The following is a 64,139-nucleotide window of genomic DNA, read 5'->3' on the forward strand; positions in this document are numbered from 1 at the left end:
CCAGCTCTGTGCTTTCATTGGCTGACGCGATCCGGGGCCTCCCGGGGCCCACCAATCCGGAGGCGGAGGAGCCTGGGGACCGTGGGGCGGAGCGGACGCCGAGTCGGAGGGTCCGAAGGGGGCGGGCGGAGCGGCGGCCTCCGACCCATGGGCCTGGGGGGGCCCCGCGGCACCGCGAGCCCTGCGCCCGCAGATAGCGTGGGCGTCGCCCTTATCCGCCTCCACGGCGAGCGCCCACCGAGGGCCCGGAGGCCTCTCTCTCCGGTTCCCTCTGCCTCTCGTGGGTAAGTCCTGGGCCCTGGGCGGGACGTCCCCTCACTGGCCCCTTCTCGTCCGCTGGCTCCGCCGTAGCTGCCCCCGAAGCGGTGAGTGGCAGGGGTGGAACGTGGGACCTGCGCGGGGCTTCTGCAGAGCAGACTGCCCCCCGGTCAACCTGTCCGATCGTCCCTCTCCCCTAGGCTTCCCAATGGGCCGGACCGTGGTCGTGCTGGGCGGTGGCATCAGCGGCTTGGCCGCCAGTTACCACCTGAGCCGGGCCCCCTGTCCCCCCAAGGTGAGTGCCCCATCGCGCCAGAGGGACCCCCTTTAATACTCTCTTCCCGTTTCCGGCTGAAGGGAGGGCTCCACGTCTTCCTTGCGGACCCTTCACCCCGCGGCTATAGGCCTTGCGGCGTGTCTCCCCACTCCCGTCCCCAGGTGGTCCTAGTGGAGGGCAGCGAGCGTCTGGGAGGCTGGATCCGCTCGGTCCGAGGGCCAGGTGATGCTGTCTTTGAACTTGGACCTCGAGGAATTCGGCCCGCGGGAGCCCTGGGAGCCCGGACCCTGCTCCTGGTGAGAGGATGATGGAATGCCCAGGAGGGCTTGCAGATGGGCCGTCACCAGAGGACAGACTTGGGAGGAAGTGCTGGTGGGCCAGTCCTTTCCTTAGTTTCTCCTCTTCCTGAGGGTGTATGGAGAGCAGGTTTCTGAGCTTGGCTTGGACTCAGAAGTGTTGCCTGTCCGGGGAGACCACCCAGCTGCCCAGAACAGGTTCCTGTACGTTGGTGGTGCCCTGCATGCGCTGCCCTCTGGCCTCAGGTAACGCTGTCACCTCCTTGCTGCCCCTCTACCTTGCCCGCATCCTCTCACCCTTTCCATTTCCCCACCTCTCAGTCTGTCAGCCCTCCCAGCAAGAGGAGCCACACGAACGGAAATGACTGTGCCTTCCTCAGTGCAGGGGGCTCTTCCGCCCGTCACCTCCCTTCTCCAAACCTCTGTTTTGGGCTGGGCTGAAGGAGTTGACCACGCCCAGGGGCAAAGACCCTGATGAGACCGTGCACAGTTTTGCCCAGCGCCGCCTTGGACCCGAGGTAACGTGGCACAGAGGCCCCCAAATCCCTCTCCTGCTAAACAGCAGAGCCCCCTACTCAGACCTTCCACCTGGGGACTCTTCTGTATCATTTGGGAATATTCTCTCCCTATCTTCACACCCAGTAGTCCCCAGAACTCAGCACTGAGAGTGAATGCCTCCACTTCCCTCCTGTTCTTCTGTTATAGCGGGACTGCTCCCCTCCTCGCCCCCAATCCTATCCCACTTCAGGTCCCTACCTTGCAGGGGCAGTGGGAAGTCCTCTCTGTGGCTTCGTCTTCCTTGGCCGCTCAATCCCGGTCTCGTCCTCAAGGTGGCGTCTCTAGCCATGGACAGTCTCTGCCGAGGAGTGTTTGCAGGCAACAGCCGGGAGCTCAGCATCAGGTCCTGCTTTCCCAGTCTCTTCCAAGCTGAGCAAACCCATCGTTCCGTTTTACTGGGGCTGCTGCTGGGGGCAGGTGAGTGGGGGTTGGTTCAAGGGGTGACGATATTAAGGACCACCGGAGTAAGGGACTGGAGGCCAGGGCTGCTGTTTTAATGATCCTTCTTTCCCTCCTCCTCTGCAGGGCGGAGCCCCCAGCCAGACTCGGCACTCATTCGCCAGGCTCGAGCGGAGCGCTGGAGCCAGTGGTCACTGCGGGGAGGGCTGGAGATGTTGCCCCAGGCCCTTAACACCCACCTGACTAGTAGGGGTGTCACTGTTCTCAAAGGCCAGCCTGTCTGTGGGCTCAGCCTCCAGGCAGAAGGGCGCTGGAAGGTAGGAGAGCCCCCCGGTGTGTAATGTGTGTGTTTAAGTCTCCATCTTTGCCTAAATGGCCAGGGTTGTTAGGACTTGTTGTTTTCTTACCTTAGATCCTGTATGAACATGGGCTATCCTAGGGTCTTAGGCCTTATTTGTGGGTGTTTCTCCAAGACCTGTTTGATCCAAGTCTGGGTAGGAATGCTGTTGGAGAGTGGCTTAGACAGGGGAAGGGACAGCCCAGCTCCCCTGCACATCTCAGGGGCCACACTGGCTTCCGTGCAGCCCCCTGCCTGGAGTGATGGCAGTTGGCGGGCTCTGTGCTGACTTCATCCTGGAGTGCACTCAGTCTCTCCTGCCAGTTTGGTGCCTGGGAATCTGAGGCAAAATTCCCATTATGTTTGTGTCTCACACACGTTTTTCATTCTGTCAGGTATTCCTAGGGGACGGCAGTCTGGAGGCAGACCACGTGATTAGCGCTGTTCCAGCTTCAGGTAATGGGGTCGCCCCCGTCCCCAGCCAGAGTGAGGCTAAGTGTAGCTTCCTGGGCCAGCAGGACCACGCTATGCCCAACCTGGTCGTCTCTGTGGGAGTCTGATCGCAGGGAGGGTCGGTGAGCCCGCCATGAGCGCCTCCTGAAGCAGGCCTCTGGCTGCTCTCCCCCAGTACTCAGCGGGCTGCTCCCTGCCCAGGCCGCACCTCTGGCCCGTGCCTTGTGCGCCATCACTGCCGTGTCCGTGGCTGTTGTGAACCTCCAGTATCAAGGAGCTCGTCTACCTGTGCAGGTACGCGTGGCACAGATTAGCGAGAGCCGCCATGCGGGGCCACCGGGCACGTTCCTTCCTGACCGGGTCTCTTCCTTCCTCCAGGGATTTGGACATTTGGTGCCGTCCTCAGAAGACCCAGGCATCCTGGGAATCGTGTATGATTCAGTTGCTTTTCCTGAGCAGGACGGGAGCCCCCCGGGCCTCCGAGTGACTGTGAGCAGTGGCAGATTTGCTTAGCAGGAGTTTCCAGAGGGCTCCTCTGGGGCCAGTAGGTAAGGCCAGGCTGGTCAGTGCCACATTCTCTCCCTAGGTGATGCTGGGAGGGTCCTGGTTACAGACGCTGGAAGCCAGGGGCTCTGTCTTATCACAGGAGCTGTTCCAGCAGCGGGCCCAGCAGGCAGCTGCCACCCAGTTAGGACTGAAGGAGCCCCCGAGTCACTGCTTGGTCCACCTGCACAAGGTGAGCGAGGAAGTGCCTCTCGGCTCCCACTGAAGGCAGGGACGGTGTATCTGTGGCCATCTCCTCAAGCTTGGCCATCAGCAACAAAAATTTCCCTGTATCCCCTCTTCTCTCCCCAGAACTGCATCCCCCAGTATACACTAGGCCACTGGCAAAAACTGGGTGAGTTGGGAAAGCGGCTCTGCTGAGGAGGGCAAGGAAACCAGACCTCCAGTGCTAACAGTCCCATCATCTTCTCCTTCCAGAGGCAGCGACCCGGTTCCTGGCTTCTCAGAGGCTGCCCCTGACTCTGGCTGGAGCCTCCTACGAGGGGGTTGCTGTCAATGACTGTATAGAGAGCGGACGCCAGGCAGCGGCCCAGGCCCTGGGCTCAGAACCTAACAGCTGATCCCCGCCTCCTCCTGGCCATGCTGGCGGCACCTCTTTACCCACAAAAATAAAAGTTGCTGGAGCTTGGCTGGATCTGGTTGTTCCGTCACCTCTGGGCATATGGTGGCAGGGGAAGGAGCGGGCCGCAGGGGAGGCACAAGGTGCCTGGGAGGCGGCGAGCAGGAGCAGAGGCAAGACAAACTCCTTTATTAGAAAATGTATCAAAATCCCAGCCCCTGAGCCAGGTCCAGAAGAGGAAGCTACTCGAGCACTGGCAGAAAGTACCCAGGGAGGGGCTTCCTTCACCAAACATACTTCCTCGGAACCATAAATAGAATAAATATTCACAGAGGTCCCGGGAAAAGCCAGATTGCTCTTCTCTCCGTGGAAGAGGAAGGGACTTGGGGTCCAGCCCTACTCTTACCCAGGGGCCAGGGACTCTCAGGAGTCATCACATAAAATCATGACACCAAGGATTCACAGTCATAAGCCCTGGCAGGTGACCCTAGAAAGAGGGACCCCCAGGTCTGAAGGAGCCCAGCTCCAGTCCAGCAGTGAGGAGAGGCCCTGGCCTCCAGCGCAGCCCTGGAGTTGTGTCCCCCCACATCCCTCTAAGAGCAGTGAGGACCTGAGGGTGGGGAGAGTACAACCCGTCTGATTCGGTTTCATGATTGAGGTGGGCAGGCAGGATGAGTCAGTGTGAACCGTTGGGGGCCGTGTGGTTGGCAGTAGGCAGAGGGCCGGGCCTGGCTGGGGGCCGGCGCTGCAGCATCTCTTGACGGAAGGCCTGGGAGGAGCCAGGTGGGTAACGGGGACCAGAGGGAGTCCGGGGACCCCGAGGGTCAGTTCCAATGTCTGCTGTGATGTTGGTATAGAGAGGGCCCAGCTCTCGAGCCAGCAATCGGTATGTCAGCGAGTTCATCCCATCTTGCGTCCAGGAATTCTGGGTACGGACCAGGAGGTCAAATCTGAGGGTCAGAGGTTGGAGAACTAAGGCCCAAAAAGAAACAGCCGGGGACCTAGGGAGCGTCAGGATGCAGCGCCTTCCCTGGGAATGCAGCTCCCTGAGCAGCCACAGCAGCTCCCAGGCTGTCCCCTCCTACCTGTGCGGGTTCTCCTCGTTGCCCTTATCACCACGATGCTTCACCATCTTGTAGTGCCCCACCGACGTGGGGGGGCGAGAGATCTTCATCCCAGCCAGGCGCACCCTGCGGGGAAAGTGGGGGCACCTTGGAGGACCCCGCGCGGAGGCGAGCTGCTCTTCCTGTTTGCTCCCCCCAGCAAGGAGGCGGCAGCAGGGTTCTGTACAACTAGCACTAGCTAGGCAAGAAAAGGGCCACGCGTTGGAAGAGAGAAAGTCAAACAGAAGGAAAGGCAGGAGAATGTAAGGGCGGGACGCAGCCAAGTAAGTCTGGGCGCCTCGGGGCCTCTTGGCGCCTGGCAGGTAGGTCTGCACCTCCCATCTGGTTATCTCAGTGGCCCCAAGAAGCCGCCCTGGCATTTGTTGGAAAGGACAGGACTAGCCCAGGAGTTACACCCCCAAGCTCAACAATCCCCACCTAGAACAGCGGCTGCCCTGCCTCGACTTCTCACCCTGCACCATGGGCCTCAGTGTTAGGAAAAGAACAAAACCAAGTCATCAGGACCCCACCTCTGACACACAGAAGCAGAACTGAGATGGCCTGGGCAAGTGCTTAAAGAACACATCCATTTAGGAGTCGCTGGGCCCTTTCCACACATACAGAGGACAGGAATTCAGAGAGGCCATCCCGGAGGACACGAGGGGGGGAAGGCAGGCCATGGGTCCAACACAGCAAGCCCAAATTCTCACACCACAGATAGGAAATTGGGTCAGCTGAGGCTGAAGGTCAAAATGTTTCACATGCTAAAAATGAGCTGGCATCGTGCCAATGGCACTGACTTAAAACCAAAAAGTGATTCTGGATGATATGGAGCAGAGCCCCTCCTCCCCGGCCCCATAGGAAGTGGTCTGGAGTTACATTAGCAGAAGGCAGGACTGACTTGTCTCTAGGCCCCTTTCCAGCTCTGGAATCCCATGATACTACAGCCCAGTGATCTTCTCCTCTCTCCCAGAAACAGAACTCACCAGATCTAGGAGACGGAAGGGTGACAGAGTGGGGAACAGCACAATAAAGCCTGACCTGGGCAGAGAGGAAAAGCTAAGGGAGAGGAATAGGACCAAGGAGCTAAAGGCTGGTGTGAAAGCACGAGCGCCGGGGGTGGTCTCGGAGGACAGGGATGCAGGCCCCCGTGGGGGTGGGAAGCAGTGGCGGGAAGTCTGACCTGGTAGCAATGTCGTCATCCTCACCACCCCAGCCCCAGTATTCATTGGGGAAGCCATTCATCTTCAGGTACTGGTCAGGAGTGAGCGCCGAGACTCCTCCAAAGTACTGGGGGTACGGGAGGCTAGGGAGAGAAAGATCCTTGGGTTCCACGAGTCTTTTGGGGAGACATCCCTACCCCATAACCCCTTAACTCTCCTCCTTCCAATGGACGGTGGGTGTCCCTACTTCCCAGTACCCTCTCGTGCCCTCTACCTGTATCCAAACTTGTTCATGGCAACAGCAACATGCCGGGGTCCCCGGGGGTCACACACATACAGATTGTGGTCGTTCTCGGGCAGGAGGTCCACGTCGTGCAAGAACAGGCAGTCCCACTCCTCATCACGCAGGGCTTCTCGCACCCCAACGTTTAGCAGCTTGGCCCTGTTAAACGTTCCATTTCCAGCCTGGAAGGTAACGGAGAAGAACCACCACGTCTATAGGTAGCAGCATGGAGGAGAGGGGGCAGAAGTACCAAAGTGAAAGGAGGGGAATCGAAGGGGGGAAGAGGGGCAAGGACAGTGAAGAGAAAGCCAAACTTTCATTTTTCCTCCAACAAATCGTTTCAGAGCACCGGGATGGCCTGTTTACTTATGCGCGGCTGTTTAGCACTTAAACCTAACAACCACAGCCATGGAAAACAGGGGTCTATAGGTTTTCATTCTTAGACTCTAGGGGAGCCTAAGAATCTTGTTCAAGGTCACATACAGGACAAATGGCAGAACTGATTTTAATCCAAATCTGTCCAATTCCCAATCTGGACCATTCCCAAGTCAACCAAGGAAAAATCCCGGAGAGTACAGGACAGTCAGAGTACCCCGAGCAGAATAAGGAGGACTCGGGGGCTGACAAGCTGGCAGAGGAAGACCAGGTGCTTTCCCACATTCAACAGTCTCACCCTCTTAAAATGATCGCGGGGACCCACCGTCTGAGAGCGGCCTGGCATTTCCTCACAGCGTCCTTACCAGAAAGTCAGGGGGCTGGGGGGCTGGGGTACCTGGTGGATGACGTAGATGCCGTAAGCGAGCTGCTGGCGCTGCAGGAAGGGGTGCAGGTGGTAGAGCAGCAGGCGCAGATGGTGCTCCCGGGCCCGGTGGGGCACGATGATGGCCGTGCGGGAGCGGGGCTCACACCCCGCGGGGCGGTAGCGGCCCCCCGGTTCCACCCGGGGGTTCCTCTCCAAGATCTCTGCCAGTGATGGCACCGGGCTAAATGACACGGACACGGGACCCACTGTTGGGAGGGAAGGGCCAGGTTAACGGTTAGAAAGAGGGACCTCCAGGGCCTGCGAACGCCGCTGGCCGCAGTGGTCTGGTCCTTGGGCTCTGCTCTCCCAACAGCTTACACCGAGATCACATACACCGTGAGTTTCCCATCACTGGGACAGTTTGCAAAGTCTGAAAGGTGCAGGTTCGTCACTTAGCCTGCCTTATTTTAGGGTTCCATAACTCCAGCCTCACTAGAAGGTGGAGAACACAGGACTTCCAACTAACAAAACTGCGGCCCATCTACAAAGGAAGCGATCCCCGGCCCAAGGCAGGAAGAGCACAGGAACGGCCGGGCAGTGAAAAGCTGTGGCTCAACCCAGGAGCCCAATCTAAACTCCAAATCCAGAGGCTGCTTATCTCAGCCTTTGCCCACCTCTGGTGACATTAACCCAGGTCCTAAGCCCCACGCCAGCCGCCCTAGCCCTGTCCCCACACCCTGGCCTTCCCTTTACTTCCCCCTCCCTCTGCACTCACCTAAAAGAGGAGATCGTTCTGGACAGTAGGGCAGACCTTGAGGAGCTGGAGGGGCCCCTGGGGCAACAGGGGCCCCAGGCAGGTGACTGAGGTTACTGTAGACATCATGGGGATGAGAATAGTCAAATGTCGGCCCCTGCTCTCGGCCAAATAGGGCACTGAGGCTTCGGAAGCCCCCCAGTGACAGGTACATCATGACAGCCAGCTGGGAGCCCACCAGCAGGGCCAGCGTGCAGGGCCGCTCCAGCAGCCTCCGCAACATTCTGGGCTCAGGTCTAAGGAAGGAGAGAGGAGAATTCTGGGGGCAGGCAGGTGAAGAGCAAGCCAGCAAAGAGATCATCAGTTAAGAACCAAGGTGGTGCCAAGAGTTAAAGAGAAAAAGAGGCAAAGAGCGAAGTCACAGAAGGGAGCACACAGGTGTACAGTCATGCGTGGAAAAGAAACAGAATGTAACCACCAGCAGCCCTACCTACCACCTGTCATTTCCAGCCAAAGTCTCACTCTCTACCTCCTCCCTGAACCACTCAGGCCAACTACTCTCGGTCCCCACCCCCAAGGATGCTTACATCATTCAGGGCCTTTTCAAAGGAGTCTCTGGAGAACCTCCCTCCCAATTTTAGAGGGGGGTGGGGGTGGACTCACCTAGGTTCAAGCTGTCTTCTTCGGGATCATGGGGACTTCAGGGGGTCCCGGGGGGGCAGAGATGTGAGGCATTATCTAAATTGGAAATGTCACAGAGGACAGAGAAAGGCTCCATCCAGCACTCCAACAGTGATCCTGGGAGCAGCTGGAACAGAAGTGGTCAAGGATAACCACCCACCCAGAGGGGCAGAGATAAAGATCAGGGTGAAACTGGTTTCCCAAGCAGGGGAAGTGAAGGAAAGTGGTTGGAAAGAAAAGGGGAGGACCCAGAGATGCTAGGTCCCTGGCCTCTCCCCCAGCTGCCCTTGAGTGTCAGGTTTACGTGTACTTAACCATTCCCCACCCTGACAGGACCAACCTGTTTGGGAAGTGGGGACGGGACTGCTAATGCAGACATTATTTTTGCCAAGGGGGGTTGGCAGTCACGACAGGATTGTGGAACGGCCTCAGAAGAACCCAGGGCAGACTAGGAAACGGGTTCCTTTCCGTTCTTCACGTGCCTAGGAGCCAGCCCCGCAGGTGCAGGGAGCTCGATCACCTGGGAGCTGCAAGCAAACAGCCCCGGAGCGCGACGGGGAGTAGGATGGGGGTGGCGTCCTCTACCTTTTTTACCCTATCCCAGTCCTAGCGGGGCGTAGGGAGGAGGGTTACCGCTAAAAGTGACACAGGGAGTGGGAGGCTGGGCAGAGCCCGTCGTGGGTACCTAGGCTGGCTCACCTAAGGGGCGTGGTCAGCGCTCTGCAGAGGGTCACAGCCCAGTTCTTTCAGAGCACCCCAACCGCCCACCCCAACCGCCCACCTCAACCTCCTCTTGCATTTGCAATGTGAGCCCACCGGCCTCTGTCCATATTTCCACCTGGGAACCCCTCCCTGCTCCAGCTGGTCTCCAGACTTCACCCGGAACTTCTCATCCTCCCCGTCGCCCGAACCTTTCTCCCGGGCCTCTCACCCCATCATCCCCAGCCCACATACCTGCTCTTCTGCTTCCCGTCGTCACCGCCACCCCGACAGCCTGGCAGGGATCGTCACCGCCATCTTGGAAGCGGGCGCCGCTGGGCGGGGCCTCGCGTCACGGGGCGGGGCCTCGCGTCACGGGGCGGGGCCTGGGTGGAGCCTCCCGGGCGAGCGGGGCGCGTGGGGGCTGGGGAAGGCCGGAGCGCGGCAGGGTGGAGCTGGGCCACTGGGGAAGCCGGCGCCGGGCGCTCTCCCCGCCTGACGGGATGCCATTTCCCACCCCTCAGACTGGAAGGACAGCAGCTCAAATCAGGACTCTTGCCGGGCCCGGCCTGGCCCAGAGGCCAGTGCGACAGTTTATGGCGCGTCGCAAAACCTGTCACCGCGGGCCAGCCCCTTCCCGGAGTGTTCGGTGGTGCCCCCGCAACTTAGGGCCACTTAGTATCAGAATTGTTTCTTGCTCAGGGTACATTGTTTCGACTGCTCTGGCGCATTTTTGTATCCCCGTGTCCTGCAGGCCTTGATAGAAACTATTAGTTAGTTAATAAAAAATGATGCACTGAGTGAGGAGGGAAGGGCGGCGTCTGCGTTAATGTAAAATTGCGTTTTCCCTGACATTACAGTAAAATGGACGCTCCATTAGTGTGCAATATGTGTATCCTGTGGCTTCCACTATCCCCTTAGCAGGTTGTGTTTCTTAGAAGCAGATGTTCACACCCAGGAAACTTAGAATAACTCACAGCGTGTTCTTCCAAAAGGGAGGGATATAAACAATATAGTAAAATAAATATGATTGCCCAGAAATTGCAGCTCATTCACACGTAGACACTTGGGAGAAACTTCCCAGAAGTGATGGTTAATGGGGAACCAGAAGGACTCGTTCTATAGCACACCCATCTGCCTTATGAGGTTCTGTTTCCCGGAGAGCTGTTCTGCAACTCTGTAAGGAACTGATCCAAATGCAAATCTGGACGGATTGAGGTTCAATGCTCAATTGCTCCCTACATTGTGCAATAAACAAAGTAAAACAGAACAAAAAACAGTTTTTGCCTCCATGTTCATGCTCATTTCTGCGTTCCGGATCCATAAATGTGTGTTCCTCAGATTTCTTTTAAACTACGTATCAGATTGCATTGAATGGACAGAGGTTTCTGGGATTTGTCCTGCAAAACCTGCCACCCCACCCACAGGTTGGCAGGCACGCTAAAGAATGTTGTTTGCGAGACATAAGTGACCCAAGGAGCCTGGTTAATTGACATTAGCGGGCCTCCAGCTCAAAACTGGCCCTTCTGGTCTGGACGCCAAGAGCTATAAATTTGCCTTGCATCCCCTCCATCCCCCAAGGAATCCGGGAGGGGAGGCCAACACACCTAGCCCAGGCTCCTTGAATATGTAAAGACATGATAACATAGGAATGCAGCTCCCTCCAAACTGCACATAGGCAAACAAATGTTTAATTTCAGACCCCATCATTTGCCCTACACATACGACCCTTACGGGGAGTCTCAACTGAGGGGCCTCTCCATCAGCACTCCAGCCTGGCTGACTCCACGGGCCACACCTTCCCCACCCTCACCATGAGGTTGGATGTTTTAAGTACCCGGTTTGAGGTAAGTCTGTCTTACTCTCCTTTACTGCTTATGGTTGCCTTCATCTATACTCAGATTTTCCTTTTTTTTTTTTTCCGGTTTCTATTAGATTTTTATAGTATCAATAAAGTGTTTTTTTCCTCTTTGAAACTGAGAGTACAGCTGCTGCGAATCTTTTCTTAGAACACATATCTGTCAGTTCCCGCATGTTACATGTTCATTTTTATCTGGGTATTGACAAAAATTCTGTCCTTGGCCAAACTTTATTTTTTGTTGTTGATGTTGTTAAAGATGTTATTTATTTATTTGTCAGAGAGAGAGCACAAGCAGAGGAAGAAGCAGGCAGAAGGAGAAACAGACTCCCTGCTGAGCAGAGAGCCCAATTTGGGGCTGGATTCCAGGACCCTGGATCATGACCTGACCTGAGCCGAAGGCAGAGGTTTTAACCCACTGAGCCAACCAGGTACCCCTTGGCCAAACTTTAGACAGGGTCTGCTAAGGCTTCTTTTCTAATAAGCCTCATCCCTGGACCACTGGCCACTTTCAGCAAGAATCCGGCTACATCAGGTTAGCCAGAATCTCCTCATCCCTGAGGTAATTTTCCATCCACTGACCCTCTCATTCCTCTCATTGGCCATACATATTCCCACGTCCTGACTGTATTCAGAGTCAAATCCAACCTCTCTCCAGTTGGGATAGTCTACACACTAACCGCAGTAGTCCTGAAAAAAAGTCTTCCTTACCTCTTGAACAAGTGTCAGAATAATTATCTTTTTCACCCCGGGGCCCCAGAACATTGTATTTTAATAGATGTCTGGTGTTCTGGATACAGGAAACCTTAAGTGCAAAAGTCTGAAAAGGAGAAGAAGGGAGGGAGTTTGGGAAATTAAAATGGATCAGTAAGTCTAGCCAGTCTGGTGAAGGGCATGGTGAGCCAGGAGACAGGAGAGGTGAACAGGTGCGAGGTAGTAAAAGATTCCATAAACTACATAAAAAGAGTGGGTTTTATCCTGGGAGAAGAGGAAGGCAAGAAAGTGCTTGAACCAAAGAGCGCTACTGTCAGAACTTTAGGAAGTTCACTCTGGTGGAAACACGGAGCTTCCACTGGAGTGGTCAAGACTGGACACAGGGACACCATTTCGGAGGTCACCACAGAAATCCAGGAGAGAGATGGAGCTCATGCAAAGTAAGGCAATATCAACTGCGGGAGGCGGGCACCTGGGTGGCTCAGTGGGTTAAGCTTCTGCCTTAGGCTCTTGCCGTGATCCTGGGATCCTGGAATCCAGCCCCATGGGGCTCCCTGCTCAGCAGGGAACCTGCTTCCCCCACTCCTTCTGCTTGAGCTCACTCTCTCCCTCTCAAATAAATAAAATCTTAAAAAAAAAATAAGGCATTATCAGTGGGACTAGAAGGAAGAGGTGGTCTTTGAGGACTTAACAAGGCCAGTAGAGCTTGGTGATTGAGTGGATAAGCCTACTCAGGGAGCCAGAGGATTCCCCGATTCTTAGTGTGGGCCAGTGGGTGGATGGTGGCTCCTTTCAGTATGAAACAAAACTTGGAAGACACACATTTGGGTGAAACAGTAGAGATGACAAGTTAATCTTTGGACTTGATGAGCTCGAGATACCAGTGGAGGCCCCAAATGAGACAAAACTGCATTTCAGTATAATCAGCACTGAACCCCACTGACTGTGTGATGTTGAACAAAACATTTTCTGGGTTTCATCTGTAAAATAAACCCCATCTTAAGGAAGGTTTGTGATAATTAAGACTATGAGACAGTGCCGGCAGAAGTTAGATATTCAGTATATCTGAATTTTTTAAAAGATTTTATTTGTTTATTTGAGAGAGAAAGAGAGAGTGAGAGAGAGCATGAAAGGGGAGAAGGTCAGAGGGAGAAGCAGAGTCCCCATGGAGCTGGGAGCCCAATATGGGACTCGATCCCAGGACTCTGGGATCATGACCTGAGCTGAGGGCAGTCACTTAACCAACTGAGCCACCCAGGCACCTGAATTTTGAGGATATATATCTGAATTTTGTACATCTGAATTTTGAGGACAAAATGGGAGCCAAGTAAAAGCCTGTTATTTTAAGGAGCTCACTCGGTAGTAGCGAAGACAAACGTAGAGAATGGAGGGGCACCTGGGTGACTCCATTGGCTCAGAGTCTGACTCTGACTCTGAACTTTGGCTCAGGTTGTGATCTCAGGTGGTAGGGTTGAGCTCCATGTGTCTGGCTCTGAGCTCAGCAGGGAGACTACTTGAGATTCTTTCCCTCTCCCTCCCCCTCTGCCTCTCTCCCCACTCTTTCTGTGGGGAGACTTAAATCGTTAAAAATAAATAAATAAATAAATAAATAAATAAAATTGTTAAAAAAAAAAAATGAAAACATGGCTCTCCCCGAGGAACTCTTGTTCCTCCATGGTGTTCAGTTCTTGTAAACTGACGGTCATCATCATCTTTTTTTTTTTTTAAGATTTTATTTGTTTGTTTGTTTGTAGAGAGTATGGGGGTCAGGCAGAGGGAGCTGGAGAGAGAGAATCCCAAGCAGGAGCATGAACCTGACTCAGGCCTGGATTGCACGACCCTAAGATCATGATCTGAGCCAAAATCAAGAGTCAGACGTTTAGGGGTGCCTGGATGCCTCAGTCCTTAAGCAACTGCCTTCAGCTCAGGTCATGATCCCAGGGTACTGGGATCGAGACCCGCATTGGACTCCCTACTCAGTGGGGAGGTTGCTTCTCCCTCTTACACTCCCCCTGCTTGTGTTCCCTCTCTCGCTGTCTCTCTGTCAAATAAACAAGTAAAATCTTAAAAAAAAAAAAAAAAAAAGAGTCAGACATTTAATTGACTGAGCCCCCCAAATGCCCCCTGACCTTCATCTTCTACCCCAGCTCTCCAACTGCCATGTGCTACAATTCCCCTGCATTCATCTGTAAGCTTCCTGTTTTCAAGAACTCGCACCTCTACTCCACCCTGGCCACTCCCTGGACTTAGTCATCACCTAGAACTGCTGCATCTCCGAAAGCTTAAATTCTAATGTGCTGGTTTTTACCCCAATATCCTATCTTTCTGTTCTGAATAAATCCTGGTGCTCCTAATGGCACCGTCGCAACACGCAGTGCAGTAGAAGAAACCCAGTCTAGTACTCAAAACTGATGCAGAATAATTTAAATCTCTATTTAGTTTCTCAAGGAAACATTGAAGGTTGGGAGAAGGGAGTATGGAGCAGGAGCCCATTGAATACACAGCCCAATGTCTTTAAAATCCTCTTTCCCATTCAGCATTGTCCATTGAGATGGTAGCTTCTCCCCAAAACTCTCCCTTCCAACCCTACTTGGCTCCTTACTGTATTATCCTCCAGCTTCAAGTCCAGGCATTTCATGTGTCTTGGGTTTTGCATAACAGAGAAGAACCCTGCGGCTGGCTTAGCAAGCAGAAGCTCTTTCTTCTTCTATCACCATCCTACTCTCCTTGGGGGCCCCCCAATCTTACAACTCACTTCTGGAAGGGGAGGCAGACACCTCCTCCAAGAATCCTTCTGTGACCCCATATTCTGGGCTACGCACCCCTCATCTATCATGGCATCTGTCACACTGGTCTGGCATTTTGGTCTCAGCCACCAGATGTTGAACTTTGAGGACAGGAACTACGTCTTCCCTTTTATCATCCCCTGAACGTAACCAAGACCTTTAGCACAAATGTGACAAGACAGCCCATCTTAGATGGGACCTAGACTCTCCCTTGGTAGAATTATTTTCTTATGCTAATGCAGGAGTGGAAAGGGAGGGGGCCTGACAAAAGAAGAGATTTGAGGGGAAGAGAATTAGCACGTACTGACACTTCCTAGAAGCCATACATGGAGCCAAGCATTTACGCCACTGTATTCTTAAGTTCTGACAACCTCTCCATAAGGCAGGTAGTAGTAACACCCATTTTACAGATAAAGACACCAAGGCTCACAGAGATCAAGTAACTTAAGATCATATCATCACGGGTGAGTAGCAAAGCTTAGACTAAGTCTGACTCCAAAAATCCATGTCCTTTCCCAACGCTGTGAGAGGAGGATTTGATTCCAGTGTATAACCCAATGGCTTTATAATTGAACAAATGCGGTAAACAGTCAATTCTCCTTGGGAAACTAGGTTAATTAACATGTTTTCCTCTGACCCATTTTCAGGCCAACATTCTCATATTTTCAGCATTTTTAAAAAAGATTTTATTTACTTGACAGAGAGATCACAAGTAGGCAGAGAGGCAGGCAGAGAGTGAGGGGGAAGCAGGCTCCCCGCTGAGCAGAGAGCCTGATGTGGGGCTTGACCCGAGGACTCTGAGACCATGACCTGAGCTGAGGCTTAGGGCAGAGGCTTAACCCAGTGAGCCACCCAGGTGCCCCATCATATTTTCAGCTGCTTCTTCTTCTTCTTCTACTTCTTCTTCTTCTTCTTCTTCTTCTTCTTCTTCTTCTTCTTCTTCTTCTTCTTCTTCTTCTTCTTCTTTTATTTTCAACTTCTTAACGTTTATTACCTTATCAAGAGAATGTGCTGGTGTATGTTCGTGAAGTTGGATGGGTGTATGTCCAAGTGTGTAACTGTGTGTGGACTTGTGTATTACTGGGTTTCTAAGGTCTACTGTTGGTTTCCCAAAGACTGCGAGGGATGACTTAAATGCTTTTCCTCCCCCCGCCCTTTCCTTCCTAAGGCTACCTAAGTACTCTGGGCCGGTCCCTATATAAGGTCCTTTCTGGGGAAATTGTTCAGTATTGTTGCTCCCAGTTCCCCCACCCCGTTCCCCCCAGCCTTTCTCCGAGCATTTTTAGAACTGGTGGTTTCCCTCAACTGTCAGCTGGTTTAGTCTTATTGCCAATGATTTTGGCTTTCCTTCTAGCAACAGTCAATGGGGAAAGTATTCAGTTGGTTCAGAAGCATTCTCTTAGCCAACAAAATATGAATACATTGAATTTCACTCTCTTCCCCGCTTCTTTCCCTCTGAGCCCTGACCAATGAGACACTGGTATTTGTCACTTGCCGTCAATCTGGTATTTCAGAAGACACACTACTGTGATAACTACATGGAGATTAAGGAAGTGGAGTTAGGGATGGAGTGGGAGTGCACATGAGTAGCTCATCCCGAAACCGGGCTTTCCCACCCCCACCACAAAAAATAGAGGTTGAGCAAATGCCCAGATTTCCTCTGCTCTAACCGCAGAGGCAGAGAATCTGAGGGGCAGAAAGAGCTTAGAGAAATCGGCTCGGCTCACAGTTATTGTCAACCTCCCCACCCCAAACACACACACAACACTCACCATCCCGTTGAATGGTTGTCCAAACTCTGCTTGAACTTCCCCAGAAACAGGCCGCTCACGGCCCCCCACGCACTCCCTGACTGGTCTTTCTTCCGCTCACCATTGTCCCCTCTTTTCCCCTCTAAGACCAGATACTTGGATGGTCTCCGTGTCTGCTTCCTTCCTGTTGTTCCTGCTTCTCCTCCTGATTACACACACACACACACCCCAGCACTGGCCCAAGAAGGCAACTGGTAGGCCGACTGGGGAGACAGCATTCACTGTGGCTCTCGCAGGGAGGTATGAAGTCCCCCCATCCCTAGCAACAACTTGTTGGACCTCTGAGTTCAGGATATTAGGCAGCGTCTAGAGTCCGGCTATGGGAAGGGTACTATGGGGGAGAGCATTCCAGAAAGGAGTTGGGCCTTGCCTGGCATGGAGGGCTGTGATGCCCATCCCTTCTCTTTGGGGAGTTAACTCTCTTTCCTCCTCTCACACACACACTCCATCACAGACGTGGTCACTCAGCTCAGTCCCTTTCTGGGAAAAATGTGATGCCGGTCAGAACCCTACTCAGTGAAGAGCTTCTGGTTAGAATAATACACATGAAAGTGATTTATGAGGCATGAGTTACCACGAGCCCGATGGGAAGACAGGAAGGCCATCGGGGTGACCCATTCCTCGGCCCCGCTGACACTCACCCTCCTTAACCCTCATGGCCACTAAGCCTGGGCTTGGGCTCAGTCTCCGCACGGTCCATCTGGACCTCACCGTGCAGTTCTTTGCATCATCCCACTGCTTCTCTTCGCGGGGGTGCAGCGCACACCCTCCGCCGGTGCAGCGAGCTCCTTCAGTCCCGCATTGTCTGCGTCTGTACCTTGCACGCACCTGGCACAGAGCTCGGCTTATTGCCCCGTGAGCTCATAGTCCTTTGACCTGTAAACACGCTCTTGGTGGCCCAGCTTTGCTAACTAGATGAAACAGAGGAAGAGCACTCTGACCTTGGCTCCGACTCCCGGTTACACCTCCTCCAGGCTGGCTGGTAGGAGGACAGGAGGGAAAGACAGGCACCAAGCAGCAGGGAGAGAAGAGACTGGCCCTGTTCTTGTGGTTGCAGCTGAGGGAGGAGGCACCCAGCGGGCGGCGATAAGTGTGAGGCACCGCCTGGCACAGCCCTCGGGGGAGCAAAGCCCAGCCCCAGTGAGCACAGTGCACACAACTGCAACCTCCATGGCCTGCCTCGAGCCCCTGCCCCAGCTCCACACCCCAAGAATGTCTGGAGGAGCTACGGCCCCCACATGCAGTGCCTCTAGCTCCCCTAGTCTCCCTCTTGCACCCATCCCAGGGTCTTCTTTATCCACGGTTCCTCCCTCACCTCCCCATCCAGGCCCTTCTCCAATCCCCGCAGTGCCCCACGACTGACTGCTGTTCTCCCGGGATCCACCCGCTGCCCTTCCCAACCCCGTGGCCTTCATGACCCATGCAAGATGGCCAACTGACGTCGCCTGCTCAGAAGGAAAAGCTGAGCTGTCACATGTCCCATCGTCCGGTCAAGTGTGCCACCTCCCGTGAAAGCCCAGCTCCCCGCCACTGGAGACTCGCCCCTGAGCCATTTTCGTGAGCCGCTGGACGACCCCCTGCCCACCTGGTTCCTGCTCTTCTGTATTAAATCCCACTCTAACCTCACAGCTGCAGAGAAGCGAGCTGTGTCGACACTGGTGGATTCCGGGCGCCTGTCCCAATCACTCAGTAGTCATAAGGGTAACCTCTCACGTGGTTCAGCCTTTACTATTTTGAAAATAACGGTATCATTTGTTCCCAGAACAAGCCGGTGGGGACAGGCGTCAGTAGCCCCTTACACATACGAGCTCCCTACAGCTCGGCATCAGTGACTCACCCAGCACCACGGCCGGTCAGACACTGAGCCCCAGCTCAGACTCAGACTCATGGGCTCCCTTGTCCAGCGCTCCCCCTCCGAGGACGACGACGGCCCGAGGGCCCCCCGAGAACTCTCATTACTAAGTGTCCGGTGGCTTGGACAGAGCCAGTCCTGTTTTCTTTGTGCTTCCTTGTTCTGGTCAGCTGTGCTTGGAGTGAAGGGTCTATGACATTGTGTTGACCGGAAGTCGCCGGTGATCAGGGACACGACCGTCCTGTCTCCGATCCTCCCTGAGAATCCAGGACAGCGGTCTGCCAACCAGAGGAATTCGGCCTGGGGGCGAGGGCAGGTACCACCGGCAAGAGCTTTTCACCTTCGGGGCACAGCAAACCCCACAGGCAGCAACATAGGCCCCGCGCTAACAAGGGCGGCCGCCCTGCACTGGGCACTGACCAGGGCCAGGGGTAATGCAGTTCTTTATTAACATCTTTATTGACGTTATTCAGCCTCACAACACATTTCCATGGGAGGTATTGTTATCGGCAAACGAGGAAACTGATGTTCAGAGACGGGGAGCCAGGGTGCGACCCACCTCTGTCCGAGTCCGAAAGGAGCACATAAATAGCAGAAGTCAATATATATTTTAAAAATATGATAATCCCTTACTCCCTGAAGGTCTATCATACCCTTGACTCTTCCTTTCCCAGAAAACAGAATTCAGGGAGAGGAAAGCAAGGGCAGGATGTACTTCATACATGAACCCACGCACACACACACACACACACACACACACACAGGTCAGTTTTGCCTATCACCACCACCCTGGATTTCCTAGCCAGGGTGCGGGTTATGAGGGGGTGGAAGTCACTTTTCCCAGGACCCTAGTCCTCATCCCCTTCCCTGGTGCTAAATAAAAGTGAATAAATACTAAATAAATACAACGGCTCCCCGCCCCCCTTCCCCACTGGCTTCCCCCTCCCTCCCGTGACCAGCAGGGCAGAGGGGGCAGTGTAGATGGGGACGGTTTCCCAGCCCCTTCCATTCACCACCCGTCCCTGCCGTCCAGGGCAGGAAATCAGGGCAGGGCCAGCCTGCGAGTCTGGGGCGGGGAGGAGCGCGGGCCTCATGCTCTCCGCCCCTCCCCGCCGTGTCTGCGTGTCTGCGTGTCCGTGTGTCCGCGGGAGGCAGCCGGGGAGGCCCCGTCTTTCTGCCAACTCAGTCCGAGGCCCCGGTGCCCGGCAAGGGCAGCGGGGAGGATGAGGTTATTTCCTGCCCGCCCAGGGGCGCCGCCGGAGGATCTCCAGAATCTGAGCCTTGCGGTGCAGCCAGTCCTGCGGAGGGGGGCGGGGTGTGGACGGCGCTGGCCGGGGCACGAAGAAGCTGTAGCGCAGGCGAGCGTTCTGGGGGTTGCCGGCCACCAGGACCTGCAGCGTGAGCGGCTGGGCCAGGGGCCCGTGGCCGGCCAGCGTCTCGGAGGCTGCCGTGGCCCCGCTGTAGCGGAGGCTGACCCCCCCGGGCAGGACCACGTCCGTGGCCGAGGGCATCAGCGTGTACTCTCCGTTGAGGGCGTAGGAGCCATCTGGAAGCTTTAGGGCCAGATAGAGACTGCGGACCCCAGGGGGCCCCTGCTGCCGGACCAGGATATGCGTGGCCCCCGCGGGGATAGTGACCACGTTGTTGTATCCGTACCTGAGCGGAAAGAGAAGACGGGGGCTCAGCATCTTCCCGAATCTCCTCAGCCTTTCTGAGCCGCTTGTACGATTGTGTGTGTGAGTCTGTGTGTGCAGAGGGGTGTCTCCCCAAACCTACGTGAGGTGTCTGGCCTGGATCTGAGCTCCCTGCCAATGCGCCCTCCTCCCTCTCCTGTCTAGACCCCTGACTGACGTGCCCTGCTTCCCAGCCGGGCCAGTTCCTACTCTCCCTCCAGGAGCAAGTCCCCCCCCCCCCCGGAGGCCCGCCCTGACGCCCGCTGCAGCCGCAAGCTGTCTGTGGAACACATGGGACGCTGTGCTCGGACGACTTACATCCGCCCCCTCACTAGACTGTCAGCTGAGAGGACAGACGGTGTCAAGTTCACCTCTGTACCCCAAGGGCCAGGAAGGGGCAAATCAATAGTGAATGAACCTGAATTTTCTGAAGGAGCCAGACTGTTTACTGCAGCTGGAACCATCCCCACCGCACACCATGCACTTGTCAAACTTCTTTTTGGAGCCAATGACACGGTCACAGCCTGCATGGATACAGCGGCCCTGGACACAGACCGACGAGCTGTCCGGGGAACAGGGAGTCCCATCTACTACCTGCCAAGAGAAGGAGAGATGCAAAGGGTTCTTCCTGAGTCAGGAGGGCTTGGTGAGCCAGACCAGACCCACATCCCACCCAGGAAGGGGACGTCAGAAAGGCTGGGTGGGAGGGGACGAAGATGGGGTGTGGGGTGAGTCCCAGCCCTGGGAAGGGGGAATAATCCTAACGATACTAATTATAAAAGCCACCATTTCCAGAAGACTCCCTCACAATCGGGCACTTTGCTAAGTGCCTTATAAACTAGAATATAGATCTCACACACTATTGGAGGTTTCTAGACACAGAACACTGTGGTTTAGAAAGATGAAGAGACTCTCCCAAAGATGAGCCGGCTGGCAAGCGGAGGGGCCACGAGGGAAATGGGCAGGTCTGAGTCTCAGCACCAGCCCGGAACCTTGATGGTAGCGACCCAGACGGCCGCTAGAGGGCGGCCGACGAGCAAGGATGCTCCCCTGGGGGAGGGCCAAAACCTCTGCGAGGGCGCGTTCTTCCTTTGGGCTTTCACAAGCCGCCCTCTCCCAGAGAAGGGGTGCAGGGACGCCACCGTCTCCAAGACGCCTGTCCAGTGAGCGTCTGGCCTCCCATGAGCCGGACGAGGCCACCCATGTAAGTGACAGAGGAGCCCACAGAAAGGGGGTCAAAGACTTGCCCAGAAGGCCACATCCGTTCTCAGGCAATAGAGAGATGGGACCCGGGAGACGGAAGAGAGAGAAAAAGATCCCAAGGGAAAGGGGACGGGCTGGAGCTGCCTGACTGGGAACCGATCCAGAGTCTGGGGCCTGGTTTCCAAATATCCGCGGATGGGAAAGTGTGAGTGGACCCTGGGCGGGCCTGGAACGGGTCTTTGCCATCAGAGAGCAGGGGGCTTCGGGACAGTGAGCACAGCCGGGGCCCGGGGGCACCTGGTCCTCACCCGTGGTTCCAGCACGTAGTAGTAGCCCAGGGCCCGGGCCTGGCAGGTGAGCTTGCACTGGTCCCGGGGGGCTACCCCCGTGTAGCGAGGGACCCAATCCATGGGCCCTGGGAAGCTCTTGAAGAGGTCAGTGCGGTGGTTGAAAGCGGCACACTGCTCGTCACGGAAGGTCAGTGCTGTAGGGGGTGAAACCGGCGATCAGGGTCCTCTTTGCTCACTACCTTCCCCGTGAGCCCCTCCACCTAAGCCCCTCAGAGCTCTACACAGCCTGGCACCTCTCTTCACTGCAGACGACCACAGAAGGTTCCCGGAGGGTGAAATTACTCCCCTCAACAGCAGGGACTGTCCCCCCCACTCCGCCCCGCTCCAGGGACCATGGTCCTGCTCTACGAGCATCCCCCCCCCAGTGGCTTCTGCCCCTCCCGCTCCTCACCTGAGCCAGTTGGGCAGTCCTGGGTGTTGCAGGAACGGAAGCGGGTGCGGCGACCCTCGCAGTACTTGCCACCATTCCGGGGGACTGGCCGCGTGCAGTCCCGGGACGAGAACTGGACGCCACCACCGCAGCTCCGAGAGCAGTCGCCCCATGACCCCCAGGGGCCCCAGCCACCAGCCTGGGGGATCTGCAGAAGCACAGAATGAAGGGGCGGGATCAATACCCTCTCTTTGGGTCAGGGCCAGCCCCACTCCTTCAGACCCCCTGCTGCATCCCTGGCCCGGGATCTCACATTAAAGTCCTGCAGCTGGTCCACGTGGAGGCAGCGGCCCCCCATGCAGGCCTGCGACGGCCCGCAGGGAGTGCCATCAGCCCAGGGTGAATGCTTGGTCTGGCACATGGCATGGCCGTTGAGATGGCCGGAACACCAGAGAGCAGCACAGGGCGGTGGCAGCTGGGGACAATGGCGTGAGTCGGGCCCAAAGGTCAGCTGACACTGGCGATCGGCGTCATAGTCCTTGCCAGGGAAAGTCACAGGCAGATGCAGGGGAGCTGCTGGCTTGTCTAAGAGACAGTGCCCTGGGGAGGAGATGGGGTAGGAAGTTAGCAATGGGCTGAGGGAACATTCTAGTTGCTAGCTGAAAGTGGGGACTCCCTGGGGCCTGATGGGTCCTAGAATCCAAATCCTTGGGCTGGAAAAGGCTGTGAAGAGCTGATGCAATGTATTGGGTGCTTATTACATGATGAACCTTTCTCATTAACCACGAAGAGCAGCTCCGAGGTGGCGATCGTCTCACGCCGGCTTTACCGACCAGCCACACGAAGCTCACACTCATGCATCTACACTTGTCCAAGGAACAGAATCAGGCTGGGAACCCGAAGCGCTAAGTCTTCCGACCTCTTCTAACCTACCACAGACCTCTTGAGTAGGCTTAGTCTCCGCAGCCCTGCCCAGAAGTGGCCACCCTGCCAGGCTTGCACGCCTCCAGTGACGGGCAATCACTCCCTTCCCAGCCAGCCTGTTCTCATGTGAAGGGTTCTGACCCTTAAAAGGTCAGATCTCATTCTATAGCACCAAAAGTCGCCTCCCTTGGCTGCACTATTTATGCTAGAGGAAGTGGGAACCACACAAAGACAGAAGCATTTCTCACCCCATCCTACACTGCAGAGGAAACCCACTGGAGGCAGGCAGTCCGGCCCATGCAGAATGCGGCAGAAGAGAAAACACAGTGCAGGGAGCAGGGACAGGGCGCTGCCCGGGGCGGGGGGCTGCCCTCTGCTTACCGTAGCCGTTGTCCAGGAAGTCAGTGATGAAGCGGGCACTGCAGGGGGACCAGGGCTCCTCGGGGTCCACATGGGCCATCACAGGAGCCATGACGTGGCGGGAGGTGCTCCCAGGCCCATTCAGACCGACACATGGTTTTGAGTTGTCATGGAGCATGTTGAAGACATGACCTGTGATAGCAGAGGCCTTGCTAGGGTTGCAGGGTCCCATCTCTGTGCCCTCAGGGGGCTTCAAGGCCAGAATAACCTGGGTGCAGCTGTGGGTGGTCAGATCCATTCCCTACCCCACCCACACTGCCCCCCATCTCCTTCTGGGGCTCCAGTATGGAGCCCCCACAGCTCTGTCTCCCCTTCCCCCAAAAAACACGCAGGGCACCTCCCGACCCTCTTTTCCTTTGTAGCCAGCATTCCGAACCCTGAACCCAGCCGCTCCGTCACTGACCCTCCTGAATAACATCTCTTTCAATAGGGGGCCCTCCCCAGACACACGCGTGCGCACGCACACAGCACTCACGGTAAGTTTCCACACACTATCTCATTCAATAAAAAAAATCTAAATATCTACACCCACAGCAGAAAAAGTTAATGGCCATGGAGCTAGGCCTGGGCAGGAGGAAGAATCACTCTGTGACCCCTTCCGCCCTCCAGTGAGCTCACTGTCCCCTTCCCCTGCCCGACAGCTGTCCCAGGCCGCCCTGTTGCCCCGTAGCCCCACTCCCACGTTACCCAGTTCGTGAGCAGCAGTGAAGGCCGACTGGAGCCCGTCGTCCTCCACGATAGCACAGCTCCGAGCCGGGTCACACACAGTGCCCACGTCAGCCATGCCCAGAGTGTCGCAGGTGGAGACCCCACACAGGTCCTGTGGGGAGGTAGCATAGAAGGTGCATGAGGAACCGGGACCCCCTGGGTCCACTGGGACAAGATCTAGCTTCGTGGGGGACCTGGGCCCCAAGTAGCCAGCGCCATTGGGACCCGCATGGCAGACGGGGCAGCATGGCCGGGGCCAGGTGCCCTGTGGAACACCTCCAGGGGCACCGTTTCCAGCACAGCGGACACAAGGGGCTTCTTGGAGCTGATTGGGGCCTCACCTGCCGGGTGAACAGGATGGCTGTGTCAAAGTGGTCAGGGTCCGAGTCCTCGGGGGTGTTGAGTCCCCGCTGCCAGGCGCAGAAGCTGCGCAGGGTCTGGGCGGCACTGGGTCCCACCTGAGGCCCTTCCTCGCCCGGCCCCAAAATCACGAGCCGCGTCACCACCAAGCTGACTGGGTTGCGGATGCTGGGGTGCTTGAAGGCCTTGGCGGCGGCGGCCATGACTGTCAGCAGGTAACGCTTCAGCCCTGCACCGTGAAACGCTGCCATCTTGTCGTCCGCCACGACCAGCGTCTCCACAAATCTACTCAGCGAAGCGAAGCGCTAGATGGGGAGAGAGGAGGGGAGCATCCTGAGAGAGCCTCCCAGACCCGCGGCTCCTCTCCCCCTCCCTTACTTTCTGGGTCTGCAACTCAGCAGAGCCAGCTGGGCCCCACATACCCAGGGGATTCCTGATGGGTCTTGGTTGGGCCCTCCCCACCCCCACCCCAAGTTCCAGGGCTTTTGTGGTAACTCAAAGAAATCAGCTGTTGGTTCTAAGGAGGGGAGGGTAAGGGGGATGCCACGTCCCAGGGCAGGGCTGCGTGTGAGCCCCAGAGGTGAAAAGCAGCTGGGACTGCCTCTGGGAGGGGCTCTGGGGTCCCCCAGGCCTGAGTGCTCGGGGCCCGCAGGCCTGGAACTAGAGGGCCGGGCTGCAACGTGTCTGCCCTGTGTGGTTGGAGGAACAATTCAGTCAGCAGCTAGGGCCCGGGCCAGATCTTGGCGTGGCGGGTGTGGAGGGATAGCGGCTGGTCTGGATTAAAGCGAGAGAGGGAGGGAGGGAAGAAGGGGGAGGCGGGCAGTGGGAGGGAGGGAAGGATGGAGCTTCAGGCAGCCCTGCAGTCAGTGCACAGCGTGGGAAGGGGACTGAGCAGAGGGCACATGGGCTGTCTTTCCTCCCTGTCCACTTTTGCCCTACTTTGCAGTTTGCCAGAACTATTTGGAAGGCAGTGCCAGAAGCCAGAGGCCAGTCCCTGGGGCTTCGAACCTCAGTCCTTTAGCCGGCAGTGGGGGGCGAAAATCAAATTTGGGGCACGGAAAAGAGTCAGGGCCCAGGGGGCTGTTGGGAAAGCTTTCTAGCAGGAGATGGTTCCAGTAGAGTGCCTTGGCCAAGCAGGGCTGGGGTGGGCAGAGGGGTGTCCCTTCCCAGCAGAGAGTCTCTGACCCACCTCTGGGAGCCCTTCTGGTGTCAGCAGCCTGGCCAGGAGAAGGGCTGGGGCAGGGAGCATCCAGAGCTTTCCCGAGAGAGGAGGCTAGCGGAGAGAGGAGAGGCAGACAGAAGACAGGGAAGAAGCAGCACGGCCAGCAGTGGAAGTGGGTGGGGAGAGGGTGAATAGGGGTCAGTAGGACAGACATGGCGGGAGTGGCTGCAGGACACAGACTCCACGGCTGCCTACCTTGGCTCTTCGAGGGCTGGGGCTGGGATTCCCGGGAGGAGCCTTGACGTTGCACATGGGGCCCTGGCTGCTGGCAGGACTCTTCCGGCGGAGGATGTGAGCCCCAGGACCCCCGGCAGAGTTAAGGGTGCCTCCCTCCAGGGGCTGGATGTGGAGTTCGGTCCCCCGATACTGCAGCACCCCTAACAGGGCTCCCCCGTCCCAGTGCAGAGATGCCACCGACTCCGGATCTCCGTTGACAGTGCCGGTGAGGTAGGTGCCTGGCTCGGCCCCTCCCAGCAGCTCAGGTGCTTGGCCCAGGTACTGCACCGTCAGCCCCTCAACCCGCACGCCGGGGTCCTGCTCCAGCTCTAGAAGCAGCATCTCCCCAAAGGCTGGCAAGCGGTACAGAAGCCTGGCAGGGGTGCCTGAACCCGGCAGGACGCTGCCATTGAGCTTCTCTGGAAACACGATCTCCTCCTCCCGGGGGAGGGGGCTGGCGGGCCGGGCCGAGGGCAGGAGCGAGGCCAGCGGCAGCAGCAGCAGCAGCAGCCGTCCCACTGGCCGAGAGATGGGCACAGTGGGGAGCAGTGGGCGGGCATGGACTCCCCGCAGCCAGCACCCCGCCAAGCTCCTCCTGGGATGCCAGTCTGTCCGGGACATGGCACTGGTGCCGCAGCTGCGAGGGATTGAGGCCGTCTGGGCACCCAGTTCTCCCTGCCCTGGCTTTGGAAAGCTCCTCTCTACAGCCTGGGGGCTCGGACTTGTGCCAGGCTCAGAGGCAGAGTTTTCAGAGGGGCTGGGGACCTTCAGAGGAGATGGCGAAAACTTGGCCCCCAGGCTCAGGAGAGGCGCCGAGTGGCCTGGCTCTTCCAAACTCTCCTCTCCTGGGTCTTTGTCTCTCCCTGCCCCTGTCTTCTGCAGCTTCTGTGGCCTCTCCTTCTGGGCTTCCTCAGACTGTCTGGCTTTGCCTCTGTGCCTGCCCTGTCTCTGGCTCCTTCTGCTGTGCCTTTGTCTCTGTCTCTCTCCTCCTCTCGCGCTCGCCCGTGTCTATGTGTCTGGGGGTCTCCCTGTGGGCTCTTCCCAGCCTCTCTCCGCGCCGGCTCTTTTAAGCGTCCTGAGCTTCTGCGATTGGCTGAGCTATAAGCCATTCAGCCAGGAGCTCTGTTGGTAGGACTCAGATGGGTGTTTCATTGCTTCCCAAAAATCCTAGTTTTTGTTTTCCTTTAAAAAAAAATGGGACTTGCCCAGGGGAGGGGAATCTCTAGCAGCCGGATGGATCCCAGGCACTGGGCCAGCTGATGACGTAGCCTTTCCCCAAACCCCACAGTCGGCTCTCAGCTGTCTCTTTCCCTTTTTGGTGGGACAGAGCCCCAAGAGGGGTAGGAAGTAAGGGAAAAGGGCCTGGTCAACATGCACAGAAAGGCCCGGGTCCCGGGAGAATTCTCGCTTCCATTCTCTAATCTGGCATGGCCTCCCTTTTCTCAGGGCTTCCTCAAGCTGCCCTCTGCCCCTAGAGGCTAGTCGCCAGAGCTGAGGCAGCTGAGCGAACTGCCAGGGAAAGACCGTGGGGAACAGGTAAGGAAGCACCAAGAGGGCAGAACAAAGGAAGGAGGTGGCTGGACTTGGCTCAGGACGGGACCAAGCACTGAGAGAGAGAAAAGGCTGCAGGGATGTGGGACAGGCGAGGAGACAGTGATCAGGGAGTTTACTGCCCAAAGGTAGGATGGGTCTGCTTAGAATGGGTACACGGAGCAGGCAGAGCGAAGGCAGGAGGGGTTAATGACTTTTCCTTTTATAGAAGGAGGATCCAGGGTAGCACCTCCCCTCCTTTAACACTCCTCTTCTTCAAGCTCCCTGCTCCTGAGTTACCACTACCCACCCCCTCCAAAGCCCAGAACAGCCAATCCGCCTCCATTCCCTGCAGGGCTCCCCCCCTACCACTTCCTGACCCCCACTTCCCTGGCCCAGCTCCCAGTAGCTTCCCCCAGGCTCTTGGAGCTGTTCCTACCCACTCCCAACTGCCCTAAATCCTCCCCCAGCCTCAAGTCAGCCAGCCCCCAGTACAGAAAGACTTGTTCTCTTAGGAACGCAGCTGCACCGAAAGTCAGTCCATCCTAGGGAATCCCCACCTGGCTCCCTCCTTTGGCCCCACCTTGCCCTGAGAACACAGTCGTTCCTGGAATATCTAGTGATTTTTTATTTCTCATTCCCCATGGGACGCGGAGAAGGTGGAGGCTGCCCCGTGTATTCAGGGAAATCAGAGTCCTGAAAAATGGGAACCCAGTGCCTGAGGTGGGGAGAGTGTCGAGGGAGGCAGAGGTAGTGGTAGGAGAAGGAAGCCAAAGGATTCCCTTGGTTGGGTTCTGGATGGGAAAGAACTCGGCAGAGAGGTCTTGGGGGTAGATGCTCGAGATAAAGAAGTTAAGGGTACAGAAGTAGAGGCAATTTCTGCCCACTCCATGCCACGGCCACTCCTTTCCCCAGGATATCCCCAGGAAAGAGAATGCAGTCAGCGGTCCTTTTCCTTTCCCAGAGGCACATCACCTGCCCCTACCCCCATTCCTCTACCCATTCTCTGCCTTGTCACCTCCTGTCTCCTAGATCATATCCGCCACAATGCTTCCTTTCCCCCTCCCTTCCTGCTCAGGTCGTGACTACCTGCCCCCGATGCCCACCACTTCCTGAACTGCCCACCATGGCCAGACCACCTCTTGACCCGCCATGTGCCCTGACTCTGGTCCTAACTCTGGAGGGGGCTGGGGCTGCGGGAGTCAGACAAAGGACAGGAGACCAGGAGGGGCAGGGCCAAGAGGAGCTATCACCAGAGGACTCTCACTGCCCCTTTCCAACCCCCTATCTGAGATGAGGACAAAGGGGGTGACTAAGCAGTGAAAGACAAAGGGCCTTAGAGTCACAGCAGCAGTGTGTGGGGGTGTTGGCCACAGGGAGAAGGCACAAAAGATGCAGTGTCCTAGGTGGCCCCCCAGGAGCCCTCACCCCAGTATCCCAGCTCAAGCTGCCTCCAGGGCCAAGCAGCTCAGACTCTATCCTGACTTCTCCAAGGCTGGATTAGGGCAAATAAATGCAGTCCCCCCACCAGCAGCATCGCCCTGCCCCCTCATCACGTTCACTGTGCGTTCACTGCGTTCCAGCCACAGAGGGAGAGCAGGCTCAGGGAAAGGGTAGGGGGAGTGAGGGAGACAGGGAGGCAGAGCCTCTGCCTGGCTGTGGGGGCTGCCCAGTCCACCCCGGGTCCCAGTCAGTTCCCACAGCCAGGGATGTGGCCCCACCCTTTGGGACGGTTCCCATTAGGTCAACTCCCAGGCTAGAAGTCTGGCTTTCCCTCTTTCTTCACAGCTAAGAATTCCCTGTCTCTGCCACTTTCCTGGTCTGTCTGCCCCACCCTGCAGCACTGCTGGTGGGCCGTCTCAGGGACCCTGTTGGGGGGGGGGGGCTGGGGACCGGCCTCTTTCCAGGCTCAGAGTGGGAGGCCTGTGCAAACTCAACGGGTGGCCCAGCTGGAGCTGGGCTGGGAGGCACAGGGAACGAGCTGGAACTAGCCTCCAAGGCTGCAAAACTCGTGGTCTCTTCCATGCAGAGTTGGGATTAGACTCCTGGAGGCACGGTGTTCCCATGCGATGCCACTGGCCAGGGTCAGAAAGACAGGAGGGAAAAGAGGACTTGACCCTGGCCGGAAGTAGGGAATGAAACATCTCTAAGGGCGCTTCTGTAGCTTCTGGAAACCTGGCAGACATCAGGGTCACCCAGAGGGGGCCTCCTCTCCCCATCTGGGCTGAGGTGGCTCCTCTGCACCCAGCAGCCTGCTCCAACGCTGGTGGCCTTGGCGTCCTTCTCTTTCGTTTTGGTTTGGCGGGCGCTCTCAGACCCGCCCAGCCGCGCTCGGGCCCCCGTTCGCGAGCCCGTTTGGGCCATCTGGAAATGAGCTGGCTCCCTCCGCTCCCAATCTTTTGGCAAAGCCTGGGGCTGGCTGTCCCGGGAGGGCCGGGCTCCGACGCCGCCACCCGGAGCGCGGCTCGGGCAGGGGGCGGGGAAGCGCGCGGGCCAGCGAGCGCCGGGCCCCGCGGGAGCCGCAACTTGCTCCGACTCCCGCCTCGGCGAGTCCGCCACGAGGGGCGAGCACCGTCCGCGGCCGCCGCTCCGAGAGCGAGAGCGGAGCCTCGGCGCGGAACCCGGACGCTGTCGGCTCGCGGCGGCCGCGGCCCCGCCAGCTTCCAAGAGCGCGGCCCCGTGGTGCCCATAGGCGGGGAGCCGCCAGGGGGCGCGCGGGAGGCACTTCCGCCCGTTCTCCTTCCCGCAGTCCGCGGCGGGGCAAGATGGCGGCGCTGAGGGCTCTGCGCAGCCTCCCGGGCGTCGCGGCCCAGGCGCTGCGGCCGGGAGCCGGGGGCCGGCTGCCGGTGCAGCCCAGCAGGTGAGACTCCCGGCGGCCCTCGACGCGTAGCCCCCGACGCCAGGATTTCTGGGGTCCGGCGCCTCCGCGGGCCTTGTGACCCCCTAGGAAAGAATGACACAGGCCTGTGACCCCTCGCCCACGCCTGCTGTCCGGGGCTCCAGCATGCAGTGGCGTCCGCTCCGGCCGAGGGAGGGAAGAGGGGTGAAATCAGCTTGGGGGGGGTGACCCTGCTCCCGAACGTTAGCGATAGTGTCACCTTGCCCTTGTGCCCTGCTTCTCCCGAATGTCCTCATCGGTGGCGTGTAGCTGGTGAAGTCTCCTTAAACGAGAAGAAGGAAGCACTCCTGGAGTTCAGGGTGGAACACAAACGCAGATACCTTCCCCACGTGTCCCCCCTTCCCCCCCAACGTTGGTCCCCAGAACAACACTCAGGTCTCGGGCTGAGCCCCTAGGAGTCATGCCCCTCCCCCCCGCCCCTGCACCGGCACCGCACGGCACACCTCTTCGTCTTGGGTTGACCTTGAATACACACGTTGCTTGCATTCATAATGCCCCAGGTGGAATACGAATGCGGTGAGAAGTTGAAGGAGCTGGGATCCCCGGCCTTGCATGCTTAGGGGTGATGGGTGTAGTGATTGCAAGAATAAGTTGTTGGTAGGAATGGAAATTCAGGAGTTCCAGCTTGTTCTGCTAAAGCTACACTGTGTGCCAGTGACTTGGCATTGGGGAATCCACGGGACCCTTCCCTGGGCCCACCAGAGAGTGAACGGGAACACTGAAACCAACCACTGTTGAGGCCCCGTGTCTAGGATCTGTCTTTAACTCCCTAGAGGTGCTCGGCAATGGCAGCCAGATGTGGAATGGGCAGAGCAGTTTGGGGGAGCTGTCATGTACCCCACCAAAGAAACAGCCCACTGGAAGCCTCCACCTTGGAATGGTGAGTTCCCAGAGCCCCTGCCCCGACTCGCCCCCATCCTTTCCCTAAGCTGATTTCTGAGTGCTCTTGAACTCGATGTCAAGGCGAGTTTGGACCCTCATCCTTTTTGCTTCTTTCACCAGCACTTCAACAGAGTAACACCGATAATAGGGCAGGTGTTTGTCAGTAGAGAAGGAAAAGAAGAATGTTCAAGGAGAAAAAGAGTAGATCCTCGTCAGCCTTTGGAGGTCCCTACCAGATTTATATTTTTAGCTTCAGGTTTTTCCAGAGATTCAATGTATTTCCATCTTCTTTTGGTAAAAAAGGTGTTTTTTTCCAGTGGTACCCAAATGCAATCTTCCAGACTATGAAGCATTTTTCCCCATCAAAAGTAGCTCTTCCTTGTGACTTTTTGATTTTGATCAGTGGTACCCACGTTTTCCTTAATTTCTCAGGAATGAAACATTTTAGTTACCTTTGGCTCTTTTTTTCTCTCTTGTCCTCCTTAAGTCCAAGAAGTCACCAAACCATGCAGATTCTTTTATAATGTTCCACATCGGACCATCTTGTCCTTTCTTGTTCAGATCTATTTTGTACTAGACCTTAGTTACTCAGGCGTCTCCTCACTGGGTTCCTGCCACTGATCTGGTCCCCCTCCAGCTTTGCAGCACAGTGTAATCACCCCCATCTTCCCCAAACACCATTTTACCATGGCCTTCATTCTCTTGCTCAGAAACCTTCAGAAGACTTCCCATTACTTTTCAAAAATCTAATAGTAACAGGGCCAGGTGTTGAACCACATATCAGGCGTTTGATAGGCATTATTTCACCTAGTCCTTGCAACAACTCCATGAGAGTGAGACTAGTGTTATGCTACTCTTGAGAAAATCGTGGTGCAGGGAGATCACAAAACTTGATCAAGGACACATACACGGCTTTGTACTTGGGTCTGTCTGACTCCAGAACCCCTGGTGAAGAATTTTGGTTGAAAAGTTAAACTCTGGTTTCAGTTTTTGCTCTCCCATTTACCGGCGAATAAAGTGCCTGTTTCGTAGCATCACTGTAAGGGTTAAATGGGGTCATAACCATCAGAACCAGTTAGTGACCGGCCCGTGGTAAGTCTGCTGTAAGTGTGGTTATTAATGATACCAATAATTGAAACACTAGCCCCTACTATTTGCCCACACTCATCTTCTGCTTCTTGGTAGAGAAGGAGTTCCACAGAGACGTCCTTGTTCCCAAGGTTTGACCTTTGTTGATTCCATAGCCTAGGAAGGCTCTCCTGTCTACCTGTTTGAGTCATTCCCATGCCGTGTTTTTAAGAACCGCCTCCCATCCCGCCTCCATGAAGTCTTCACAGCATTCTTCTCTCCCTTTAAATACTTGACAGCTGAGCCGCTTATTTGATAACTTGTAAATTTGGCCTCTGTTACCTGTTCCTCCCACGGACTTATTTCCCAGTTAAACTGTATGCTTTTTGAGGGTGAGCGTTGCCATTTGGTAGTAGTCAGAATTAAGTACACATTTCCTGATTGGTTGGGCATTCATCAGATAGACTTGGGGTGGATCGTTCTGGTTAAGGATGTGGACTGTGTTGCTAAACACATTGAGATCAGTCCTGACTCTGCCACTTGCCCGCTCTCTGAGAAGTCATTTGTTCTCTCTGGCTTCAGTTTCACCAATAAAATGAGGATAATAATAGTACCTACTACTCGTGTGGCTGTTAGGGGAATTAAGTTAATTAAAATCAGTGAAGGGCTTAGAGTAGTGCTTGGCACATAATAAGGACTATATGAATGTTATTAGTATTGTCATCTTTATTTTCTTTTAAAGACTTATTTATTTGCATGCGTGCACATGTGTGTGGTGGGGGACAGGCAGAGGAAGAGAGAGAATCTTTTTTTTTTTTTAAAGATTTTATTTACTTATCGGACAGACAGATCACAAGTAGGCAGAGAGGCAGGCAGAGAGAGAAGAGGAAACAGGCTCCCTGCTGAGCAGAGAGCCCGATGCGGGGCTCGATCCCAGGACCTTGGGATCGTGACCTGAGCCGAAGGCAGAGGCTTTAACCCACTGAGCCACCCAGGTGCCCCGAGAGAGAGAATCCTTACACAGACTCTGCAGAGTGCAGGCCCAACTCAGGGCTTGATCCCAGGACCCTGAGATCATGACCTGAGCCAAAAGCAAGAGTTAGCGCTTGGGGCGCCTGGGTGGCTCAGTGGGTTAAAGCCTCTGCTTTTGGTTCAGGCTCCTGGGATCGAACCCTGCATTGGGTTCTTTACTCAGCAGGGAACCTGTTCCCCCCTCTCTTTCTTCCTGCCTCTCTGCCTACTTGTGATCTCTGTCAAGTAAATAAATAAAATCTTAAAAAAAAAAAAAAAAAAAAAAAGAGCTGCTTAACCAACTGAGGCACCCAGGGGCCCCAGTATTGCCATATTTAAAAAGGTATCTGGGAGACACGGAAAGAGTAAGGGTCTTGCGTGGTCCCTCTTGTCAGGAAATTTAGATCTTCCTCCCCTTTTTCCCATGTAATGGTCTTCTTCCTGCTTAGGTTGGCAATTAGGGAATCAGCAGGGTGTGGAGTGACAGGGAAGGGCTGTAGGGGGAGGCTCACTCTTTGCTGTCTCTTGGGGGCGCTCTAGGGAATTACCATTTGGCTCTGAACTCTTTCCTACTTCTCAGATGTGGACCCTCCAAAGGACACAATGGTGACAAACCTGACCCTGAACTTTGGGCCACAGCACCCAGCCGCCCACGGAGTCCTGCGGCTCGTGATGGAGCTGAGCGGGGAGATGGTGCGGAAGTGCGACCCCCACATCGGCCTGCTGCACCGAGGCACGGAGAAGCTCATTGAATACAAGACCTATCTGCAGGTGTGGGGGTGCGCAGGGGCCTGCTGACGGGCCCTGGGGAATGCCGTGGCCTGGCACTTTGCCAGTTCGTTGCCCCCAAAGCCCCAGGGGAGGAGGGCGTTCAGGACATGAGGACGGTCTTGGTTGGGAGGATGGGGAGACGTGCCGGGGGCGTGTGACCGCAGTTCATCAGTCCATCCAGATGTGGTTTACCCAGCAGGAGTATTTGGCAGCTGGAACACCCCCAGCTTTTCTCCAGATGGCTTTTGGCTGGCCCCTTTACCCTTTCTCTAGTGCCTCAGTTTCCCTGCTCTTATATCGAGCTAGTACGTCAAAGCCAGTGTCCCCAGGGACAGGGGAAGCGGCAAGAGACGTCAGCTCCTTAGGAGTAACAGCCGATTCTTGTATCTTCCGGCCGTCTCCAGTCTGTTTTCCAAACACTCCGTGAGTCAGAGTGACCGGGAGGGAGTTGGGGCAGCGTGCCGTTTTGAGGAGAACTCTGTGACCCGAGTGGTGAGGGTCAGATGGGAAGGAATTGGAGCAGGGACAGGCATCTGAAGTTTTTTCTTACTGTCACGAAGAAAGGTCTTGCTCACAGAGGGTGACGAGGGTAGGGTACACCCGGCTGACGCGGACGTGATGGCCGCAGAGAGTCAGGCGGGAATGGTGTCTGGTCCCAGAGTATGGAGCTGCAGCGTGCAGCGTTAACCCATGTCACAGTGACATCAGGGCAAGAACTGGCTGTCCCAAAGACGGGAGTCCCAGCCCCGCCTCCTTCCTGGAAGCTGAAGCCTGCTGGGCATGTGGCTTCAGTAGCTTTCTTGGCATTCTGAGAAAGAACCATTTTCTCCCTGACCAGAAGCCAATGCAGCCCTTCTCGGGGCTCTGTGTTCCTTCAGTCCCTCGCTCCCACCCGGTTACTGCTCAGACTGGTCACCTCCCTCCCTCACTGTCTCAGAGGGGCCGTCTCGTGTGAGACGGTCGCGGGCCAAGGTGCTCTGGAGCAGCTCCCGCCGGCCTGCGAGAACAGGTGTGGGGTTTGTGAGTCGTTGTTCAACAGCCGTGATCACAAGTTGTAAATTATGTGAACTCACAATTTAATAAATTCTGTCAAGGGCCGAGGTAGGAAGTCCTCAGAGCTTATCCCTTTCTTACTTGCATTTGCTATGCTCTGTGGTGCCGTCACTGGGTCCGCTTCGCAGAAGTACCGTCCGGCGCCGTGTTCAGTTCCGTGGCCGAAAGCGGCCCCGCCGCGTGGACCTTCCCCGTGGAAACCGGCACACACGGCACATCACGGTTCCCTCCAGCCCCTTCAGAGAGCTCGTTTGTAAACGTTCGCAGCGTGTACAGCTGGCCGGAGGATGCTGCCTGCTTAGCTCCTGGGCCTGGAAGGCCTTATGCAGCACGGACCCGGAGCTGGCGGACAGTGGTGCGCTCGGCAGGCCGCTGGGGGCTCCTGGCCCCACACGGGTGACCCCGGTTCTTGCCTCTTCCCAGGCCCTTCCGTACTTTGACCGGCTGGACTACGTGTCCATGATGTGCAACGAGCAGGCCTACTCTCTGGCTGTGGAGAAGCTGCTCAACATCCAGCCTCCACCCCGGGCGCAGTGGATCCGAGGTAAAGCCGCAGCCCTGCCCGTGGCCCTCCCCGGCCATTGCCGGGCTTGGAGCATCGACCCCAAGCTTAGTACGCAGACCCCAGGTTCTGCGCGCAATCGCCGTGTTGGCGGCGTTCCTGGGCTCCTATATCCTTCTTTCCTTGTGGTCCCTCCCTGTGCGCAGTGCTGTTTGGAGAAATCACGCGGCTTCTGAACCACATTATGGCTGTGACAACCCATGCCCTGGACATTGGGGCCATGACCCCTTTCTTCTGGATGTTTGAAGAGAGGGAGAAGGTAAGAGAAGGAGGAGAGGATAGGCAAGGGGGTACAAGAAGTGGAGAAGGTTCTTGAAGGAGACGAGATTAAAAGGAGAGAGAACATAGAACATTGAGAGGAAGGAGGTCTTCTTAACTTGGGTTGTGTTCTTCTTTCTTTCTTTCTTTCTTTCTTTTTTTTTTTCTTAAGCAGGCTCCCTGCTGAGCAGAGAGCCCTATTTCAGGCTTGATTCCAGGACCCTGGGACCATGACCTGAGCTGAAGGCAGAGGCCTTAACCCACTGAGCCACCCAGGCGCCCTTCTTTTTTTTTTTTTAAATATTTTATTTATTGGAGCGCCTTTTTTAAAAAAAGATTTTATTTATTTATTTGACAGAGAGAGAGATCACAAGTAGGCAGAGAGGCAGGCAGAGGCAGAGGGGGAGGCAGGCTCCGTGCTGAGCAGAGAGCCCGATGCGGGGCTTGATCCGAGGACCATGAGACCGTGACCCAAGCCGAAGGCAGAAGCTTAACCTACTGAGCCACTCAGGCACTCCTAAATAAATAAAATCTTAAAAAAAAAAAAAAAGAGATTTTATTTATTTTTCAGAGAGCACAAGTAGGGGGAGCGACAGGCAGAGGGAGAGGGAGAAGCGGAGCTTAATCTCTGGACCCTGAGATCATGACCTGAGCTGAAGGCAGATGCGCAACTGACTGAGCCACCCAGGCGCCCCAAACTGGGGTTCTGTTCTTAAGGAACCCAGTGTTGTGAGGGGTTGGGTGGGCACCAGCGCGTTGTTGGACTTGGGGCCCAGGACTTTATCACTAATTCCCAGTGTGTCCTATCAAGATGTTTGAATTCTACGAGCGCGTGTCTGGGGCCCGGATGCACGCCGCCTACGTCCGCCCGGGGGGTGTGCACCAGGTGAGCCTGAGCCCCTGCCTTCCCTGACCTCCGGCCGCGCCTGTATCCCCTGTGGCCACTGGAGGGCAGCGCGGGCTGATGGAACCACTGACCCTGTGGGGGGGGGGGGGCGGGGTCCCGCTCATTGCTCTTCTCCATTTGGCTCTTAGGACTTACCCCTTGGGCTTCTGGATGACATTTATGAGTTTTCTAAGAACTTCTCTCTTCGGGTTGATGAGTTGGAAGAGGTAAGATAGGAGCCAGGAGCTGGAGGGGAAAACCCCTCTTTTCCCCTCAAGAAAGGTTCATGGGGTCTTAGTCCTGGTTGTAAAGACCCCAGCGGCCTCTGACGGGAGTGAGGATGAGCGTTCATGTCCAGTTTTCCTGACCAACAGATGCTGACGAACAACAGGATCTGGCGGAATCGGACAGTGGACATTGGGGTTGTGACCGCCGAAGACGCGCTTAACTATGGGTTTAGGTGAGAGGAATGTGACTTCTGCGCTTGGGGGGCGTCTAGCCTAATACCTTGGTTTGGGCAAGGTGTGGCGCCGTCCGTGCCTTACTCTGAGCTCAGACGTCTCCCCGCGCCTGGAGGGAAAGGGGAGACCGAGGAAGAGAGTGCGCCTCCTTTCCTGGTTCGTGGAAAGGGACCCTTGTTCCCGTTCCGTTCTCCAGTGGCGTGATGCTCCGGGGCTCGGGCATCCAGTGGGACCTGCGGAAGACCCAGCCCTACGATGTTTATGACCAGGTGGACTTCGACGTCCCTATTGGCTCTCGAGGGGACTGCTATGATAGGTAAGGCCAGATCTTCTCCGCCCGTCTTCCAGCTGTTTTCTCCTGTATGGCTTTTCTCTTGGCCACTTTCTGTATTCCTGAATGTTCCAAAAGCTTTTGGAGCTCTTGTGTCTGTTAAGCTAGGTGGTTTTCTAAAGCCGTCTTCTTTTACCCTCACTTATCCTCATCTCTTAGATGGAACTAGTTTGGGCTGCATTTTTGTAGCTGAGAAAGCTGAGGCTTAGATGTTCAAGATCAGCCTGGGGTCATCCTGTTTGTGGTGGTTGAGACCAGAGCCCTCCCAACCCGGCGCTCTTTCCACTGAGTTCTAAGCTTCACATTCCATTCCTGAATACGATTGGCTTCTGTTTTCTTTCTTTCTTTTTTTTAAAGATTTTATTTATTTATTTGACAGACAGAGATCACAAGTAGACAGACAGGCAGGCAGAGAGAGAGGGGAAGCAGGCTCCCTGCTGAGCAGAGAGCCCGATGCGGGGCTTGATCCCAGGACCCTGAGACCATGACCTGAGCTGAAGGCAGAGGTTTAACTCACCGAGCCACCCAGGTGTCCCTTCTGTTTTCTTTTTGAGTCGATTTGACTTTCACCCGTTCTAGAGTCCAAGAAGTGTCTAAGAGGGGAGGACCACGGGACATGGGCTGAGAAGATTGGGAGGGGACTTGGGGCAGGAGCCACACCAGAGCCAGAAGACGAGAGGTTTTACCTGGGTGGCCAAGCCAGGCAGAGATGCTGCCCTAGGAGAAAAGAGGGAGGGAACAAGTCAGCCAGTGCTCTGGGTCCGGGAAGGGACGCCTCGCCTCCTTCTCTGCCTCACGTCTGCTCTGACGGCCCCTCTCCTGCTCTGACCCCGGCTCCTCCCCTTCAGGTACCTGTGTCGGGTGGAGGAGATGCGCCAGTCCCTTCGCATCATCTCGCAGTGTCTGAACAAGATGCCTCCCGGGGAGATCAAGGTCGATGACGCCAAAGTTTCTCCGCCTAAGCGAGCAGAGATGAAGGTTGGCTCTGGGCGGAGAGAGAAGGGAGAGGGGCCAGCAGCGAGGGGGCAGTGTCCTCGGTTACACCCTGCTTCTCAGTTTTCCTTTTTGAAAGAATTCACTGCGGGAGTCTTTGCCTCCGTAGCTACCTCGTCCGTTCACGGCGTGGGTTTTAGTCTCCCCCCGGGTGGGGGTGGTATTTCCCGCACTGTGGGAAGGGCTGGGAGACACTGGGATCTGGCTCACTGCTGCTCCATTCCCCCTCTTTCCAGACTTCCATGGAGTCACTGATCCATCACTTCAAGCTGTACACGGAGGGCTACCAAGTCCCCCCGGGGGCCACGTACACTGCCATCGAGGCTCCTAAGGTGAGGAGAGATGGGGAAGGAAAGGGCAGCCCGGGGCACTGGGGGACTGGAGACAGGTGAGCAGTCATCGGCGAGTGGGAGGACATGGGGGGGAATAGAGAGGCTTTGTTGGCAGAGAAAAGTCTTCTTCCTGTTAACGGAGGCAGCCAACCTTCTCCTCCGACAGGGAGAGTTTGGGGTGTACCTCGTGTCCGATGGCAGCAGCCGCCCTTACCGGTGCAAGATCAAGGCTCCAGGTTTTGCCCACCTGGTAAGAACCAACCCCAGGGATTCTCTCTCCACTAAATGAATCAGTCATTAGGGACCTCGGGTGAGATTCTGATGAACTTCCCTTCCTCCTCCTCCCACCCTGCTTATCTCACCTGACACTGTCCCCATCTCTCCAGGCTGGTTTGGACAAGATGTCGAAGGGACACATGCTGGCGGATGTTGTTGCCATCATAGGTACGAGGCCTGTTGTGTGGCCGAGAGGCTGCAGATGAGGGAGTTTGGGGCTCTGACGGGGGCAGAGACTGAACACTTCTATTCAGAGACTGTGGGCACGGACTCAGATCCTCGGTCTGCCGGGCACAGGAGCGAGTTCTGGATTTTTGGTGATACCACTTTTTTTTCTCCTCCTGCTGATCTCTTAGGTACCCAAGATATTGTGTTTGGAGAAGTGGATCGGTGAGCTAGGGAACAGCATTTGGTACCCCTGCCTGTCTGCTTCCTCCTCGGAGCCCAGCCGTCCCTGGAAAGGGACTCTGTGTGCGTGTGTGTGCACACCTGCAGACACTCAGCCGTCAGGCTTTCTGTGCATGAACTAGAAAAGGAGGAATTAGAATAAAGTAGCCGCCTTCTGGCCCCTCTGCCCAAACCTCTGGTGTGTCTTTCTCGGTATCTTCCCGTCTTCCGCTTTGTTGGAGAAGTTGAGAACGTGAGTTAACCCTGCAGCTCTCTGTGAGTCTCCGTTCTTGCCAGTTTTTCCTGTTCTTCTCCACCCCCTTGTCTGACTCTTGGCCTTCCCACTTCTCCATTCCCCATTTCCTCTTTTCCCCACAGCTCCCCCTGCCCAGACTTGGCTGCCTCCACAAACTGGTAAACGTCCCCCATCAAGACGGGGGCAAAGTTCCATGCGGCAGGGAAAAGGCTCCGGTGGGGTCTCAGGGACATTGAAGGGACAGTTTCTTCCAGGTGTGTCCGGACGTGGGGTGACGGCCGGTTTAGATGGCCTTTCTCAGGCAGGGGCGCCCCCCACCCCCCAGCAACCCATTCCCTGGTGCCTGGGACTTGGTCACCGAAGAACTGAGGCAGGAGAGCCCAGATCTAACTCCCTTAGTTGGCCCTTCCGGGATCCGCCCGGACTCTGGTGCAGGAAGGGGAAGGGGCCAAAACTGGGGGAAGGCGGGGCAGGAAGGGGGGAAACTCTGTGGTCAGGGAGCCGCTGAGCACAGCTGCGCAGTGCCAGAGCGTCCGATCGCCGGCTCGCGGCCCTTCAGCTCCCGCCCAAGATGGTCCCCGCGGTGGTCTTGCTCCTGCTCCTCCTAGTTGAACAAGCAGGTGAGAGGGTGGGCTGTGGGCCCACGGGCTGGGCTTAAGGTGAGAGCTGAGGGCTCGAGTCTGAGGGCCGAGGCAGGGGAAGACGGGAGAAGGCTGGCAGGTGGGCGCCGGGCTCAGATGGATCCTGAGACATTGAGGATGGTCCCTTCTGGTCCCCGTCAGGGCGCAAGAGTCCTAGTTCCCTGTTTTCACGTCTCCTCACTTTTTTAGGGTTGATCACGGGGAAGGCTTCCGTTGGGCAGGGGAGGTATGACATGAAAAGCCAGCCTGGGGAGAAGCTTCTTTTCCCATGATCAGCGTTTCCTGTGTGGTGCCTTTGGGCTGGCGCTGGGAGCTGATCTCAGGCTGGGCGGTGAATTCATAAAGCCCCCGAGGAAGGCGGGAGCCTGTTGCGTCCGACTTGTCGGTGAGGCAAGGATGGTCAAAGTAGACCTGGTACCTGCTTCCGTGGGTCGTCACCAGCCCAGGCCACTCTGCCAACAGCTGCTGTGAGGGCTGGGGTGGGAGGCAGGATGCAGTGCCCGGTTCGGGTGGCCTGAGCACCACCAAGAAATGGAGGCAGACACGGGCAGGTCTCAGAGGGTCTGAGGCTCCAGGCACTCAGTTTCTACACTGTCGCTTCTGGCTGCCTGTGGCTGGGCTGTGTGTTTGCGTTTTGATGGGGGTTGCAGCTGGGGCTGTGGAGATGGGGGGCTCGTGAACCTCCAGGGAAGTGGGAAATTGAAAGAGACTGGCTGGGGGAGTCCGGCAGCCCAGCTGTGAGGTGGAGGGAAGGACTGCGTGGGTGCCGACCTGCTGCCACCAGGCGAGAGAGCGGGGGCACCGAGGCAGAAAGGTCGGGACAGAAGCGCTGAAAAAAAGCCTGGGTTTGAGCTCCTGCTCTGTCCCTTTGCCTTCTGGCCCCAAAGGAGTTACTTAGCTTTTCCGAGCCTGCCTTTCATCCTTGGTAAAATGGCGATAATGAGGTCTCCCCCAACCAACCCCCACCCGGTAGTTTTTCGGTTTATGCAATATTGTGGGAAAGAGCGTCAGGGGACCAGAGGTACCACCCAGCATCGGCCACGTGCCGGTGAGCCCCTCAGAAAGGGACTCAGAGCAGACTGCGGCTGGGGCTCACACCCTGTTTGATTTTTTAAATTGCATAAAACTTCCTCTCTGGCCCAGAGTGAGTGAGTAACAGGGCAGAGCGCCCGGGGCTGGAATCGGGCTTGTGGTCATCCCCCCACCCCCCAAGCTCGGGCAGAGCCTCTCCCCCAGCCATGCGCCATCGGGATCCATGAGGCCCAGGGAAGCAGACACCTGTTGTTCCATTTTTGAGCCCACTCTAGCGGGCCAGAGATGCGGGGACCGAGGCTCAGAGATGACCGATAACAGGGTAATTGCCTTCCCTCCCTTCTTCGGTTCACATCCTTCCTGTCCAGCCCTCAGCCACAGGTCATAGGACCTAACAGAGACACTCCTGTGGTTTCTTCAGTGAAATTTGTCGCTGCCTGTCCCTCACCCTACCCATTTGGGCTGAGGTTTTGGTCTTCGCCGAGTGAACTCAGATGAGTCCCTTGAGGGCTGTGAAGTGCTCACTGGGGCCTGAGGAACCGACAGGGCGGAAAGCAGAGGCCTGGGGGCCCGAGGCGGGGGGGCCGAGGAGGGCTGAGGGGGGCTCCCTCCTCAGCTCTCAGCGCCTGTAAGTTCCATCGCAGCGGGCAGAACACCCCACACTTCCTGTCCCAGCCCTGCCCCAGGGTGAGAGAGAAGGGGGAAAGCCGAGAAAAATAGGATCCAGAGAGGAAGACCAAGTGTGTCTCCTGGGAGATTCCCCACCAGGCCCGGTCCCACCTGCCGGTTCTGTCCTCCGAGCGCCGGAACCTCCCCGATGTCCCTGACCCTGAGGGCACCCTCTGTCCCTTCAGCCGCCCTGGGAGAGCCTCAGCTCTGCTATATCCTGGATGCCATCCTGTTTCTGTACGGTATTGTCCTCACACTTCTCTACTGCCGACTTAAGGTAAGGCCGGGGGAGGGGACCGGCTTGGCTTTGAGGAGACGGAATAACCAGGGATCCCTGCGAAGTTGGGGGGGATGGGGCTGGGCCACTACCTTCGCCCTTACCGATGACCTCTCTCCCCTGCTCCAGATCCAAGTGCGGAAGGCAGCCACAGCTAGTTACGAGGTATGGCCCCTTCCGCGTTTGGGTGTCACTGCTACAGACTCCCAGTGTCGAAGGTCCCCCCTTCCCCTCCCCCTGCGCACCCTGCCACCTAGCCAGGCCCCAAGTAAAATACTCAGCAGGTGATGAGGGAGAGCGGAGAGTGACCCTGAGTATGCGGTGTGTATGTGCATTTGTAGCCCTGCGGGCAAAGGGGCATTCATGCCCCAGAGTCCCCACATGAGTGCCCTCTGGCCCCAGTGACCGGCCAGCCCCAGCCACATACCTCACTGGGTGGGGAAGAAGAGGCCGAGGGACCCTGAAGGAGGCATGGGTGTCTAACGCCTTGTCCCTTTTGCTTCTGCAGAAATCAGACGGCATTTACACGGTGAGTGAACCTGCCTTCCCCCACCCCAGTCTGGGGAAGTCAACAGGAGAGAGTGGGTTTTCGTGTGACCTTTGAAAGACATAGGGTCAATAGGGGGCCCGACAGGGGGCCTGCAGTGTGCACAAGCCCTGACCATCCTCTGACCTTCATCTCCAGGGCCTGAGCACCCGGAACCAGGAGACGTACGAGACCCTGAAGCATGAGAAACCGTCCCAGTAACTTTAGAATAGATGTCCCTGGTCACGTCCTTCCCCTCCTCGTTCTCTTCCTAACCCCCATGGTTGACATGACATATGTTCCCAGTTAGTGCCAGCCGGCCTTACCTCTGAAATGATGCTACGTCCCCCATTATTGGACACTGGTGGGTCTTCCTCCCCACCAGACTTCTGCTCAGATGCTAATCATTAACGTGTATATTCTGATCTCACTGCCCTTCCCCACCCCTCTCTTTCCTGTCTCCCGCTCCCACTCAACAATGGAAATAGAGTATCACCAATAAAGCCGTCAGAGCCTGGACTCTATTCGTCTATTTATCATATCATATCACATCATATCATACCATATCATCATATCATCATATCATATCATCATATCATATCACATCATATCATATCATATCATCATATCACATCATATATCATCATATCATATCATATCATATCATGTCATGTCATATCATATCTTTATTCAGCCTCTAGGAGGCGCTAGGCCGGGGACTGACGATGCCGTTCTGAGTAACGAGCTCCCGACCCCACAGAGCTCACGGTCTGGTAGACTTCAGGGCGAGGCTGCCTGGTCGAGGAGTGAAAGCTGCCCGTGGCTGGGGCAGGGTGAGACCCTCCGCCCCAGGTCCAGTGGCATGGAGCTGGAACAGCGAGCGAGTGTCAGGTGTCCAGGCACATTCAGAACATCGGAACCTAAGAAATGACGTCTGCATCCAGCTTGGCTTTCCGTGTGTGGCAACTGGACTGAGGTTGGGCCGTGGAGTAGCCTGGCTGTCCCGCCCCAAACGGTGACCAATCCGGACCAGAGGGAGGGTCAGGGAGCAGCGTGGGTACAGCACACAGCAGGCATGCATCTGGACATTAGCGTCGCTGAGCAGACGGCGTGTTGAAGCCTTGTGGGACCCCCCTGATGGAAGGTTTTACGGGAACTTGAGTTTTCAGTGGTTTCTGCAGGCAGGAGGAACCTTAGAGGGCCAGATGAGGGTTGGAGGCAGGAAAGGCAAAGGGGAACAAATGGCCCCTAGATGGGAGACGAGCTCCACGTGCCAGGGTGGGCAGCTAAGGAACCGCCCCAGGTCAGATCCATGCCTGTCCTATTTCCTGCTCTGCCGGGAGCCGGGATTTCCTGTGGTGTCTGCATCACATCAGATGCCGCGGGTTCTACCTCTGATTCCACAGCCCCAGCAGAATGGGTCCTGAGTACCCAGGCCGACCCCGCCCCGCCCGAGTTGGGTAAGACTCAGCGCCGCACAGCGACTTGAAACCCTCCACTATGTTTCCCACCTCTCTTGCACGGTTGTATCTGCTCACCAACCCCGGGTGGAAGATCTGGCTCTTTGAAATTAACCTGTCCAAGGGCATCTTGCAAGGGACAGACTGAGCCCTCTTTGTCCCCACACATCTTGCCGCATGAGAGAAAAACAGAAACTGGGGAAGAAAGGAAAGCATGTCACTATGCGTGGCGAGGGCCTTGAAGGCCAAACCGAAGACTGATCAATACACGGAGGAAATTGGAGCCCTGTCCGGTGCCTGGGAAGCAGTGATTTCAGACGAGCTCTGAGCGATGAGCCAGGGTCCAGAGGTAGCTGCTTCAAGTGCGGAGTGGGAACAAACTTACTGGAAAATGCCTCTTCTTCGCGCTCCATGTTGGTATTGTGAGTCTCCCACATCAGCCCAGCCTGATTTCCATCCCATTTTGATTTAGTCCGGGAGACCCATCTGGCCCCGAGCTAAACATCATGTCTGTGAGTTTCAGATCTGACCACCTGGCCAGTTCTATAAGGGGAGAGGTTCGGAATGGATGTTCCCTAGCCAGGGGGTCTAGGTGAGAGATTTTTAAATGGAAGGAGGGTTTGAGCACTTTTGGGGAAGAAAAGCGAACTCGTATCTTTTCTGTAGGATGGGGCGGGGGGAGGCATGGTATTCCCCTGGCTCAGAAGGGAAGCCAGGGTCTCAGGTGACACCTCTGGGTTCATTTATGGGAAGGCTTCTCCTCTTCATAGAATGATCGAGAGGAAGTTCTGGAGGTGGGGGTGCCCTCCTTTTCTGTGACCTCCAGTAGTCTAGGGACTCGGTTTATGAAACTTTCCTGCCTTTCACTGTCCCTTGTGCAGTGCACAGGCTAAGCCTTTGTGCCGAGCAGATCCCAGGCTCGGGGAAGATGATTTGGGCATGAAGAAAAATCATAGACACCACTCCCCTATTGTTTCCACCAGCTGTCTCTTCATCCCTCCCTCCATTCCGCACACCAAACCCCTCCCCTAGCAGGAGCAGGCCTCTTGGTCCTCCCCTCACCGATACCCATACTTCTCTTCTCCCAGTCCTCCAAAGCACCAGGTTCACACCTGACTCCTTCAATATTTATTGTAGAAAACAAGGAGCGTGTCGGGGAGAGCACTCTAGGCTGGACCAGTGGGTGTTCTAGTGGCCAGCTGGGGATGGAAGACAATGGTCTGGATGCCTCATTGAGTGGCAGGCTGTGTTTTGAGGTCCATGAAACTGCTCAAGAAGTTGATCAGGTCAGTTCCGGCCTTCTTGACCAGGGGCGTTAGCTGCTCCTGTGTCTTCTCAAAATAAGCCCTGTATAATCAAAGGATTAGAGGTCAGTGTGAGAGACCCTAGGCACTGGCAGGGGACTCACTGGCGCTGGGAGGTGAGACCCAGCTCCCCAGACTCTAGGACCTGGGCCATCCTGTTATGGTAACCCTCCCAGGAGGGGAGGCAAGCCCTCCATCGTGTAGAGGAACAGACCCTAGAGATAAAAATTCAAAGCCTAGTTCTCACTGGCCCTATCTGTCCAAGAGGTCTGTGGGATCTACGAGGTGGTGAAGAATTTGTGTCTCCAACTTAAACCTCATCCTCTCTAACCCCCACCCTTGAGCTCCGGCAATCTCCCATCTTCCCTTTTTTCTCTCTAAAGCTCCCTGGGCCCCGATCCCCTTTCTTTCTTTTCTCTTCTCTTTTCTTTTTTAAAAGATTTTATTTTTTAGCAATCTCTGCACCCAACGTGGGGCCCAAACTCACAATCCGGAGATCGAGAGTCGCACGCTCCACTGACCACGCCAGCTGGGTGTGCCCCCCAAGTTCCTTTCACTGAGACTTACTTGGCCTGGGCCTGAAGCTCTGGGCCCTTGGCCTTCTCCACCAGGTCCTTGCCATAGTCGGTCACTGTCTGGAAGTACCGAGAGACCAGGCTCTGCAGATTCGGCTCCTCCGCCTGTCTCCTAACAAGAGCACCTGCGCATACATGCACACAACACACACAGAGCTCATCAGCTGGGTCCCCAACAGGGACCTGGCAGAAGGCCAGGACTCTTTTGGTAGCCAGCCCCCACTCCCAGCCCCCTCCCTAAACAGGTACCCAGCTCCAGGTCTTTGGATGAGCTTTCCGAACCTTTGAGAGGGAGTGATCTTGCTCTGGAGCACTCAGTGCTCCTTGCTAGGAGCACTGACAGATGGGAAGCCAGGAACCCTAGCACCTTCTCCTTCTTGGGACCCCTTTCCATACGACACCCACCTTCAAGGTTACAGACGGTGAGGAGCAACACAGTCAGAGCAAGCAGCTTCATGGTGGTAACAGTGGGGATGGTGGCCTGGAAGCAGTTGGGAGTGGGGGAGGAATGAGTTTCAGCCCCTCTCCAGAGACTCCTACCTAGGTGCCCACTCCGACCAGTTTCCCTCCCTTCCCACAGTTAAAACTGGGTCCTCTCTGGATCCTGGCCACACCACTCACTTCCTTACCCTACCTGGTCAGCGTCTCTCTTTGCTGTCTGCGTCTGGCCGGGCTGGGGAGATGGGGCTATATACATTTCTGCTTCCCCACCCCCCTGTCAGGTGATAAGGACTGTGGAAGGGCCCCATGGGACAGGGCCACGTTGGAGTAAACAAGTTGAAGAAATGGGGGAGGAGAGGACAAGAATGTGGGGGATCATGGTGATGGAGGCGGGAGGCATGGGTGTGGGTCTTAGTGGGCGGACGGAGGCCAAGGGGGCATTCTTCCGGCTTACTGACACTCACTCTTTCGGGGTCTGGGGCTGGCGCTCTTTGGATTTGAATGCTGCAGGAAGCAGGATTCCTAGTTTTCTTCCAGAAAGCCCTGACATATCAAACCCTCAGCCCTTGGTAACTTTGTCCCACTGTGGCCAGATTTCACCTCCCCAGCCCTACCCCCTTCACTGCAGCTTGGCAGAGAGGTATCGGGGAACAGGAGAAAGGGGAAAGGAATGAAATCGGGGCCAGGGGGCAGGCAAATGAGGATTAGGAGAATGTTGGAGGCTACGGCACGGTTGGAGGCGTGGATCAAACCAGGCCCTGACTTGTGTCTCCTTTAAAATCCAGACACCTTGATAAGGGGTTAAGGACAGGAAAGTTGAGTAACACTGAGAAAGGGTCTGTGCTATGTATCGTGCGCTCGTCTACGTGACTTCCCACACGCTCTCCCTACAGAAGGGAACAAATGTGGTCAGGGTCCTGAATTCTTAGTTGGTCCTCGTTGTTCCTGTACTTCCCATAATCCACTCCCTGGTTGATTGTAATTTCTTGTAGCTAATGGCTTTAGCCGTGATTACCTGGCATCACGAGATTTGTTTGTAGTTAATGTAAGACTTGTTATAGGAACTTGCGGTTATCTGACTAGATACTGATGTATTATTCCTTCTATTGTGGTCTGCCTTATAAATGCTTGTAAGATGTGGAATAAAATCAGCACTGTGGGACATCCTCCTCAGTGCTCCTCCTGCCCCCATCTCTTTGTCTCTTAATTTCTTTTCACCATCCTCTTACTCTCACGTTCCTGATCGAATTGTCGCACCCGCCGAGACAGGAGAGTAAGGGTTAGAGTCAGAGGGCAAGTGTGATTGAATCTGTCCTGCTTTCAGTTAATGTGTAATGAGATGAGGGAGAAAACGCGAGAGCCCAGAATAACCCTCTTGAGTGCTAATAAACGTGTAGACCCTACCTCTAATAAAACAAATTCAGAAAGTAGCCTCTGCCTTCCCCTTCCCAAATGGTGGGCCCCGGCAAGAAAGGAAGTGAATGAGAGTCTTCTACCAAGGATAAAGGCTGAAGTTCCCTGGTCACTGGATTACCTTGTCATTCTAAGGTGATGGTCAATCAGTGTGAGTCAGCGGGGCCAGAGCATCCCTCTGATCGAGGCCCCAGCCCCAGCTCTGCCTGTGAGGGAGGACAAAGGTACATCCCCCAAGCCCAAGGCATTTGTGTGAAATCACCTAAACAGCTATCTGAAGCATTTGTATCTTTTACCCTTTTGCCCTCAAAGTGTACATAGAACATTATTTTTTTTTTTTTAAAGATTTTACTTATTTGACAGAGAGAGAAAGAGATCCCGTGTAGGAAGAGAGCAGGCAGAAGCAGGCCTCCTGCTGAGCAGAGAGCCTGATGCGGGGCTCAATCCCAGGACCCTGGGACCATGACCTGAGCCAAAGGTAAAAGCTTAACCCACTGAGCCACGCAAGCACCCCATACCTAGAACATTCTTGAGAAACGGAGATGGGGCTGTGAGGGCTAGTGAGGGAAGTGACCCTGGGCCAAAAAAAATCTTACTCCATCTTCAATTATTCCTTTGGAGTGCTTAGTATTTGAAAGACACCCCCACTGACGGTCCTTGGTTTTGGAGTGGAGTGCGTTTGGGAGCCAGAGTCCATATTCCCAGATTTTATTTGCCTGAGCAATGAGGGAAGGGTTAGCCAATGAGGGCAGTTGCTTCACGGAATCATCCTGCTTTAACTAAGGCTGCAAGTCCTGCTCCTCTACCCTAAACTCTCACCCACTCCCAATCCACCAAGAGAACTAGAAGGTGAACTTGGGAGAGGCGTAGACCTCCGCGTCCCCATGGGGAGGGCTGTACTTGCGAGTGGTACCCATCTGGAGGTGTGTGCTGTGTACTGTGGGGGGCTGTGAGGAGTCCCTAAGGGGTTCGAGGTAGGGGCAGCTAGGAGCCATAAGAACCAGGGTTCCAATGCAGAATTCACAATCATTCCCTCTGCCACCCTTCACAAAACGGAGGCCTCCAGGCTGTCCCGCGAAAGGACTTGCAGCAGCCCAAGCTCCAAAACTCTCCCTCTGGCGCCTACGACGTTCCCAGCGTCTTCCCGACCTTGCTGAGGCCGGGCGATCTCAGGCCATCTACCAATCAAGCCCCGCCTGCCTCTGCAGTGCCTGGGTTGGAGCTCTCTGGACCCGACTCTGCCACTCCTTTGCTTCCTTCTCTCCCATTGGCCCCTGGGAGACGGAGGCAGCTTTTTTTTTTTTTTTTTAAATCTTCTGGGCGGGGCCCAATCAAGGGAGGGTCGGGTCTTTAATGTCTTTTTTTTTGCCCGACTCCAAGATGGCGCTCATGACCACGCTGAGAAAGCAGCGTGAAGCCGCAGTCCTGCCATTACTCAAGATGGCTGCCCCCATCAAGATGACCGGGGTGTGCCGGGGGAAAAGGGGCAGCATGATAGTCTGAGACGGTAAGGACTATTGCTTCATTGCCAGTCTCGCGTTGGGGTCTAGGAATGAAGAACAGGAAGACTGGGAAGCTGGGTGAGGTCTGTGATGGGAGCTAGGATTAGATAATGGGGGAAGGGACGGGGTGACAGGTGGGGTGAAGAATCAAAGATGGGACGGGAGTGTGCCTGGGGTTCAGTCTCCCCACCGGTGCCCTCTCCCTGCTCTTCCTCTTCCAGGTCTAGCATCGGGCCATGTGGAAGTTTCTGGGACTGGGGAGTCGGATGATGGGGGGTGGGACCCGTGCGGGGTAGAGGGAGCAATAGCGTTCTTTCTCAGGCTAACCCCTGCCCCTCCCCTGTTCTCTGGACTGAAATGGGGAACACACTGGGCCTGGCACCGATGGGGGCTTTGCCCCGCCGGAGCCCCCGTCGAGAGGAGCCTCTGCCCAACCCTGGGAGCTTCGATGAGCTGCACCGGCTATGCAAAGGTGAGAACTTGGCGTTTGGGTGTCTCACATTGAAGGGGCAGAGGAGGGGAGGGTCTTGAATTCTGGGTGTCCGGTGATGGGAGCAGGAAAGGGGAGAACCCAGCTGGGGCATCCAGCCTCAGGGAGGATCAGGTGCCCACATGGAGTGGAACATTTCGTGGTAGGACTTGAAAGGAGGTCAGTTCCTCCAAAGTGCTTTCAATGGGATTAAAAGGGGAGACTACATCTTGGGGTAGGGGTTCCTTGTCTGTGCTCATTCCTCCGCTTCCCCTCCCCTCCACCCCCTTCAGATGTGTTCCCAGCACAGATGGAGGGAGTGAAGCTCGTTGTCAACAAGGTTCTGAGCAGCCATTTCCAGGTGCTCCCACTTCTCTGGCCCTCCTTAAGATCCTCCCTGCCTATCCCTGGATACTCTCCTCCTTGCCTTTGTACTCAAGCCTTAACTAGGCTCTGTGGGACAAATGAGGGAGGATGTGGGGCTCTCTTTACTTCCCTCGCCTGTGGGACTTACTGCTTTTAGTTTCGGTGACCCTCTGTGTATGTTGGAATGTTTGGGATTCTTGTAAGGCCTTCTGGATGGGGAGAAGGAGAGGGGTGGAACGGGGCTTGAGGTGGGTGGGAACATTTTCCTCCTCCACTGAATTCTCTTTCCTCAGGTGGCTCACACCGTGCACATGAGTGCCCTGGGCTTGCCGGGGTATCACCTCCATGCGGCCTATGCAGGAGACTGGCAACTTAGCCCCGCCGAGGTGAGTAGTCCTCACACCCGGGTCATCTCCCTAAAAGTCCACCCAGATCTCAGGTCTAGAGGAGGAGGAAAGGAGGGTGTTATGGGGGAAAGCCCACCCAGGACTCGGGACTAGAGGAGGAGGAGGAGAGGAGTGTGTTACAGGGAAGAGTGTGCAGGGCACCTGCCTCTGTGTTTCCTCCGACGGGAGAGAGTGGGGGAAACATTTGGGCGAGGAGCCGGGGTCTGTCTCTGTGGCTCCACTAGGGGGCGCTGGGTACTGCTAAAGAAATGCTGGCCGGTTGGACGGAAGCTGAGCGTGCCCCCAGCTCAGTCTTGCCCTGTACCCTCTTCAACAGGTGTTCCCCACTGTGGTGGGGGATATGGACAGCAGTGGCAGCCTCAACGCCCAGGTCCTGCTCCTCTTGGCAGAGCGGCTCCGAGCCAAGGCGGTCTTCCAGGTGACCCATGGTTCCTGCCGCCGTCCGCTGAAGCATTTCCCCTTTCTCCATGAGTGTGCTGCGCTGGGGGGCTCCAGGGGGAGGAGCAGGGCAGGAGTGATCACGCGGGGTGGGGGGGGGGAAGGCTCTACTCCTTGTTCTGCCTACCCAGACGCAGCAAGCCAAGTTCCTGACGTGGCAGTTTGATGGCGAGTACCGAGGAGATGACTACACAGCCACTCTGACCCTAGGGAATCCTGACCTGATTGGGGAATCGGGTGAGGAACTGGGACGGGGTGCTTTGGATCTTGGCTGCTCACTTGCTGATGTTGGCTCTGTCTCCTCCTCGTCTGTACAGTTGAGGGATTAGAAAGTGCTTGGGCAGGCAGGGGTAGGGGAGCAGGCCTGGAGGCTGTCCCTGCGACTGACTCCGTGTCTCCCTGCTACCCCACAGTGATCATGGTGGCTCACTTCCTGCAGAGCCTCACCCAACGGCTGGTGCTGGGAGGAGAGCTAGTTTATCACCGGCGGCCAGGCGAGGAGGGCGCCATCCTGACACTGGCTGGAAAGTACTCGGGTATGGGGTGAGGGGGAATAGTGACAGGGAGGGGAGATTCTGCACTCGGTGAGGATTCCTGGCCTGTGTCCTGCTATGGTAACACTCCTTGTCTCCTGCGTTTTGGTTTTTACAGCGGTGCACTGGGTGGCCACCCTGAATGTGGGGTCAGGTGGGGCCCATGCAAGCTATTACCACAGGGCAAACGAACAGGTGAGTCTCCTGATGCCATTCCCCTACCCCAGCAAGCCAGTCGTGAACTTGTGCCCCTGCAGACCTCCACAGGCCCCACTGCCTTGGGATTCTTCCCACCCACGCCACACAGATGCTTCGCGCACGCATCCGTTCCGCCGAGCCCCCGTCGGGACTCCTCTGGTCCTCAATGACACAGATCCTTCTCCCATCCTTGCCTGTGGTTCTCAGGTCCAGGTTGGAGTGGAATTTGAGGCTAATACAAGGGTACAAGACACAACCTTCTCCTTCGGTTACCACCTGACTCTGCCCCAGGCCAACATGGTGTTTAGAGGTGAGGGTTATTGAGATGGCGTTCGGAGGTGCCGAGGGACTAGGGGGACAGAGGGAGGAGGCAAGCATCCTTCTGACCTTGCTCCTGACCCCCGTCTCTAAGCCTGTGAAGTAACCTCGTGCGTATCCTATTCTCCAACAGGCTTGGTGGACAGTAACTGGTGTGTGGGTGCTGTGCTGGAGAAGAAGATGCCCCCCTTGCCCGTCACCCTGGCCCTCGGAGCCTTCCTCAATCACTGGCGCAACAGATTCCACTGTGGCTTCAGCATCACTGTGGGCTGAGGTGCTCCCAGGGCCCGCCCCTCACAGACGCTGGAACCTCCGAGGCAGGTGCCCTAGGGCCAGAGACTAGGCCCCCTCTCCAGAGCGCACCTTGCCGGGTGACCTCTGGGTCCCAGGAGCAGAGCGGGGGATGGGACCGTGCCCTCCTCAGAACTGGAGCCGCCATGGGCAGCTGCTGGGGCCGTGGTGTATGGCCCCCACCTCTGCCACTGGCTCCAGGGTTGTCTTCCCATGCTCTTGTGGCTCTGGACTAAGGGAGAAGGATTAAGGGGTGTGTCTGGCTGACTTTTCTCCCCTCACATCCCCCTTCTTCGTTTTCCTATCAATTAAAGCCCCTAGCTTCTTCCTCTTCAGAGCAGAACAGGCTGCATGGGATTAGCTCCCTGTCCTGTTTTCCATCCCCAAGTCTAGGGCTGGGAGAGAAGTGCTGAAGGGCTACATCTTTGACCTCAGAAAGTGCCCCCCCAATTCCCAGAAGGAGCTTCTTTACCTCTTAGCCCTGAGGCTTCCTCCTTCCCATCTTCCGTGCTCCCAGAGAATAGCTCTGTCCCTGTGGTCATCCCCCACCAACCCCAAGACTGCATGAAGAGGTAGTTACTGCTTTAGTCTTTCATTGCAACCACTGGGTTCCCTTCCTACCGGTCCCAACCTCTGGCCCCAGCATTTTCCCCTTTCCAGTCCAACGTGTCCAGATGGGCTGTGGAAGGAGGCAAGTGGGGTCCTCAGCAGATCTCCTGGAGCAGCGGCATCATGGCGGACAGGCCCTGGATGTGCTGGATTTGGTACCCATATGCGTTGTTAATGCTGCGGAGCTCAGCCAACAGGCCCAGCAGCTTCGCGTACAGAAACCTTTGGAGGAGGTAGTGGGGTCACCAGGGAAAGAGGAAAATAAGGTAGCTGAGAGTCTTGTCTTGAAGTTCTGCTCCCTGGAACTTTCCCTCAGTGAAGCTAGGTCTGAACACTACAGAAAATCATGCTCTGGTATGACAAATCAGCAAAAATTCCCAAGGTCCCCGAGGTCTCCTCTCACCATGCCCTTCTTGAATCCAGAGGTCTCAGGGCCAAGTGTGAAGAAAGCCCCAGACTTGGTCAGAGCTGCAGCTCTGTGGAATCTATGGATCTGGCCTTCTAGAGCAGGTTCTAGAAGGTGGGTGTGTTCTGTGGTCTAAAGCGTCCCTCTTCTGGCCAAACTGGCTCGTTGAGGAACACGTGAGAACACGCGGAGCCTACCTCAGAGCCTGGATGGAGCCTGGACGGCTGAGCCAGAGCCTGGCTTTGCCCAGGAATCTGAATGACCATGATAACTTCAAGGCAGGGATGAAAAATTAAAGGAAGGGGCCCATGGAGAGGAAGGGGAGGGCCAAGGAAAGAGCGAACGAGAATTCCTGGAAGGCTGCTTTTAGCCTGGAGTGGACGGGTAAGGTGACGGGTGTCATCTGTCTCAGGAATGCTATCATACAGAGCCTGCGAGCTACGACTTTGCATCTCTACTGAATAAAAAAAAAATCTGGAAAAAATCAGATGAAACAGCAGTAGGAGCGATTCGGATGCCAGACCCATCTGAGGTGCGAGGGAAGGACTCGGTGCCCCCAAGGAACCTGGTTTCCCAGAGGGCAGGACAGCAGAAGCATTCCCCTGAGCTCAGTGTTTCCCTTGCCTTCCTGCGCAGCCTCCAGGCTCCCAGGCTCCCGCATACCGATCCCCAGGCCTTGGCGGCTGCCCTTTGATGTAGCTCTGCAGGGTCAGTGCCGTCACCTCTTGCAGACGATCGATCTCCTCCCTCCGGGTAACCCCAGGCCTGTCTGGAAGACAGAGGGTGGGAAGGATGGGTGGTGGCGGGCAGGGATTCCTGGGGCTGGGAGTCCGGGCAGGGGTGGAGGAGCAGAAGCTTCTGGGCTTTGGGGGGTGCTCACCGGGAGAGAAGAGGGCCATGGCAGCCATGAGCACATACTCGGGCTCCTGGAGCTGGAGTCGTCTCAGTGTCGCATGAAAGCGAAAGAGCAACTCTAAAAAGTCTTCCTGGAACCCCGCTGTGGGAGATGCTGGTCTTAGAATCCTCCCGGTCACCCCGCCACAGGCCTTACCGCCAAAGGACGCGCGCCCGCCCGCCCCGGCTCCAGCCCCCCTCACCATGGACGCCGTCTTCCAGCGTGTAGCAGAGCGGCCCGCAGAGGAAGTTTTGTGTTTGGAGACAGAAAGTGGTATTGAGTGCGATATGACAGATTTCAACCGCTGCTCCCTTGAGCAGGGAGATCTGGTCCTCCATGGGCAGGGACCTGAGGGGAGGAGGCAAGAGCCTTTTAGAGAGGGAAAGGAGCTCCCAGTTCTGGCTGAGATACTTAAGACCAAAGGAGGGAATTCAAGACCCCGTGCTTAGAAAGGCAGTAGGAAGGGTTAGCGGGTCAGGGACTGGGTGTGTGTGTGTGTGTGTGTGTGTGTGTGTGATTATAATTTATTGGAGTGTTTTCCTCCTGGAAGGTAAGGGGAGGTCACGTACCGGAAGAGAGGCACGTCCTTGGTGAACTTGATGACTTGCTGTACCACGAAGGTGTTGACCTCCGCAAAGTGCGTGAGCAGGGGCAGCTCGGGGACTGGGATGGGCAGGTGCTGGTGATGGATGAACAGATGAGCAGGAGGCTGCGGAGATCGGGGCCTGAGTGAGTGGCCCTAGTCCCAGGGGTCTCTCCAGCCCTGTCTTGGAAGGACTTCCAGGTTGAGGAGCCTGTGGATGCTGGGGTTCTGGAGAAGCCTCGTCCTCTGTCTTGGGGCGTGGGACACTGCTGCCCACTCCCTCTGGACAGCCTCCTCGGTTGCCCTTTTGGTCCTCTTTCAGCCCAAAGTCCATGCAAAGGCTCACCCTGAACTGCACGAACTGGTTGAACATGGTGCCCACGTGGTGGCTGTGTGCCCCCAGGAGTGTCCGCACCAGCTCCTCCTGCTCCTTGCTCAGCTGTGCAGGGACTTGCTGGGCCCGCCGCTGGGCCTGCTTCGCCCGCCACGCTGCCAGGGCTTCTGCTGACAGGATCACTGTGCCCGGGGAAGATGAGGGACGATGCTGCTGAGGTCCGCAGAGGGCATCACTGTCTCTGCCAGCGCCCACCCTCACCCTCTGTCTGGGAGCCCTTGGGCACCGGGTACCCTGTGATGAAGGATGTGGGGAGGGAGCAGCATTCCTGGGGCCTCCCTGGGCTTGGCTGGAGTCCTAGAGGCCCCAGTGGTAAGGGATCCCCGTCCCTCTCCCCAGCCCCGCAGGCCCCGCTGGGGAAAACAAGGTACCACTGGGGGGTGGGGAGGGGTGGAAAATAAAGTAGTCACAGTGAAGGGAGATGTTTGGCTTCTGGGCGACCAGCGAAGAGGAAGAGCTCTTGGTTCCTAAAGCATCACCTTCTGTTTACATAGCCCTAAACGGCAAGGGTTCTGAGGTTAAATCCCACTGGATGAAACAACCCGGTGGGTAGAGGGTAGACAGGCCAGGTGCTACTATCCAGATTTCTCAGACACATAAACAGGCTCACATTCCAGTGGCAGGTCCAAGGTGACAAGACACTAAAGTGATGCAAGCCGAGATTTTTTGACTCCTACGGTATGCCCCGGTCCGTGTTGAAGAGTAGTGCGCTATCAGTGGAAAGCAAGGGCTTGGGAGTCAGAAGAGCTAAACACGGACACTGTAACTTTGTAGCCGAGTGAGCTCCAGTGACATCATCTGTGGGGAGCAAAGCCTCATTACGGGGCACAGAGAAATGACACACGATGATTCCTTCAACAGTTACCATGTACCTACTAGGTGACATGTGCTATATGTGAGACACACAAAAGTCAAGCCGTAAGGATATCTAGGGAAAGCATTCTGGGTGGAGGGGATGACAAGGGCAAAAGTCCCGAGGGGTGTGTGCTGGGTGTGCTTGAAAGTGGCACTGAAGTCAGTGTGGCCATGAGCGAGGGAGCAAGGTGGGCAGATCAGGAGATAAAATCCGGGAGGCTGTCTGTTGGAGCCAGACCATGAGATCTTGGACTATAAGAGAGATGAGGAGCGGAATAGAAACATCATCTGACTTGTTTCCAAAATCTTACTCTTCTTGTGGGAGAACACGCTTTGGGAACGAGGATAAAGCAGAGCGACCTTGTCCGTGGATTCTGGTGTCGGTAGGGGCCAACTCACTTTCCTTCTTCATGCCAGCGTCTAGGCGTTTCTGCAACCGGCAGGCTGGGCAGTGGCGTCTCTGGGCCTTGTTGACCTTACATCTTCCAGCAAAGGGGCAGGTGAGACCAATGCTTTTGTTGACTATTCGTCTGTGAGAGATGGAGACTTTCGGGAGGGTGGTCACGGATGGCAGTGAACAGGTGGCTACGTGAGGGGCTGAGATGACACAGTCTAGAAGGATCTGTGGGGACATGGGCTAATCTGAGCTGTGCCCAAGGGTCCCTAAGGGTGGGTAGTGTATACGCCATCTCAAGCACAGGGCACAGGATCCCTGACTTGGTGTTCGCAGGTAGTGGGTAAGGGGCTGTGTCCACAGGACCAACAGCAGCCTTCCCTCTATTATTCTATCACCAATTTATGCAATGTTGAGGTTGACGAGATGTACCACGCTAGCCACAGGGCAGTTAGCCTCTGAGAGGCAGGAGTAACGTAGGTGGACAAGCTCGGGCATGTGCCATGGCTTAAAGGCTGCCCAGTGGGGAGTTTGGGAGGTGGTTTCTCCCAGGGTGGGGGGCACTTACCTGAAGAAGCCCTTGCAGCCCTCACAGGTCAGGGCGTGGAAATGATAGCCTGTGGCTCGGTCCCTGCACACCACACAGCTCCTCGGCCCATCCTCTCCACTGGCCATGGCTTCAGATGTTGTGATGGCTGTCGCAGACCCCTGGATGTGGGAAGGGTTAGCACCTGGGACGCTCTTCTCCCCCTTCTGGGGGACCTCTTCCTGACCCTCTGCATTATCTGCACCTTATTGCTTTTAGTCTCTGGCCCCCAACAGATCCCCTACCTGCTATTCCTAGGCCTGTCACCCGCAGGCCAGAGGATCTGGTGTGGGCTGCTTCTTCCCAGACTGCCACTCTGCCCCTGCTTTTCCCTTGGTCTCTGGAGCTGCCAGTGTTTGCAGTCAGAGATTATGACCCTCTGTACCTAGTAAACAAGGAACTTCTGCTATGTGTGGACTGCAGCTGGTCTCTGTGACTACATAGATAGGGCACAGACTCTGGACCCGGGACAAAGGCCCAGGTGGGAGGAGTTCCCAGCATGCCCATGGGGTAGGTTGCTGGCACCTGAGGAGGGACCCTGTAGGGGAGAGACCTCATGACTAGAAGCTGCTGCTCATCAGACCCAGGGGGATGTTCCCTACTGCTGAGCTCCAGGCTCAACCTGTAAGCCTCCTTTGAACCTGGATCTTGGACAAGCTGGGAAGAGAGAGGAGAGACCCAACAAGTTTTTTTCACGTGCAGTATGACAATGGTGAAAGAACAGACATACCAATTGCACGAGGCTCCCCAAAAGGAAGATTCTTAAAAACAGATCGGGGTCAGGTGCTCAGGTGGCTCAGTGGGTTAAGCATCTGCCTTCGGCTCAGGTCATGATCTCAGGGTCCTGGGATCGAGCCTGTGGGGCTCCCTGCTCAGTGAGAAGCCTGCTTCTCCCTCTCCCTCTCCCTCTGTCCCTCCCACCATTTGTGCTCTCTCTCCCTCTCAACTAAATAAAAAAATCTTAAGAGAGAGAGAGAAAGAGAGACTGAGGTCTGTTTAAGAGCTCAAGCAGAGAGCTAGTGAGGTCTACACTTCCTAACTGGGAGGGCTGGGAATGAAATGAGGGCAGCCTCTTAACAAATTAGAGGTGGTACTTCGGATTGATTTGAGGACTCTGGCCCCAAGCTGGCTTCATGGGCATGTGACCTGTGCAGTCACATAGGACCTGGCCTAGAGAGATCTTAGATTTGGTTTAATTCTCTGCCATTGCTGTCTTGAAATTCTCCATGATTTTTGAGCAAGGGAATCTGTCGTTTTTCAGTGGGTCCCACAAGTTATGTTCTTGGTCCTGTCTGCGCCAAGATGAAAGACTTCTAATGAATAGGTTTAAGAACCACAAGTAGGAGTCTTCAGCAGGGTTGTCTAAGTGTTCCATCAACACTGCAGAATATTTTTGCAGGTGTGAAGTGTGTGTGTGTGTGTGTGTGTGTGTGTGTGTGTGTGTGTGTGTGTATTCTCCCAATATCTGTGAACAGAAAAGGTAACTCAAAAGCTTTTTGGATATTTTGGGAATGGACAATATGTTGGTTACATCTATGTTGGATAAATCTGGTATCATACACACGCTGGAATAAAGTCCAAAGCTGAGTCTTCTAATTTGAAAGGTCTTCACTGCAGATGTCCCCAGGTGTTTGCTCTTTCTGCACTTCTACAATCTTTTCTCACTAGAAATAAGCATCTTTCTTTCTTTCTTTCTTGCTCTGGTTCTGTCTTTTTCTTCCATTAAGAGTTCAATTATAATTTACGTTGCCCTAAATTTGAGTTTAAAACCCACGCGCAGGTTGGAGTCATAAAAACAGAGACCGAGGGAAGAGACAGAGCCTTGTTTAGGTCCCCAGAATGGATTGTGTAAACTATTACATTTTGCAGCAAGCAGAGTTCCAGAGAACACAGGCGCTTAGGTCTGCTTCTTGGGAGATGCTGAGCACATCTCGGTGTGTGCGTCTATTGGTGCGCTCGCCTGAGTGTGGCTGTGAGAATGTGTGCTCATTCATTTAATCAACAAATATTGACAGAGAACCTACTATGTGGTAGACAGGAGGGATGAAAAGATGAACAAGATGCTCTTCCGGCCTTACGGAACCTCGGTGTGCTGGTGAAGAAGACAGACCCTCGCGCAGATATAAAGAAACATGATCAGATCAAGGATGGTGCTGTGCACAGAGCATATGGGACCACAGAGGAGGGGTACCTAATCCGCTTTGGCAGAGAGGTGTTGAGGAGGAGGCAGGAAAGGCTTCCTGGGGGAGTGACAACTGGGCTGATTTGAAAGGATCATGAGGAGTAGGTGAAAACAAAATGCAGTTCAGGCAAGAGTGCAGGCTCAGAAAGTTCCAGAAGCCAGATACCAAAAGGTGTGTGTGAGGTCGAGCCACAAACAAGCCTCCTCTGCTGGAGCCCAGCGTTTTGGATTGGGGGTGGGAGGGGAGGATTCTGGAGAGGTGGGCTAGGAGGCCGAGATGTGGGCAGGGCCAGCTCATGGAGGAACCCCTGTTTCCCAGAGTAAGCAGCTTGAGTCCATCAGAAGGCTTTTGAAGAGGAAGCAGAGAAATGACAGGAGCGGACCTATTCTGGGTAGATTGATCTTATTCTAAATATCTTGGGTCGCTGGCTGTTTGGAAGACGGATTTGATGGCGCTGGACCCGAGGCAAAGGGACCAGTAAGAGAGTTACTGCCATAATGTTGTTGGGAGAAGATTACGCCTGACCTAGCACAGTGGGAGGCTGCAGAGGAAGAGAGGGTTTTCAGAAATACATGGCAAGTGCAGTCTTTGGAACTTGGTGGCTACTAGCTTGTGCTGAGGAAGAGGAAGAGGAGTCACGGATGACTCCAGGTTTCTAGCATGAGGGGTTAAGTGGATGGGGGTACCATCTCCTGGCGGAGAGATGACAGGAGGAGGGTGGTGTTCTGCATACACCCACCAGTTTATTAGCTGAATTCACTTGGATGTCACACACGCATCTCCGATTTGTAGGTCTTAAAATGGCGCTGTACAATACCTAGGGCACAAACAATGAAATAAAAAAATATACAAGTAGAACCGCATCAAACTAAAAAGCTTCTCGACAGCAAAAGAAACCATCAACAAAAGGAGGGGTACCTGGGTGGCTCAGTGGGTTGGGCCTCTGCCTTTAGCTCAGGTCATGATCTCGGGATCCTGGATCGAGCCCCGCATTGGGCTCTCTGCTCAGCAGGGAGCCTGCTTCCCTGCCCCCCCCACCTGCTGCTCTGCTTACTTGTGATCTCTGTCTGTCAAATAAATAAAATCTTAAAAAAAAAAAGCAAAAGGAAAAGGCAACCTACAGAATGGGAGACAATATTTGCAAAGGACACACCCAGTAAGGGGTTCCTATCCAAAGTATATAAGAAACTTAATAGCAAAAAGCAAAACCCAAAACCAACACCCCCCAATAATCCAATTAAAAAGGAACAAAGGACCTGAATAGGCTCCCCCCCCCAAATTTATTTATTTGATATTTAAATGGCCACAGGTACATGAAAAGGTACTCAGCATCACTAATCATCAGGGCAACGCAAATCAAAACCACAGTGAGATACCACCTCGCACCAGTCAGAAGGGCCATCATCAAAAAGACAAGAGGTAAAAAATGGTGGCGAGAGTGTGAAGAAAGGGAACCCTTGTGTGTGGGAATGTAAATTCGCAGCCACCGTGGAAAAGAGTATGGAAGTTCCTCAAAAAATTAAAAATAGAACTACCATCTGATCCAGCAATTCCGTTTCTGGGTGTATAGCCAAAGGAAACAACACCTCTGTCCAGGACAGATATGTGAGTCCCTGTGCTCACTGTAGCATTATTTACAGTAGCTAAGATGTGAAAACAGCCTAAGTGTCCACCAAGAGACAGATAAAGATACGAACACACAAACACACACACACACTGGGATACTATTCAGCCGTAAAAAGAAGGAAATCTTGCTGTTTGTGACAACATGGATGGACCTAGAGGGCACTATGCTAAGCGAAATAAGTCAGGCAGAGAAAGACAAATACTTTGTGATTTCGTAAGTGGAATCCAAGACAAAGTCATAGAAACATAGATCAGATTTTTGGTTGCTAGAGGTGGAGGGTGGAGGAGGTGGGGAAATTGGGTGGTCAAAGTGGTCAAAAGGAGGGGAGCTTGGGTGGCTCATTTGGTTAAGCACCTACCTTCGCTCAGGTCATGATCCCAAGGTCCTGGAATGGAACCCCATGTTGGGCTCCCTGCTCAGCAGGGAGTCTGCTTCTCCCTCTTCCCTTGCCATCCCCCCTGCTTGTGCTCTCTTGCTCGTGCTCTCTCTCTCTCAAATAAATAAATAAAAAGTTTTTAAGTGCTCAAAAGGTATAAACTCTTAATTAAAAGATAAAAATATTCTGAGGATGTAATACAGAGCGTGATGACTCTAGTTAACAATATTGTATGTTCGAAGGTGGCTATGAGAGCAGACTTTAAAAGTTCTCATTACCAGGGGAAAACATTTAGGGCCAGGTCAGGTGAATCATTTCACCATACATACCTACATCAAATCATAATGTTCTATACCTCAGACTTATATGATGTTATGTGTCAAGTATATCTTAATAATACTGAAAAAAAAAATGAGAACCGGTGTCAACCCCCACTAACTTCTGTATTACCTGACTTGGTGACTATCCCAGCATGAGAAAGTGGAAAGTGCGCGAGTTTTGGAGTCATACGGACTTAGATTTAAGTTCTGACTCAGGCTCTTGACAGCTGAATTACTTTTGGTGCTCCTTCCCTATTTGATGTCACTGAGACCCAGCTCCGTGGGAGTCCGGTATCACCAGGCTGGGCCAATCCCAGACATGGGAAGGGAGGTTGACTTCCTCCTCCAAGATCCTTATGACACGCTCAGGGAGGAGTTCAGTTTGGTGGAGAGATGCTCTGGGCCAGGGCTGTCCCTTCTCCTGGGCCCCGGGGGGATTACCCTGAGCCTTGTTCTTCTTGCAGGTGCCTTGGGGACCTGCCTCTCTGCGCACAGAGTGAAATACAGAAATGCTCCCAGCCTTGGGGCACCTGACTAGCTCAGTCGAAGAGTGAAAGAGCGTGTGACTCTTGATCTGGGGGTGGAGGACACTCATGAGTTTGAGTCCCATGTGGGGTGGAGAGATTACTTAAATACAACTTAAAAAAAGAAAAAGAAGTGCTCCCAGTCTTAGAGTCTCTCCCACAGAGCAAGACTGAGGCTGGGAGCTGCTGGGGTCTGCCCCCAACCTCCACTGCGAGCAGCTTTCAGGGTTGACCGGTGTTCTTAGCCTTTTCCCACATGCCTGTCCCAGGGTCTGAAAAACATCTGTGTTGGTTATGGGCTGGTGGGTTAAACGCTCTGAACTTCAGTTTTCTAATCTGGAAAAAGGGGGTTGATACCCTCTAGCCAGGTTTGTTGTGAAGATTATGTAAAGGAATATATGTAAAGTTCCTCAGACAGTGTTTGGAGCATGGAAGGAAGTCGATACATATTCATTCTCTTACCCTCTTCCTTTCCTTCCTCTCCATTGCCACCTGCTCCCAGATGCCAAGCCAGGAGCTGGGGAGTCCCCTAGCCTCCTTTCTCTCCCTTGCTCCCTGAAAATGATCAGATGTCATGCCTGTCGGGCTGTCTCTCCACCTGACATGCCCAGCACCTCTTAGCTGAGCTCAGGCCCTCCTCCATTTCCCACTTATTACCACAGTAACCTATTAAATTGTTCTCCCTACGCCCAGCCTCATCTCGTTCCAGCCCATCCTCCATGCTGTTGCTATTTCTAAAATGCAAATTTGATCATGTCTCTTTCCTGCTTAAAATTCTTCATTTGCTTCCCATCACCTTCAGGATAAAATCCAATCTCTTTAGCATGTCACACATGGTCCTTTGTGATCTGGCCCCAATTTCTCACTCTGGCCTCATCTATTCCAACCCCACTTCTCTCCCCTCATCCAACACGTCACATTTGGGCTCTCAATGTGCCTAGACATTTAGAGATCCCTGAACACGCGACCCTCACTCACCTCTGAATGCCAGCCCTTGTTTTTCCATCCGGTTGGAGTGGCCAGACATATCTCCACTTCCAGATCACCACAAACCCCCTCCTGGGTCCTCCTGATCCACCTGGCCCTTCAGGCCTGAGCACAGAAGATGGCCTCCGGGAGCCTGGGGGTCAGAGCCACACCTCTGCACACACATCTGTCACAACACTTACCACGTTGCAGAGCACTTGTCTGTTTCTTTCTGACTCTTGTCGATCAGCTGCGAGTCAAGAACCGCCCCTGTCACTTTTAGATCCTTAGGGCTTATGTGTGAGTGAGCAGGCCAGGGTCTGCATTAAGATCCGACTCCAAGCTCACGCTCTTCCCACGTGGCATCACATGTTAGTACTCGGGAATGCATTCCTTCGTGTAGCGGATATTTAATGGAATCTGCTTTGTGCCAGGCTTGCTCTAGCAGTGCGGGTTCCATGGGGTTAATGGGATACATTCCTGTCTCCCTCTTCGGTCGCCATCTTTCAGAGCAGATCCTGATCTTTTGCTATTCTGATTCTCTGATGGGATACTCCTTCGTCTTCTAGTCTGATTCCCGAATCCATTCTCTCCGCGGGTCCCACCTGCCATGTTTACATTTACGTGTCGCTGACCTCCCGCAGGTGTCCATGGAGCTGAATCTCCAGGTTCAGCCTGCCTTATCCTGTACAGTACTCCTGCTCCCTGCTCCCCGGGTTCTGGCTCAAACACTTCCCTTCTCTTCTCTTACTTCTCTACACTCACCCAGAGTTGTATACTTTGCACAACTGCAGGATCTCCACCTTGTTCTCCCTGCTCCGGATCTCTCCCTTGCCAAATTAGTCCTGCTAGAATAATCTAAACATGCTGTTTGGGCAAGGGTCAGGTTTATGGTCCTTGTTCTGATGTTCAAGGCCCTTCCACATCTCCTGTGGCTTCCCTGTCATCAACCACAATCTTCTTTCATCATTTTTCTCTTGTTAACACCCAGAGGACAGAGAGCTACAACTTT

The 64,139-nt window shown here is 55.2% G+C and overlaps 8 protein-coding genes across 18 annotated transcripts; 4 read left to right on the top strand and 4 right to left on the bottom strand.

The window, feature by feature from the left end:
* Positions 1-76: 76 nt before the first annotated feature.
* On the top strand, positions 77-3,770 carry LOC111138936 (protoporphyrinogen oxidase). 4 transcript variants are annotated; one of them, XM_022490945.1, is made up of 13 exons: positions 77-284; positions 459-553; positions 697-831; positions 929-1,077; positions 1,217-1,349; positions 1,662-1,806; positions 1,915-2,105; positions 2,521-2,581; positions 2,754-2,872; positions 2,957-3,067; positions 3,165-3,314; positions 3,434-3,476; positions 3,560-3,770. In XM_022490945.1, the coding sequence occupies exons 2-13, from the start codon at positions 467-469 to the stop codon at positions 3,700-3,702; spliced, it is 1,467 nt and encodes a 488-aa protein (XP_022346653.1). In that variant the 5' UTR covers positions 77-284; positions 459-466; the 3' UTR covers positions 3,703-3,770. The 4 variants fall into 4 exon arrangements, with proteins under 4 accessions (XP_022346653.1, XP_022346654.1, XP_022346655.1 ...); XM_022490946.1 differs by having other exon boundaries at positions 962-1,077; XM_022490947.1 differs by lacking the exons at positions 77-284; positions 459-553 and having other exon boundaries at positions 562-831; positions 946-1,077.
* Positions 3,771-3,869: 99 nt separating this feature from the next.
* LOC111138937 (beta-1,4-galactosyltransferase 3) lies at positions 3,870-9,445 on the bottom strand. Of its 6 annotated transcripts, XM_022490955.1 has the most exons (8): positions 9,382-9,445; positions 8,410-8,554; positions 7,768-8,042; positions 7,023-7,258; positions 6,242-6,432; positions 5,988-6,110; positions 4,787-4,891; positions 3,870-4,651 (listed from the first exon to the last, which is right to left on the bottom strand). In XM_022490955.1, the coding sequence occupies exons 3-8, from the start codon at positions 8,027-8,029 to the stop codon at positions 4,378-4,380; spliced, it is 1,191 nt and encodes a 396-aa protein (XP_022346663.1). In that variant the 5' UTR covers positions 8,030-8,042; positions 8,410-8,554; positions 9,382-9,445; the 3' UTR covers positions 3,870-4,377. The 6 variants fall into 6 exon arrangements, with proteins under 6 accessions (XP_022346663.1, XP_022346659.1, XP_022346658.1 ...); XM_022490951.1 differs by having other exon boundaries at positions 7,768-8,484; XM_022490950.1 differs by having other exon boundaries at positions 7,768-8,554.
* A 9,889-nt stretch (positions 9,446-19,334) lies between these two features.
* LOC111138960 (ADAM metallopeptidase with thrombospondin type 1 motif 4) lies at positions 19,335-26,244 on the bottom strand. The gene is made up of 9 exons (XM_022490998.1): positions 25,573-26,244; positions 24,137-24,460; positions 23,775-23,907; positions 23,049-23,219; positions 22,057-22,343; positions 21,765-21,951; positions 21,332-21,507; positions 20,239-20,414; positions 19,335-19,803 (listed from the first exon to the last, which is right to left on the bottom strand). The coding sequence occupies exons 1-9, from the start codon at positions 26,212-26,214 to the stop codon at positions 19,377-19,379; spliced, it is 2,523 nt and encodes an 840-aa protein (XP_022346706.1). The 5' UTR covers positions 26,215-26,244; the 3' UTR covers positions 19,335-19,376.
* A 3,630-nt stretch (positions 26,245-29,874) lies between these two features.
* Positions 29,875-39,486, top strand: LOC111138869 (NADH:ubiquinone oxidoreductase core subunit S2). Its single transcript, XM_022490803.1, has 14 exons — positions 29,875-29,983; positions 30,796-30,902; positions 33,564-33,754; positions 35,231-35,351; positions 35,516-35,628; positions 36,439-36,513; positions 36,663-36,740; positions 36,888-36,973; positions 37,171-37,290; positions 38,154-38,283; positions 38,535-38,630; positions 38,797-38,880; positions 39,017-39,074; positions 39,263-39,486. Exons 1-14 carry the CDS (start codon positions 29,889-29,891, stop codon positions 39,298-39,300), a joined length of 1,392 nt encoding a protein of 463 aa, XP_022346511.1. The 5' UTR covers positions 29,875-29,888; the 3' UTR covers positions 39,301-39,486.
* A 564-nt stretch (positions 39,487-40,050) lies between these two features.
* LOC111138962 (Fc fragment of IgE receptor Ig) lies at positions 40,051-43,207 on the top strand. Its single transcript, XM_022491000.1, has 5 exons — positions 40,051-40,169; positions 42,077-42,168; positions 42,298-42,333; positions 42,677-42,697; positions 42,854-43,207. Exons 1-5 carry the CDS (start codon positions 40,121-40,123, stop codon positions 42,914-42,916), a joined length of 261 nt encoding a protein of 86 aa, XP_022346708.1. The 5' UTR covers positions 40,051-40,120; the 3' UTR covers positions 42,917-43,207.
* A 2,060-nt stretch (positions 43,208-45,267) lies between these two features.
* Positions 45,268-46,676, bottom strand: LOC111138997 (apolipoprotein A2). The gene is made up of 4 exons (XM_022491070.1): positions 46,668-46,676; positions 46,439-46,514; positions 46,026-46,158; positions 45,268-45,501 (listed from the first exon to the last, which is right to left on the bottom strand). Exons 2-4 carry the CDS (start codon positions 46,488-46,490, stop codon positions 45,384-45,386), a joined length of 303 nt encoding a protein of 100 aa, XP_022346778.1. The 5' UTR covers positions 46,491-46,514; positions 46,668-46,676; the 3' UTR covers positions 45,268-45,383.
* A 2,904-nt stretch (positions 46,677-49,580) lies between these two features.
* LOC111138901 (translocase of outer mitochondrial membrane 40 like) lies at positions 49,581-53,944 on the top strand. 3 transcript variants are annotated; one of them, XM_022490879.1, is made up of 9 exons: positions 49,581-49,861; positions 50,152-50,219; positions 50,518-50,610; positions 50,948-51,049; positions 51,201-51,306; positions 51,483-51,605; positions 51,721-51,797; positions 52,008-52,110; positions 52,252-53,944. In XM_022490879.1, the coding sequence occupies exons 1-9, from the start codon at positions 49,747-49,749 to the stop codon at positions 52,389-52,391; spliced, it is 927 nt and encodes a 308-aa protein (XP_022346587.1). In that variant the 5' UTR covers positions 49,581-49,746; the 3' UTR covers positions 52,392-53,944. The 3 variants fall into 3 exon arrangements, with proteins under 3 accessions (XP_022346587.1, XP_022346588.1, XP_022346589.1); XM_022490880.1 differs by lacking the exon at positions 50,948-51,049 and having other exon boundaries at positions 49,716-49,861; positions 52,252-52,983; XM_022490881.1 differs by lacking the exons at positions 50,518-50,610; positions 50,948-51,049 and having other exon boundaries at positions 49,716-49,861; positions 52,252-52,983.
* LOC111138900 (nuclear receptor subfamily 1 group I member 3) lies at positions 53,109-57,571 on the bottom strand. The gene is made up of 9 exons (XM_022490878.1): positions 57,517-57,571; positions 57,114-57,253; positions 56,551-56,681; positions 55,249-55,418; positions 54,889-55,028; positions 54,522-54,667; positions 54,305-54,421; positions 54,088-54,193; positions 53,109-53,240 (listed from the first exon to the last, which is right to left on the bottom strand). Exons 2-9 carry the CDS (start codon positions 57,218-57,220, stop codon positions 53,114-53,116), a joined length of 1,044 nt encoding a protein of 347 aa, XP_022346586.1. The 5' UTR covers positions 57,221-57,253; positions 57,517-57,571; the 3' UTR covers positions 53,109-53,113.
* Between the last annotated feature and the right edge of the window lie 6,568 nt (positions 57,572-64,139).

The sequence above is a fragment of the Enhydra lutris genome, unplaced genomic scaffold (genome assembly GCF_002288905.1).
Source record: "Enhydra lutris kenyoni isolate GAN:26980312 unplaced genomic scaffold, ASM228890v2 scaffoldscaffold94, whole genome shotgun sequence".
Classification (NCBI taxonomy): domain Eukaryota; kingdom Metazoa; phylum Chordata; class Mammalia; order Carnivora; family Mustelidae; genus Enhydra; species Enhydra lutris.

What these genes read in the sequence shown, in the direction of transcription:
- LOC111138936 (XM_022490945.1), top strand. Translation starts at nt 467, where the DNA reads ATGGGCCGGACCGTGGTCGTGCTGGGCGGTGGCATCAGCGGCTTGGCC. An exon ending in GAGCCCGGACCCTGCTCCTG is followed by an intron (nt 832 to 928) that starts GTGAGAGGATGA and finishes TCCTTTCCTTAG; the next exon opens with TTTCTCCTCTTCCTGAGGGT. An exon ending in AGCGCCGCCTTGGACCCGAG is followed by an intron (nt 1,350 to 1,661) that starts GTAACGTGGCAC and finishes CTCGTCCTCAAG; the next exon opens with GTGGCGTCTCTAGCCATGGA.
- LOC111138937 (XM_022490951.1), bottom strand. Translation starts at nt 8,107, where the DNA reads ATGATCTCTTTGCTGGCTTGCTCTTCACCTGCCTGCCCCCAGAATTCT. An exon ending in ATGAACAAGTTTGGATACAG is followed by an intron (nt 6,111 to 6,241) that starts GTAGAGGGCACG and finishes TTCTCTCCCTAG; the next exon opens with CCTCCCGTACCCCCAGTACT. An exon ending in AACGAGGAGAACCCGCACAG is followed by an intron (nt 4,652 to 4,786) that starts GTAGGAGGGGAC and finishes TCTGACCCTCAG; the next exon opens with ATTTGACCTCCTGGTCCGTA.
- LOC111138960 (XM_022490998.1), bottom strand. Translation starts at nt 26,214, where the DNA reads ATGTCCCGGACAGACTGGCATCCCAGGAGGAGCTTGGCGGGGTGCTGG. An exon ending in CTTCCTGGACAACGGCTACG is followed by an intron (nt 22,344 to 23,048) that starts GTAAGCAGAGGG and finishes TCTCCTCCCCAG; the next exon opens with GGCACTGTCTCTTAGACAAG. An exon ending in GGACTGCCCAACTGGCTCAG is followed by an intron (nt 21,508 to 21,764) that starts GTGAGGAGCGGG and finishes CACCCCCTACAG; the next exon opens with CACTGACCTTCCGTGACGAG.
- LOC111138869 (XM_022490803.1), top strand. Translation starts at nt 29,889, where the DNA reads ATGGCGGCGCTGAGGGCTCTGCGCAGCCTCCCGGGCGTCGCGGCCCAG. An exon ending in GCGCTTAACTATGGGTTTAG is followed by an intron (nt 36,974 to 37,170) that starts GTGAGAGGAATG and finishes TCCGTTCTCCAG; the next exon opens with TGGCGTGATGCTCCGGGGCT. An exon ending in CTGCCATCGAGGCTCCTAAG is followed by an intron (nt 38,631 to 38,796) that starts GTGAGGAGAGAT and finishes CTCCTCCGACAG; the next exon opens with GGAGAGTTTGGGGTGTACCT.
- LOC111138962 (XM_022491000.1), top strand. Translation starts at nt 40,121, where the DNA reads ATGGTCCCCGCGGTGGTCTTGCTCCTGCTCCTCCTAGTTGAACAAGCA. An exon ending in TTCTCTACTGCCGACTTAAG is followed by an intron (nt 42,169 to 42,297) that starts GTAAGGCCGGGG and finishes CCCCTGCTCCAG; the next exon opens with ATCCAAGTGCGGAAGGCAGC. An exon ending in CAGCCACAGCTAGTTACGAG is followed by an intron (nt 42,334 to 42,676) that starts GTATGGCCCCTT and finishes TTGCTTCTGCAG; the next exon opens with AAATCAGACGGCATTTACAC.
- LOC111138997 (XM_022491070.1), bottom strand. Translation starts at nt 46,490, where the DNA reads ATGAAGCTGCTTGCTCTGACTGTGTTGCTCCTCACCGTCTGTAACCTT. An exon ending in CACCGTCTGTAACCTTGAAG is followed by an intron (nt 46,159 to 46,438) that starts GTGGGTGTCGTA and finishes ATGTATGCGCAG; the next exon opens with GTGCTCTTGTTAGGAGACAG. An exon ending in GAGCTTCAGGCCCAGGCCAA is followed by an intron (nt 45,502 to 46,025) that starts GTAAGTCTCAGT and finishes TTGATTATACAG; the next exon opens with GGCTTATTTTGAGAAGACAC.
- LOC111138901 (XM_022490879.1), top strand. Translation starts at nt 49,747, where the DNA reads ATGGGGAACACACTGGGCCTGGCACCGATGGGGGCTTTGCCCCGCCGG. An exon ending in GCTGCACCGGCTATGCAAAG is followed by an intron (nt 49,862 to 50,151) that starts GTGAGAACTTGG and finishes CACCCCCTTCAG; the next exon opens with ATGTGTTCCCAGCACAGATG. An exon ending in ACTGGCTGGAAAGTACTCGG is followed by an intron (nt 51,606 to 51,720) that starts GTATGGGGTGAG and finishes TGGTTTTTACAG; the next exon opens with CGGTGCACTGGGTGGCCACC.
- LOC111138900 (XM_022490878.1), bottom strand. Translation starts at nt 57,220, where the DNA reads ATGGCCAGTGGAGAGGATGGGCCGAGGAGCTGTGTGGTGTGCAGGGAC. An exon ending in GCTGGAAGACGGCGTCCATG is followed by an intron (nt 54,422 to 54,521) that starts GTGAGGGGGGCT and finishes CATCTCCCACAG; the next exon opens with CGGGGTTCCAGGAAGACTTT. An exon ending in CATGGCCCTCTTCTCTCCCG is followed by an intron (nt 54,194 to 54,304) that starts GTGAGCACCCCC and finishes TCTGTCTTCCAG; the next exon opens with ACAGGCCTGGGGTTACCCGG.